We start from the raw sequence: 64480 nt of genomic DNA, 5'->3' as shown, positions 1-64480 counted from the left end.
TATTTTGACAATAATCTGCGGGGGGTTTTTTGGGACCCGCCTCGGACGCAGCCACTCTGTCTCTCTGCCAGCATCATCTGCTCCATCTCACTGTGGGAACACAAAAAGACATCTCCCTCATTAACGCAGTCCCGTACACCTGTAAAATATTTTCAAATCAGCTCTTCATTAAATGTGTATTTTTTGCATGAGAAGCTGGACACTTTGACACTGATGCTTGTTGTCAAACTGAAGAATGTCTGCTTGTGTTTAATTTTTACTTGCCTATATTTTGAGCCAACCACTATTTTTTCAGAAACCAACTGAATAATTATTTTTATATTAAACTAAGCAAATGGGAAGCTTACAAGTGTTTTTTAAAAAAAACAAAAACTTTTTTTCTTTTTTAAGGTAACAATAATTTGTTCTCTTAGTTGCTCAGGAGGTAGAGTGGGTTATCTGTTGGAAGGTTAGTGGTTACTCTGCCTGTGTGCTGAAGTATCCTTGGGCAAGATAGTGAACAACAGGTGTCCTTGATGTGCATCCATGTGTGTGTGTGTGTGTGTGTGTGTGTGTGTGTGTGTTTGTGTGAATGTTTGTGAAAGTGTGTGTAATTGGGTTAATAAGTGCTCTGTTTAGAGCAGAAAAGTGCTATAGAAGTACCAGTCTATTTACCATTCACTTGTCAAAGCCAAACGACCACATTAACCATAATGCAACAGGGTATCTGGCGGTTTAGTCAGAGATGTAGTTATGCATAATACTAGTGCTTTGAGTTGTTAGGCTGAAGCAGAGATTAACTACAGAGGAACCTCTCAGATACATTTATTCTAATTTAGTTTACTAATTACATTTTCCCCATAAGAGGACAAAGACACCCATAAACAGAGCTGTCACAGTGGGTGAGCAACAGGTGAGTGTATATCTCTGTATATCGACTGGTTGTCCTGGTGAAGCTAAGCCTGAAAACTAACCAGGATGTTTTATGTGAATACCTTCTTTGCAGCACAGGAGGGATTTATCTGAGTTTGCTGCCACAAACACTGATTTTCTAGAGTGAGGCCTGTCCTACCTGGTGACCATGAAACATCCCTCTTCACTGTGTACTGACAGTAATATTATGATGGAAGATGGCAGCAATGTAATATAGAAATGCTGTTCTGCTATTTGTTTTTTATATTTCACTGCTGTGAAGATCTTTTACAAAATGATCTTAAAACACATGAGGGCTGACGATTTCTGACTAATCTGGATTAGCGGGCACGTGTATCACACACATACAATACCAATGTGTGTCTGTGTGTACGCATATTTGCGTGGGGTTGTGTGTTCAGCCCTCGAACCACATGTCTCATTCACACCTAATGATCGCAGCCTCTCACTGGTTGCCATCTCTCCTCCCAGACCAAATCCAATTACTGGGGACAATAGAAACCAGCTCTGGGCTCAGGACTCCATCAGCTCCTCTGTGCTGCTGCTCCCTGCTCCAAGACTCCTGCTGGACACCTAATCATGTCAAGGGTCCACAAGGGCCACGAAATACACCTGTCTGCACACACACAGCCTCACAAACACCACACACACAAAAGAAAGTAGAAAAACACAAATACAAATAAAACAGGGTACAAAAAAAGCCTGATCTGATCTGAACAGACAACAAGAACACAATTAAGCAGAGATATTTAAAACAACAAGAAAGCACAAAAAACCTAATGTGACACAAGCAAGATACAGGGTGACATAGGGCACTGCTGATTAAACAAACCTTTCCTATTCTTTGCAATGGACACACAGTTTACAGCATTACAAGTTCCAGTGGCTCCATCTAGTGGTCCTGACTTTTTCCTATAGGAGCACTTTTAATGTTGAGGTGTCGTTTTGTTTTGTTTTTTTATTGTGTATATGTGTTCGTGCCTTGTCATTATATCTATAGAGAAAGAGAGGTTCGAGTTACGGTTGCAAAAACAACAGTTGAACAGTTTCAGTATACAAAATGAATGTCTATAAATAATTTTGAGTCAGTAACCTCTAAAATATCCTGACAAATTCTATTAGCATGGATACTTTCGATAAGTGAAAGGTCTTTGACTGAGGTTCAGATCTTTTATGTGATTTCTTTGATTAAGGAAGTTTTTCAGAGAACTATGAACAGAAAGAAAGTTTAAATTCCTTTTGTTTTTCTTTTGAAGATCACAGCAGAGGTGGGACCAAGTCATTGTTTTGCAAGTCTCAAGTAAGTCTCAAGTCTTTATCCTCAAGTCTCAAGTCAAGTCTCAAGTAATGTCAGGCAAGTCAGAGTCGAGTCTCAAGTCACTGGTGTAAAAGTCCGAGTCAAGTCACAAGTCTGAAACTTTGAATTTCAAGTCCTTTCGAGTCTTTAAAAAAAAAAAAAAGAAAAAATAATGTTGCAGTTATATGCTAAATGTAAATATTAGACCATGTAATTTTAAAATCTGTGTTTTTCTCAACACATGACAAAATAGTGAACTTAGAAAATATACACAAATTGTGAAATTGCACCTCTATAAAATGCAGCTCAATTAAACCTAGCTCCAAGAATAGTTTTCACCGACAGTTCTGAGATAAGCTGCATGTTATTCTTGGATGCGGTTGTAGGACCGGCTTTAAAATCGCATGACAAAAATATCATACACATTAAAAAAAACTGTATCACCAACGTAGCCTGGACAACATTTGCTAGTTAGATGAAGTCAGCTATCTCATCTTAGCATATTTATATGCATATTTATAATTATACGGTTCTTGGAGTGAGTGCACACACTCATGAAGTTTAGTAACTTCAGGTCACTGCAACAAGCCCAGGTACAGTTTACCGACGGATGGGTGCAGGACCTTGAAATGCACCGTGTAGAACGAAAGACCATCGTACCTATCATAAGTTTACCAGTCTCACAAATTGTCTTCATAAATACACATTCCTTAACCGTTTATTAATAGGACCTTTGAGCTCAACGGTAATTAATTAGTAGTGGAAATAATTTCTGGTAGCATCACAGAAATGTAGCAGTGACAACAATATTGTATGCTGTAATCGTACTGGGCAATTAGTGATACATAAAACCTGTTTTATCCTGTGAATAAAAGTATATGTTTTTGTCAATGTACCATAATAACAGAAGCGAAACGCAATATTGTGTCAGGACAATTCACTATTTATGCACAATAAATAAAGGAGCATAGCGCGACAATTTCTGTTCAGCGCCAGACTTGCTTGTAACCTATATCACTAATTATGTTATGAAAATGACGTATTAACTACTAAAAAACACTGACCTTCGTGTAAATGCTTGGAGCAGACTAACCTGTGAGCTGGAGTGTTCTGGGACGTTATATTTGATCTTTGAATGGCTGCAATCCAGGCCATGTACTTCGGAAACATGGCTTGAACAATTTCTCTTCAACGACGTAATCCGATAACAACCGATCTCTTTACCCGTCGGCTTCCCGTGGCTGTCATGCGACCGGCTATTGCAGTTAATAATACAACGGCTTCTTGACATTTTTGTGTTTCTTTTTATCGCTGTGTGACTGATTTCAATTGAAAGCCTGCGTGCGCTAGTACCTCTTGCCATGAGTTCCCAGAATCCTTTGCGGTTTACCCCTGAATGACGTCACATTTTCAATCTCTATATAATATGCATGTTAAATTTTATATTTGGGGTAAAATATCAAGTCTTTTCAAGTAAACCGGTTCAAGTCCAATTCAAGTCCCAGGTCATTGGTGTAAAAGTCCAAGTGAAGTCACAAGTCTTAGAACATTTTTTCAAGTCAAGTCTAAAGTCATAAAATTAATGACTCGAGTCTGACTCGAGTCCAAGTCATGTGACTCGAGTCCACACCTCTGGATCACAGCTAGTTTCAATGGTTTTGTAACGATATTAATAACATCTGAAACATTTCACTTCCTCTAATGATGAAAAACAAGTGACTGAAATCAGTATTACTTTCACAATTTACATGACCAGTGCGGCAGAGCTGACAGAAACAGTCTGCAGCCTTCGGAACGATGGAGGAGATTTACGCTAATGTGGATTGTGCCAAACTTTCCTACCCAACACATTCAACAAATTACACAGGTAAGAAAGAAGTGGCAGAAAACAAAACGGATGTATTTTATCATTTGTGATGGTCTTTAATCTTTTGTACAGTGCACTGCTTCACTGATCTTTTCTTTTTTTTCAGGTCCAAGGAGCTCTAAGAGGGGTTTCAATTTAGTTATTATTCTTTCTCTGGGCCTGCTGAGTTTTTTCCTGCTGATTGGACTCATCATCCTTGGTGTCAGCTGTGAGTCTGGTTCTTCATTTGAAGAGACTCAAAACTCTATCAGCCTATCCTGAAACAACTTTAAAAAAGTTTAAATATTTTGACTTTAATTCACATAATTACAGACACAGTAAGTATGAATGAATGATGGAAGGAAGCAATGTTTTGTGTTTCAGAAGCATCCATCTCAATCTGTTTCAGACTGCAACTCCTTACGTGATTCAGCAGCAGCGTTCTCTGCCATCAGTAACAACCTTTCCTTCGTGACTGAGGAGAGAGACCTGCTCCAGGCAAACCTCACTGAGAAAACCAAGGAACTTGAAAGGCTTCAGATGATGTCTAAACAGAGTAAGTCTTTGTATGTGCTGTTAATATTTAGTTATTGAGTCTCTTTCTCTTCTCCTCTTCCCCTCACCCCCACACGTGGTAGTGGTAGATGGCTTCCTCTCTCTTAGACTTCCAAAAAGAGATTTTTTTTTCCCATGAGGCCATCACACACCCAAGTCTTTGGGTGACAATTTCCCAGGCCTCATGTGCAAACCTTTTGGTTTGGGGGTTGTCGCAACAAAAGAAAATGACCACATTCCTGTCGCAGGTTGGTGCTGCCTGCAAAGGAGTTTCTGAAAATGGTCCTTCGAGCACCCCATCAAGGGACTCCAAGACAGTTGAGGACTCTGAGCTGCTGCTTGGTTCATAAGCTTCACCAGTAGCAAGGATCCATTCCCCAGCCTTAAGGTCAAAGTCTACTTTAAAGCTTGGGAAAACCTCAAGCTACAGGTTCTGACTGTCTCTGCCAGAGACTGATTATAACCCGTGCTGTGTATTTGCAGGAAGTATTTGTAAACCTCCTGCAAATGCTCAGACTCCTTCCCTACCAGAGAAGTGATGTTCCAGGTATCTAAAACAAGCAGTTTATAACGATGACCAACATTTTGTTGTGTTGTTGTGTGTTGAGTGACACAAATTTTGGTTACTTTCATTATTAGTATGAGTAAATTGGTGCTGTATTTTGTGCTCAATCTTTCTTTCAGAGAAAACGTGTCCTTCAAGATGGAGCATGTTCAGCTGCAGCTGTTATCTCCTCTCTGAAAGGTCTGGTTCCTGGGATGAAGGTAGAAAGGACTGCAGAAACAAAGGAGCAGATCTAGTGGTGATAGAGAGCCCTGAAGAACAGGTAAAATGTCTGTGTGCATGTGGGTGTTTTTTCTTTCATATTTATAAATGTGTGTCAGTCTATGCAGAAAGTAGACCCAAATTAAAATTAAATAAATAAATACATTTTTTACGCTGAATGTAAAGGTCCAAGATACAAAAATGTAAAATATGAAGCAAATTTAAAACCAAACCAAAACAAACAGACAGCACACAGGGGAGAAAGCGAGACAGGATCATATATTCTTCAGGGCAAACTAAGGAAGTTGAAATCAAAAGGGAATGAGACACAGCTGAACAACATCAAGACAATCACCAGACAAGAATTAAAAGTAATAAGAAGACACAAGGGACACCAACTAATGAGGTCAAAATACCAACAGAACTAAGCTGAAGGCAAACAAGAAAACTCACACGCATAACATAGAGGTGTACACCGAGTAATCTGAAATATTTAGAATCTTTGTTTGCTGGAATCCCATGATATGTCCATGTGGATATATCAGCAGATTATAACAATTATATGGACTACTATCTGTGTGATTATTTAGATTTCAAAATAACTACGTAGAAAACTGCTGCTTTGAAGATTACTTCCTGCTAAAATAAGTTTAATGTAATGTGGAGCAACAGAGTTAGAATTTGTGAACATTTCATGATGGCAACAGCCTGCCCTTGGGAGGGGAAAGCAAATAAAAATGCAGCCTAGCAATGATGTATAAGTTGTAATAACACCATTGTAAATGATATATTAAAAGCTTAAGTTGTATCAAGTGAAATCTTTGATCATTTTCTATGTGCTCAGATAAAACTGAAAAACCCCACCCACATACTGAACTATATTGTCATTTAAATAGAATTTCTTATTGTTGAATAGAACTACCTCATTACACTCACTCAGAACCCAGCCTGGATTGGTTTAAATGACAAAGAAGAAGAAGGAAAGTGGAAATGGATAGACGGAACTCCTCTGACTCTAAAGTAAGTCTTCACTCATGCAGCATATTTTCTGCACATGTAGAAATGACCTCATTAACGGACTTAAGATATCACTGAATAATAATAATAAAAATAATTTTAAAGATTGAGTTGTGGCATTTTTGTATGGCATATTATCACCTAAACATTTTACTCAACACCAGTAGAAACTAAACAAGTAACAAAAATAGACACTACTTTTGGCACTTCCCTGATCTAAAAGGTGTTTTTCTTCCGGGCTTTTGTGCTTGTATACATTTTTCTAATCTAATTCATTTCTTTTCTCAGCAATACTAAATGTGTTGTTTACGGACCTTCCAGATATTGGGAAAGTAATCAACCTGATAATGGTGCTGGAGACACACGGTGGGGTGAAGAGGACTGTGCTCATATCAGAACTCCTGCTAACACTTTGTGGAATGATCGTTCATGTGGAGCTTCTCTGCATTGGGTCTGTGAAAAAATGTCATAAGAAACACGAAGATATGTGTACATATTTTGCAAATTGAGCAACCATTGTTGTTTGTTTTTTTGTGTTTTTGTTTTGTTTTTACATTTTTAGAGTTATTCTACTGAGGATAGGTATCCAGCTTATAGAAATCCAATCAAATCTAAGCTAAATCCACTATGGCTAAAGTTGGTTTATTGTCTGTAGATCCTTTTTTTATGAATAACATTTATCAACTTGTAGTGCTGGTTCAATGGTTAGGCTTAACAAGAGCTTCATTTGCAGAGGGCTGTTGTGTTAAATTTCATTCAACGTTTTTTTATATTAATTTTGTGTTTCAGCACGGTCAGTGGAAATTTAGAACTTTTTACACAAATACTTTTGGAGAGTTTTAATTATAGTTTAAAAACATGGCTGAAAGGTTCTCAGGTATGCAGTTATTAAGCACAATAATGAATGTGTCACCTCCAGTTGCAATTCTACTGCATTAATTAAATGTTTATTATATTCTGGTTGGAAGCTGGTTGGTTTGATTTTCAGTGGGTTTTTTTGTTTTGTTTTTTTGTATACAATAAATGTGTTTGACATTATCCCTGCCAAATGAATAACAGAAATAAATAATAAATAAATAGTTAAATGAATAAATTAAATTCCCTTCTGATGCAGAAAAGGACATGGTCCTGCCAGCCTTATTTTAACTGTTTTATTCATATAATAATCTCATTTATTTTATTTTATTAAAATAACCACATGCATTTTTGAAAAGCATTTTGACTGAAATACAGTTATGACTGCAGGAAACTGGTTCCATAACCCATGCTGTGCATTTCTAGTATCTTTTGATCTCCCCCAACAGCTGGGGGTCCTTCCCGATTAGAGGGACCCCAAGCTATTTAAAGAAAAACCCTAACCCTAACTAACAGTCACAACAATCTTTAGCAGACAATATAAGTAGAAAAAAAAAATCACATCACCGAAAAAGTATGTGATTACTTTTTAAAGATGTTTTAAATTTAAACAGGAACACCACTTGTGTTACCACGATGAGAAGTAAAACTGGAGAAAGATGTTGTTACAGCTCCGAGGTAGCTTTGGGCCATCAGACGCACACACTGGAAAACCAGCACCTGGACTTCATGCAGGAGAGACGGCCTCAGTGATGGACTCTTTCATCCTCTACTTTACCTCTAATCTCTTTCTTCTTTAACACACAATTAAAATCACTCCAAAAGAGTGTAAACTTACTGAGGAAGTCTCTAACTTGTACACATTTGTACTTTTACTTGTTTTATGAGTTATTTTTAAGAAGAGTAAAGTTATTCACATAAAGTTTTTATTCTTCTGTATTTATTCTTTTGTATCATGTACCACAGTCATACTGAACTATACAGACCTGGTGAATTGGAGAAAACAAAGATCACACACACACACGCACATATATATATCATTCAGCTTCAGCAGTATTTCTATTCATCTTATGAATTCCAGTCTAATGTCAATTCACTGAGTTCAGTTTTGGTCTTAAACTCCAGAGAATACCACCTGGTTCAACAATCTTTTTATCTGATTATTGGCAAAATGTTTTCTTCTGAAAGAAGAAAACATTTTGTGTCCTTGTCAGAAATCAGATCAATTTCAGCCTCAGGCAAAATTGAGCCCAAAGAAACAACAACAAAGTTTAGTTCCTCTGGATTTATGGCCAAAAATATTTATCACGATATATATTTGAAAATTTGCGGTAACGATATAACTGACGATATAATTGATGCGAGACAAAATACAACTCCACAACATTACTAGCGCAAAAAGACAACCTTCTATTTATTTTCACTTAAGCAAGAAGCTGGTTTTTATGTACATTAAAGCTTTATAAAAATGTAACAGTGCAAATGCAAATTCCTTGCTGAGAGTTTAACCAAAAGGCATTTCCAGTAGAAATGGGCTGACATATCCTGAGCATAACTATGTATAATATCCACTGAAGTTAAAAAGAGGTGCTTTGCAACATTAAACTGCAGTGTGCAGTACGTATTTTTCGGACCATAAGGTGCACAGGATTATAAGGCACATTAAGCAAAACAAAGCAGTCAGATAAATCAAACTTTATTAAACTCATTCTTCTTGCTTCCTCCACTTCTGTACCATTGATTCATTAATGTTGAATTCTCTGGCAGCTGCTCTATTCCCATGTTGTTGCAGTATATTAATGACTAACCTCGTATTGTGGATGGATTATCTCAGTTGTTCTCCTGACTGAAGTGTGGTCCGTTTACAGCATCCTGCCACGCAATTGCATTTGTCTCTAACCATGAGGCACCTTCACGTTAACTTTTATAAGTGGAAAAGTGTTAGTGTTCGTCCTCCAGCTTCACTGTTTATGTTATGCTAACATAGCTGTGTCGCTAGCGATCACGTAGCACATCATTATATACCAGCTAGCCCAACTTCAGTAACCCTACAAACGTCACTGCTGTTTACAGTGGGGCAAAAAAGTATTTAGTCAGCCACCGATTGTGCAAGTTCCCCCACCTAAAATGATGACAGAGGTCAGTAATTTGCACCAGAGGTACACTTCAACTGTGAGAGACAGAATGTGAAAAAAAAAATCCATGAATCCACATGGTAGGATTTGTAAAGAATTTATTCGTAAATCAGGGTGGAAAATAAGTATTTGGTCAATAACAAAAATACAACTCAATACTTTGTAACATAACCTTTGTTGGCAATAACAGAGGTCAAACGTTTACTATAGGTCTTTACCAGGTTTGCACACACAGTAGCTGGTATTTTGGCCCATTCCTCCATGCAGATCTTCTCGAGAGCAGTGATGTTTTGGGGCTGTCGCCGAGCAACACGGACTTTCAACTCCCGCCACAGATTTTCTATGGGGTTGAGGTCTGGAGACTGGCTAGGCCACTCCAGGACTTTCAAATGCTTCTTACGGAGCCACTCCTTTGTTGCCCGGGCGGTGTGTTTTGGATCATTGTCATGTTGGAAGACCCAGCCTCGTTTCATCTTCAAAGTTCTCACTGATGGAAGGAGGTTTTGGCTCAAAATCTCACGATACATGGCCCCATTCATTCTGTCCTTAACACGGATCAGTCGTCCTGTCCCCTTGGCAGAAAAACAGCCCCATAGCATGATGTTTCCACCCCCATGCTTCACAGTAGGTATGGTGTTCTTGGGATGCAACTCAGTATTCTTCTTCCTCCAAACACGACGAGTTGAGTTTATACCAAAAAGTTCTACTTTGGTTTCATCTGACCACATGACATTCTCCCAATCCTCTGCTGTATCATCCATGTGCTCTCTGGCAAACTTCAGACGGGCCTGGACATGCACTGGCTTCAGCCGCAGAACACGTCTGGCACTGCGGGATTTGATTCCCTGCCGTTGTAGTGTGTTACTGATGGTGACCTTTGTTACTTTGGTCCCAGCTCTCTGCAGGTCATTCACCAGGTCCCCCCGTGTGGTTCTGGGATCTTTGCTCACCGTTCTCATGATCATTTTGACCCCACGGGATGAGATCTTGTGTGGAGCCCCAGATCGAGGGAGATTATCAGTGGTCTTGTATGTCTTCCATTTTCTGATGATTGCTCCCACAGTTGATTTTTTCACACCAAGCTGCTTGCCTATTGTAGATTCACTCTTTCCAGTCTGGTGCAGGTCTACAATACTTTTCCTGGTGTCCTTCGAAAGCTCTTTGGTCTTGGCCATGGCGGAGTTTGGAGTCTGACTGTTTGAGGCTGTGGACAGGTGTCTTTTATACAGATGATGAGTTCAAACAGGTGCCATTCATACAGGTAACGAGTGGGGGACAGAAAAGCTTCTTACAGAAGACGTTACAGGTCTGTGAGAGCCAGAGATTTTCCTTGTTTGAGGTGACCAAATACTTATTTTCCACCCTGATTTACGAATAAATTCTTTACAAATCCTACCATGTGGATTCATGGATTTTTTTTTTCACATTCTGTCTCTCACAGTTGAAGTGTACCTCTGGTGCAAATTACTGACCTCTGTCATCGTTTTAAGTGGGGGAACTTGCACAATCGGTGGCTGACTAAATACTTTTTTGCCCCACTGTAGTTTCCTGTCTTCATTTATGTTGGAAGTGATAGCAGAGCTGTACGTTTGATTTTTTTCAGAAATCTCTCAGTCAGAACATGCAATATCATTCTTAGGTAACTAGTGAAACTAGCGAGCTAACTTCCGCTAGCTTCCTGCTAACTTCTAACTCCGTTAAATATAATAAATTTTGTTTTCATGGATGCCTGGAAGTTAAACTTCATAGTTACACCTGGTAAAGCAGCAATGCTGATCGTTTTATTAAAGATGAAAGAATTTAGACAGTTTTTAACTCTCAGTGATGCTGCAGTGTTGTTTGACCTGAAGTATACAGAGTTTAGGACCCAGATTACTCCCAGATTTAAGAGCATCTTAGTCCGACAAATACGACAATAACGACGGCCGCTTGCATGTTCTGCAAAAAAATGTGCTTTGTTGTGTATCTGACGGACAAACACCAAACCAGTTCCACATCACTGAAGTTGCACCATTTTTACAAACCAATTCTGGTTTATCTGTTTCACTCAACAATCGGCCATGTGCGTATGAAAAAAAAGGCACTGCGCATGCGCGTTTTACTCATATTCTATCGCGATATTTCATTTTCCTATCGTTGCCTAACATTATACCGGTATTACCGTACGGTATAATATGGCCCAGCCCTAGTTGAGAAGTTTAGCCAAGTGCTTCACATACAGGGGATATGTGCACCTTGGATGTGGGATGCAGCAGGCTGTTGGGATCTGTAGCCGAGCGATGGACCATGTCTGCATAATCTTGATCCACAAGCTTCAGGTTGTCCTTCTTCCCATGGTACTTTTCCAACAGATCATCTATTGCCTCTTTCATGGGTCGTGTCCAGCGTGTGTGGTCCAGCACAAAAACCTGTCCACCTGTCTTTATAGGTCCAGTGCGAGCACTCCTTGGTGAGGCCCGCATCGGCAGAGGTAGAGCTTCAGAGATTTCTGGGAAACAATAGTAATAGTTACTCATATATCATGCAATGAACTAATAATAATAACGTATATATTAATAATAATAATACTAGTAATTACAGTTTGACAATACCATTATGTTAACTTACCCATGACTGTTGTAGGTTGCTGGGTGTCTTCTGATGCTAACTCCTGCTTTAAAAGTGCACCAGAGAAAGGGTGGGTGACAGGTGGTGCTGGTGCAGGGGATGCCACACCTAGCGGTGCCAGGCTGGAGGAGGGTCCCGCTGCTGGAACCTGAAGTTGGGCAGCCACAGGTTTTGGAACAGAGGATGGGGGCTAAAGGGCAGCCGATTCATCTTTTCTCAGGGTTTTGTGTTTGTCCCAGTTCAGAGGGACTGGACGGCAGCCTGGCTCTCTGTGTTCAAGCCCAAATCGCTCTCCAGTGTCTCTGTCAGAGAGGTGAAGTGCAGGGCACTTCTCCTGACCAGTCACTCTTCTGGAGGCTGCATTCAACTCCACCACTAGAGCTGACTCAAAAACAGAAGGGAGACTGACACCTGGCTGCTCAAGGTCCACCAGTCTTTGGTAGTTCCATTGTGCCACCCCTGTCATGCCCTGGGCCTGGAATAGTTCAGTGGATACATGAGTCCTGGTAATCCACTGGGCCTGGTGGAAATGATAACCCTCCTGCTGTGAAGTGCCTCGGACAGGAATCCAGGGTCACTGAGGCAGCCACGCAGAATGTGCACTCTTTGAATGTGCCACACCTTCAGCATGGATGGCTTGAAGAGTGGGACGTTGTTGGGGTCTGTGGCCAGGTGAAAATGGTTCAGGACCTTTTCCACTCTGTTCAGCAGCTCAGTGGGTTGTGGTATTTGGATCCTGCAGTGCTCCCGTATGTGTTGCTTTGTGGGATTAGCAGGATGGATGCCACAGAACTTATAAGCTTCCTGGAGCCTCTTCCGGTCCGCCTGATCAACCACTGAGAATGCAGCAGAGAGAAGCTGGCAGAAAGTGCTGAACAGAGGATGATGCTCAGAGGTGCACTCCCGCGAAAATCACCTCAGGCAGTGGAACAGGTCCAGTTTTACAATAACGTTCTCATTTTAGTGGGTTTGAGAGGCACAGCTGTTTGCCACTGGTCCAGATGTGGCCGCAGCAACAACAGCAGAAGTAGTTTTCCAGGCATCCCACGATAGATTTTCCACCCTATCATGTGATTTCCTGAGGTCAGATGGCCCAGGATGTGAGTGGGTGTTAAGGCGTCTGGGAAGGGATCTCAAAACTGGATTATAGATGGCATACAGTTGGTGCCGTAAACCACCGCCTCTGTTCAAAGATGGTCACTCACAGTGGACGTAAATGGCTTCCTGGGCCATCTGACCTCAGGAAATCACATGATAGGGTGGGGCCAGGTTTCACAATGAGCTCCCCCGAAACCCTGGCTGATTGTGACCCACACCCGCTTTCACACCTGGGCTCATGTGATTAGGTAGAGGATCATCAGGGGGTCCTTTGTCCCTCTTTGGGGGGAAACTCCCACTGGGTTTAAATCTGGGACTCTCCACCATTTGACCTTAGAACTGAAGAAGCTTCTCGGATGAGAGGTGAAACATCTTCAAGCAACTCAAAGAAGTCCAGACGCTTTTCTTTCCGAGCTCCTTAGATATGGCTGGATGTTGACATCGGAATTCATTGAGCAGGCAGTCAGTCAGGTAATGGCTGGACACAGAGACGCCACACCAGGCATGTGGGTCTTCATAAGACCTGAACTCCTGTGGCTTATTTTCCTTCCTCAGGAACTGCCCAATGGTCCTCTGTCCACGTGCTCCTGCCTCAGAATCTCAGACCAAATCTGTGGCATGGAGGTACGCCAGGTGAGCTTGCTCGTACTTGAGGTGCATGAGTTCATTTATTTGGTTTGCCATGTCTGCTGGAGATTTGCCAGTCCTCCTGAGCTCATTCATAACAGTCTTGCAGATGGCCTTTTTGTATGTAAGTAAAGCAGGGAGAATATTGGTAAACCTTTTGGGCAGTTTCTCCAGCCATCGTGGATTGTCAGCAAACCAGTTCCTCTGACAAGCCCTGCAGCAGAGTCGTGAGGACAGGATGTAATACTCACCACTGGTGCAAACAATTACTCGTGGCCTGCCCACACCAGCAGAGACCACTTGTGAACGAAAGCAACCATGGAGACATGGCAAGATATAATTGTTTCTTAACCTGACCATGATAGCACTCTCAGGTTTCCAAATAAAGAAGGGGTGGAGCTGGAAGAAATTTGGCAATGGTAGGTCAGCCACTGTATCTATGATCTCAGGCTGTGGAGGGAGACGCCAGAGTGAAATCGCGTTCCCTGTGTGACGCACTGGTCGAGACCCAGGCCACAGTCCAACGTCCTGAAGCTCAGTCTTCATCCACAGCTTCTGGTGCGGAGAACAATTCCAGCTCCTGAGGTCATACTCATAACCAGCCACTGGGCAGGGATAGCTCAGTAGGTAGAGTGATGTCCCCATGATCGGAAGGTCGGGGGTTCGACTCCACTGAACGGCTACCCTGAGGTACCCCTGAGCAAGGTACCGTCCCTACACACTGCTCCCCGGGCGCTGCACTGGTGGCTGCCCACTGCTTCACTGGGTGAATGGGTTAAATGCAGAGGAACTATTTCCCTATGGGGACTAACACGCACACTTTACTTTACACTTTACTTTTACTTTACTGGAACTGGAACAGCTGGCTGAGCTGAAGGAGCTGGGATTGAAACATAAATATTTGACAAAACAGTGTTACTCTTATATTGTTGCTGTTGGAATACACAGAAAAAAAAAGACATGCAGTATACGCTCACCATCTTCGCTGCTGTCTTCAAAAGTCAGCACTTTGCGCACAGATGTGGAAGCAGCATCTGTACTCGGTCCTGAAACAAATTAATGCAGTCATTCTGTAATTCATTTGTGCAAATTATGAGCAAGATGACAAAATGTAACGTGAGCGTGAATAATATGCTATCATTAATGATCTATGCTTTAAGCAGATGTTTAACTGAACATCAACTATAAATGAAAATAGAGAGGGACCAGGATTTGACTCAGGCCTTTCTGTTTGACTGACCTGTGGTCTCCTTTAGTAGAAATGCCAGCTCCTGTGGGAGGGGCACAGGTGACTTCCTCTTCACACCTGAGGCTGCACCTACAGGTATAGTAATAGAAAAAACTTTTTTTTTACTCTAGACACAATAAAAAGAACATTTAATTATGTGAAAAACATTATAGTTGTTTTGTACCATCGGCTGATGAGGCCTAAAGTTCAGCAGTTGTACTGGACGGTGGTATGGACAGCGCCGCAGATGGAACTACAACAAGAAAACTTGTCAGCAACTTCATAATTTACACTGTATATGAGTGTTGCTGTTAGTAGGAACTCACACATCCATACTCCTGTTTCTCATTGAAAAACAAATGTAATATATTTATATGCAACAGAAATGCCAAACCAAATCATTTTAACCTCTTCACATCAAAGCAGGAGGAGCGGTATAAGTCAGTGAACAACATGCATTCAGGTGTTAGTAACTACTGCTACTTAATTTGTTTTTAACACATTCATAGAGAACAAGAACACATACTCTTTGTGGTTGGTATCAATTCATAGTCCTTTGGACAGTTAGCATAATGCCAGCATACAACCATACTATTAGAGGAACATGGCCAGAACACACAAAACAAGAACAAGACAATATATAAAAGTTCAAGTTCAGGCTCAGTTTGCAGAGCAATTCATGGAAAACTATTGTACTCCAGTTCTGAAACCTTTCATTTGAAAACCTGTGTTTGCTCCTGAAGATCCTCTGGGTGTGGACCCTGCTGCTGCTGGCACAGTGACTAGTTATGCAGAGACAGAGGACAGAGGCATATGAGACAGAAACAGACTTCTGACATTTAGTAATAACGCAGTACTTACAGCTCTGCATTTGTAGTTTTACAGGTGAGATGCTCAGCATTGCGTCCTCCAGGTCTTTATCCTCATCCATCCTTATGATGCAGGCAACAATTAGATAAATATATACTGAACTTATGTCACATCAACAACATTATTAAAATATTCTTAAAACAACTTACCCAGGGGTTTAGTTGGAGCATTTGTGGAAGCAGATGCATAAGCTGCTTCTTCCGCAGGTACTGCTGCAGCTTATGCATCTGTGCCTTGACTGCAGCTCTTCCTCATGATAAAGTCTGCATAGCTGTCACCTCTGCCGTCCCAAATCTCCTTCCAGGTGCTCTTGGCTCGTGAGCCAACGCCAACCAGCTGATCATCCTCAGAGGCTTCTGCAGCAACACTCACTCTGCTGGCCTCGTAGTTCAGAAGAGTCTTTATCTCTGCAAAGCTGAGGGCATACTGTACAAATGAATGCAAGCTCTCCTTGCTATGCCCTTCTTCCACAGAGGTCCCTGCAGCCTCTTGCTTCTGGAGATCTTTGATCAGGCACATGGTGTATCCGACATCATTCCCCAGAAGCCACCAGAAAGATTTCCCTTTATACTTTCCAAACTGCAGGATGTACTGTCCCTGCACTTCCTTCATGTCAGACGCATCCCCTCCTCTCTGATAGACGACAGTCAGAGCATTCTGACGTACAACGTCCTCCCTCACAGGTGCAGACTTGTGCTGACGTTTGGGGTCATTTTTAATCCGTCGAGCTTCTTTTGACGGGTCCTGGAGAAGGTATCCAAGTGGCCCCTTGCGGAACACCACAGAGATTTTCCCTGGATATGGCGCAACTTTCTTGTGCATCTTAACATGCAGTGAAAAAATAAACAATTATATTAAACAAAATTGATTCCAAACAGAAACAAAGACATTTCAGGTTATAATCTTGCTGCACATTGTGGCTGGGTTTAGACAAGCAGGATGCAGGAGAACAATAAAGAGACAAAATCTGAATAAACATTTGCGATATAAGTGTTTTTTCTCCAGGCATTACAAACTGTTCTGTCTGTAAATAAAAACCTTTCATGGTTTAATGCAAAATTTGTGCCAACTGCTTAGTAGTCATGGCACATAAGAACTGCAGGCAGATTATTGACATACCTATTTAAGCTATCGTGTTTATTCGTACACTAGAGGGCATTGCTCATGTTAGTGAGATATCAAGACTGTCGTATAGATAACATTACTGACCATTACAACATGAATGCAATACCAATTAAAAAAAATGCAGGTTAAGTCATTTAGCATTAATTATACCACATTATTGTAATGTCAGTGTCACAGCAGTCAGAAACCTACCAAGTTTATTCAACAGTAAAACACGTGAATGGAACACGCGATTTATTTAAGGAGCAGGTTCATTCATTTTTTACCGTGCCACTTTACAACACCGGATAAACTCCCACTGTCTTTAACCGAGCGATGGATGCTTCGTAAATGCAATCGCAACACGTCTATTACCTGTAATATACACCTGTAAATGTATTCTGTTGGTTTACTCTTATTGCAAACGACGTTTCTTACCTTTGATCAATGAACGAGGATCGTTGAGATGTGTTGCAAGCGGTGCGTTACTTGTTTTGTCTCCCGGAATTTAAAAGTGGAGATTTTTAAAAATTGCAGCATCTCAAACTCGCAACAGCGCCGGAAGACCGTAGTGGCCAAAAATAGATTACATCCGTAGTTGTTTAGCACTACTATAGAGAATGAATGGGAAACGGTTTAGGGCCGTTTAGGTAAACAATCCCAAGCTCCCGCGCGGGTCATCTGCTAGTTCAGCCAGTGATAGTCAGCCTTATCTCAGAAACATGTGTCTCTTTTACCTTAAACTGCAAGGACAGCTGCTAACTGCTTATACAGACTACTTGGATTTGAAGGGGAAAAGGTCTTCTGGACTGCATGACCACAGTTGGTGTCAGCAAAAGCAAGACGTTCCTTCAGACTGATGCAAGGCTTAAGAGGATACGGGGACCGCAGAGTGGCTGCTCAGATGATGTGAAAGAGGTGGTCCTGCTTCTGTTCAGCTACTTTGAAGAGGAGGAGGAGTTCATGCTTTTCCATGTAGAAGATACATGTCTGGCAGATGAGGTGCAACTGGAGCAAGTGTCTCTGACACCCACTATTATTGTCTTTGGTAAGTCTGTTTTATAGCTCTCTCTCTCTCTTTTTATTGCACTGTTTATAGAATGTCATGTACTGCAGTGCTTATTAATATAACTTGTTAAATAATTTGTTCACAGGACAGTCCTGCTATTCCTTAAGAAGATACATGCTGAGTCTTCATCGGAACCTCATCAGCACAAACATATCCTCATTTATTTCTGCATTGTGCATCATGTTCGGGAGCTACTACAATTTTAACATCCATTATCTGAGTTGGCTTCCACTCTGGAAGTTCTTCAAAGGTGAGCAAATATGTCTTTCTTATTTCTCAGACCTGAGACTCTTGCGTTACAACAATTGTGGTTGAGAGTCTGGGATCTGAATCTGGGTACAAGCCTGGCTAAGACTCGGGGCCAGACCAAGACTCAGCTGACGTCTGACTACCTATAACCTTTGGGCTGGATTTTTAAAATGCTAAAGTGTGATTTATCACTGCAAAAGACACATGTTGTGAAGGGTGCCAATACTTTTGACCATGCAGTGTTCACTTCCCAAAGCATTTTGGTTATATTTTGTCTTGAATTTGGGGAAACCAACTGTTGTTGCAGTTTGGCCATGACTGTGTATGTGTACTTATATGGTTGTAACTATTTTTTAACTGACCAATTAAAATGCTTAATATGCTCCTATATGATTTTATTCTACAGTTGTTTCTTCTCCATAAACCCAGAAAAAGGAACCAAAAAAGAGAACAAAAACTTGAAGCATCTTTCCAACAAGAACCCTCGAGTCCTCACCCTGATTCAGGATCTCTCCGACCACGAGTGGCGTTAAGCCTGAATATTGACTCACTTCATGGACTGGTAGCTTTTACATTGTTACAATCTGTACTTTGTACTGTCCACAATGTGTACTTTGAAACTTTTTCTGGTCAAGAGTCCGCCACCTGCTTTTTTCATGAAGATGTCCTTGCTTTGAAGGAATGTTCCACAGTTTTTTGTTTGTTTGTTTGTTTGTTTTTCTATAGTTCTGTTACTGCAGTGTTCATAGGTTTGTTTCCCCACAGGTGGTTTCCTGATGTTTTGGTACGGTAACTACACATGTGTTTTCTATGACCAGGGCCATGGTTGTGGTGACAGCAGAGTGCGTGTTGCGCGGGATGGTGATTACAGTAATTTTCGCACAATATGTCATTTTTGTTTTAACAGGTTGCTATGTAACTTTTTCTGGTAGAGGGTCTGCCACATGCTTGTTTAATGAAGATGGTTGTTGCTTTGCGGGAATGTTCCACAGTTTTATAGCATTTTGATTGAATTGTGTGACTGTTGTGCAAGTTGAAAAAAATGCATCCAATTGTTGTCAATTGTTTTATTGATGATGGCTGCAAAATAAATTTCCCAAAAGTGATATTTTCCTCACTTGTCTTTTCTGAAGATGTATTTTTGCATGTTTAGGTGTAGGCATAGCAGTAAGAAGTTTGCAGGTTTATGATTTAAACTTTTACATTAAAACATAAAAATACAGCATAGTAATAGATTTTATGTATAATATACAGAGCAGCTCCACTTAAAATGCACAGTTTCACAGTTGTTTTATCAGTTCAAATTTGTTTTTTGTTTGATATTTCCCTGTTAATTTTACAATTTATGGATCCACAATAAGCAATTATTACATGTAAAAAAAATACAGGAAATATTCTATGAATATACAACAATTGTTGTGTGAAATTAACTTCTTTTTTGTAGATTTAACAGTTGTGAGTTTCATTCACTGTAAACCAGTTTACATATTTTGTATGTAAAGCTATCCTGGCTCAGCTTCGGCGCCTAACAAGCTCATCACTAGACCCACTTCAGTTTGCCTACCAGCCTGGCATTGGAGCAGATGATGCCATCATTCACCTCCTACATCGTTCCCTCGCTCACCTGGAGACCGCTGGAAGCACTGTGAGAATCATGTTCTTTGATTTCTCCAGTGCCTTCAACACCATTCTTCCCTCGGTTCTGAAGGACAAGCTGGAGAACTCTGGAGTGGACCATCACCTCACTACCTGGATCCTGGACTACCTCACCGACCGACCACAGTATGTGAGGACTCAGGGCTGTGTGTCGGACAGGGTCGTCTGCAGTACGGGGGCCCCACAGGGAACGGTTCTGGCTCCGTTCCTCTTCACCATCTACACTGCAGACTTCTCCCACAACTCCACCCAGTGCTTCCTGCAGAAGTTCTCTGATGACTCTGCAATAGTCGGCCTCATCACTGATGGGGACGACAAAGAGTACAGAGGACTGACTCAAGACTTTGTGGACTGGTGCCAGCTGAACTACCTCCAGATCAATGCCAGTAAAACCAAGGAGCTGGTGGTAGACTTCCGCAGGCACAAGCATCCTCCACTGCAACCACTGAACATCCAAGGTATGGACATTGAGGCTGTGGACAGCTACAGGTACCTTGGTGTTCATCTGAACAATAGACTGGACTGGACTCATAACTCAGACGCCCTCTACAGGAAAGGGCAGAGCAGGCTGTACCTGCTGCGGAGACTCAGGTCATTTGGAGTGGAGGGCCCACTCCTGAAGACCTTCTATGACTCTGTGGTGGCTTCTGCTATCTTTTATGGTGTGGTCTGCTGGGGCGGCAGCATCTCTGCTGGGGACAGGAAGAGACTGAACAGGGTGATCCGAAGGGCCAGCTCTGTTCTAGGATGCCCTCTGGACCCAGTGGAGGTGGTGAGTGACAGGAGAATGGCGGCTAAGCTGTCATCCCTGTTGGACAACATCTCCCACCCCATGCAGCAGACTGTGACAGCACTGAGCAGCTCCTTCAGTGGTAGACTGCGGCACCCACGGTGTGGGACGGAGAGATTTCGCAGGTCTTTCCTCCCCACTGCTGTCAGACTCCACAACAAAGACTTTAACTGAGCAAACACACACATCCATACATATGCAATAATACTAAGTGCAATAATCTTTTCTGGCATCGTTGTATTTTTACTCAGTTGTATATAGCATTTGTATTCTATTTTTATCTTATTGTATATTTTTATTCTATTTTATTCTACTGTATATAGTATATTATTTTATTCTATTCTGTACAGTTGTGTACTGTATTTATTCTTATCGTATTCTAATTTTTGCGTCATAACTTTTGCACTGTCCACTTCCTGCTGTGACAAAACAAATTTCCCACGTGTGGGACTAATAAAGGTTATCTTATCTTATCTTATCTACTATATTTTTTACAGGAAGTCCCTGGTAACCCCAGCTGCCAGCGTTTTCCTGTAAAAAAGAGTGGACTTTATGTTTAGACTATAATGACACTCCTGGAACATCAGCATCTGTTCTCTGGGAAGCAGGGAAAGCTGTGATGAGAGGCAAAATAATTTCTTTCTCATCAAATAAAAAGATAGAAGAAAACAAAAATATTCAGGAACTAGAAAAAAAACATAAAATCCTTATGGACCAAGTCAAAATATGCAAAACAAAATTAGAATGAAATGAATTTATTAATAAAAAAAACCTCAATTCCTTGTACAAAGACTTCACTTGCAGAATTTTGAACACAGTAACAAATCCAGTCGATTTCTAGCTAAACAGTTAAAAATAAGTGAAGAAAAAACAACTATATGTGCTGTCTGGGAACACAATATATGACCCTGAAAGAATTAACATTTTTAAGGATTACTATGAAACTTTATATTCACCACAAATAAACCCGTCTAAAAATGAAATTGATCAGTTTCTTGACAACGTAACTCTTCCAAAATTACTAGACAGTCAGGCAATGTTACTGGATTCGCCACTGACGCCAGGTAAACTACAGGAAACCCTGATAAGTAGCCCAATAATAAGGCTCCAGGTCCAGGTGGCTTTCCTGCAGAATTCTACAAAGAAATCTGGACATTTTTGGCACCAGTATTCCACAGAATGTTTAAGGACATCAAGGAAAATGGCAGATTATGAATGCTGCCAACATTAGTCTCCTGCTAAAACCAGGAAGACCCTGTATTTCCCTCAAGCTATCGTCTAATATCCCTTATAAATGTAGACCGCAAAATAATTAATCTGCAAAGCTCTCTCAAAAAGATTAGAGAAGATAACCCCCCCCATCTAATTCATCCTGACCAAACTGGTTTCATAAAAGGTAGGCACTCATCAACAAATACAAGTAGATTACCTAATTTAATAGACTACTCATACAGTAAAAACATTGAAACCACAATATTGTCTCTAGATGCAGAAGAAGCGTTTGTGTTACGGGAGTGATGAGTAAGAGAACCCAGACGCGGATCGCTCGTTAAGATTGAACAGTGTCTTTATTTACAGTGAAGCAAATCCAAAGTAATCCATAGTGCTAAGTCCCTTCCGTGCTCCCCTCGTGTGTCCATACGACTTTCGTAAACAGTGACGTCTCTCCTCTCGTATCTCCGTCTCACTCGTAGCCTGGAAAAAAGGCAAACAGATGCGGTTAGCCTCCCTCCGCTATCAAACGTTTGTCTAACACTCGCTGAATTCGAGTCACTACCCGGCTTGGTGGAATACTCCAGCGCTGTCTGTCACTCAGCCACACCATTAAATAGTTCTGTCACAATGGTGGATGATTGGCAGCAGCTGGCGAGGAATCAGTTGCAGGTGGGACCACTCAGAGTGGCGGAACTTCCGGGTCGGACATCTCCCGTTGCTACGCAACCGCGTAACAACTACAACGGAGACAAAAACAGAGCGGGAGAACACACACACACACACACACACACACACACACACAGGTCGCCGGTCGGGGCACCGTCGAACCTGACAGTTTGACAGAGTTAATTGGAATTTTTTATTTGCAACTTTACACAAATTTGTTTTTGGATCCTCTTTCATAAACTGGCTAAAAATATTATATAATTCCCCAACAGCTTGTGTCAGAAAAAATAACCAGACATCCTCCAGCTTCTGTCTCCTGAGGGGCACCATGGCAGGGACGCCCCCTCTCTTCCCTTCACTGTTTGCAATTTCTTAACGAACCACTAGCAGCAGCAATTAGACAGGCTACAACAATGTAATTACACTGATAAACTCGTTTTCAAGAGGTTTCAGATTATTCAATTAACTGTTCAAAATTTACAGTTCTTCCAATTAATTGCTCCTTCCATAATTCTTCTTCTACCCCACTACAATCTGGAAATATTAAATATTTAGTTATTAATGTGTCTCCTAGGAGGGACGATCTGATATCCTCGTGTTGGCGTTGTTCCCACATCATCATAATTAATGTTGTTCCAGGTTCAACATTGCAAGTGACCAATCACCTTCTTGTGACGTCATACTTCTGCGACTTCGAAATACCCGCCTCAAAACAAATTTTCTTCACTTGCGAGAAACTGTCCGCCGAATTTGAAGTCCTTTTAGGATACTTTTCTTTAATAAACGGTAAGCATTATACATATGTTCCTCACTTGGCTTGCTGTTTGTTTGCTAGTGATAGGCTACTTGACGACAGCATTAGCTAACCAGTGTTCTCTAGACCAGCGTTCCCCAACTTTTTTGGTGTTTCGTGGCCCGGGGGTTGGGTCAGGCCAAATTGCAGTAGCTTCCCTGATCATTTTACAAACATAAGTGAAGAGAATTTGAACTAAAAGTCCTAGGCTAATGGTTGTGTGCTGCATCCAGCACACAACCATTAGCCTAGGACTTAATTTGAACTTTTAGTTCAAATTCACAAGAGCACAAAGTGCATACTTTTTGAAGGTATGACTTGGACTGTGGTAACTATGTTCTTATCACAAAGGGTTTATAAGTTGCCACTATAAACAAACAGCATTTTCCAAAATTGAAGCCTTGTCAGAAGAATCTGAAAAATACCTTTCTGAAACCTTTTCTGTGTAAAGATTTACTCAAAAGCAATGCACACAGATTAAAACATTTCTGTCTTGGCCATCTGATAAAGAACACCAAAAATTGAGTGGTGCGTTTTGAGTCTGTGGTCTTGATTTGTTTCATGCACACTATAGACTAGAGCAGGGCGATATGGCCAAAAATATTTATCACGATATATATTTGAAAATTTGCGATAACGATATAACCGACGATATAATTGATGCGAGACAAAATACAACTCCACAACATTACTAGCGCAAAAAGACAACCTTCCATTTATTTTCACTTAAACAAGAAGCTGGTTTTTATGTACATTAAAGCTTTATAAAAATGTAACAGTGCAAATGCAAATTCCTTGCTGAAAGTTTAACCAAAAGGCATTTCCAGTAGAAATGGGCTGACATATCCTGAGCATAACATTAAACTGCAGTGTGCATTACGCATTTTTCGGACCATAAGGTGCACGGGATTATAAGGCACATTAAGCGAAACAAAGCAGTCAGATAAATCAAACTTTATTAAACTCATTCTTCTTGCTTCCTCCACTTCTGTACCATTGATTCATTAATGTTGAATTCTCTGGCAGCTGCTCTATTCCCATGTTGCTGCAGTATATTAATGACTAACCTCGTATTGTGGATGGATTATCTCAGTTGTTCTCCTGACTGAAGTTTGGTCCGTTTACAGTATCCTGCCATGCGATTGCATTTGTCTCTAACCATGAAGAACCTTCACGTTAACTTTTATAAGTGGAAAAGTGTTAGTGTTCGTCCTCCAGCTTCACTGTTTATGTTATGCTAACATAGCTGTGTCGCTAGCGATCACGTAGCACATCATTATATACCAGCTAGCCCAACTTCAGTAACCCTGCAAACGTCGCTGCTGTTTAGTTTCCTGTCTTCATTTATGTTGGAAGTGATAGCAGAGCTGTACGTTTGATTTTTTTCAGAAATCTCTCAGTCAGAACATGCAATATCATGCTTAGGTAACTAGCGAAACTAGCGAGCTAACTTCCGCTAGCTTCCTGCTAACTTCTAACTCCGTTAAATGTAATAACTTTTGTTTTCATGGATGCCTGGAAGTTAAACTTTATAGTTACACCTGGTAAAGCAGCAATGCTGATCGTTTTATTAAAGATGAAAGAATTTTAGACAGTTTTTAACGCTCAGTGATGCTGCAGTGTTGTTTGACCTGAAGTATACGGAGTTTAGGACCCAGATTACTCCCAGATTTAAGAGCATCTTAGTCCGACAAATACGACAATAACAACGGCCGCTTGCATGTTCTGCAAAAAAATGTGCTTTGTTGTGTATCTGATGGACAAACACCAAACCAGTTCCACATCACGGAAGTTGCACCATTTTTACAAACCAATTCTGGTTCATCTGTTTCACTCAACAATCGGCCATGTGCGTATGAAAACAAAGGCACTGCGCATGCGCGTTTTACTCCCATTCTATCGCGATATTTCATTTTCCTATCGTTGCCTAACATTATACCGGTATTACCGTGAACGGTATAATATGGCCCAGCCCTACTATAGACCTTAATTAATGTAAACAAAAAAATGACACTTTCTATATGTTTGTGTATCTGCGGAATTAATTACAAGTCTCACCTGACAAGCTTTCGCAATTTTGCAGTGTCATTCTTGACAGAAAAACATACTTGCCACATTCTTTTTATTTCCAGAAAAACATCTTTCAGATGTATGAGAAATTGATTGGAGCCTGTCTGGAAAACGGCAGCCACTGGACCTTGTTTGTAAATTGCACAGATTTTGCACTCTCTCTAGTGCATGATACTTTTCAGTGTCCCTCATTAGGAAAGCTCAAGGCACAAGCCTACCATATCCATCTTTTTACAAAACAGTTTTGTGACATACCCAAGAGGACCATAGTCTATATGAATTCATTTGGAGAGTCGGAGGTCAGAAAAAGTGCGGTGTTGAAAAACTGGAGGCAATTAATCAACATATTTAACATATTTAATTTAATTGAAATCATTACCGAACGTGGTTATTGATTTCTCTATATGCTTTTTATTTGTAATAACTGCGATCTCTCAGCTCATTTGCTTCAGCAAGAGGCTGCACTGGAGAGTGGACTTTGTCACATGTGAGCCACCCACATCAACAGGATGGGAACTCATGTGGAGTGCATGTCATAATGGTACTGAAAACTATAGCTTTAACCTATATAAGTAATGTTTACATTTTTGCTGTGTGATACAATCCAACAGGAAAGCAGTTAGACCCTTGGACATTAGCCAAGTTAACGTTCACAAATATATACACACAGAGGAACTCTGAGCCCCAATGTCAGCATTAGCACAAACATGCCACTTCATACCAAATCTCAGTGTGAGGTCAGGTATTAGTCTCATTCCATTACTCTGGCTATATTTTCTTACTCATCATTACTATTAAACTTATACTTAGTCATACTCTAAATTACAATTAAGGATGATTACCTACTAACAAAATAACACCCTGATAACTCTGTTATTACACTTTGTATTTAATCATAAAAAGGCTGGATGTTGAAACCTTTTACTTCTATTTTGTATGAGCCAGGGGTCCTCAAAAGCTGATACTCTATGTCCAAAAAGTGACAGGTACCGTTTTATGGAGCAAAAAACTTAAGAGCGCATATTTTATAAATAATACCAACAATTACAAATGCAGACCTTTAATAGTAATAAGTAATCCTTTATTTATAATACATAGCAATATAAAAATAGTAACATATGAAAATATTACAATGGGCACAGATGAATTTGTATCAAAAACAGCAACCAAGCCAAAGTAATGAATAACACACATAAAAAACAACTGCTTGAGAGAGACCAAACAATTTCTTTTCATCTGTTCCTTGGCAGAAAGTTAAGACAGCTATTCAGCTTTAGGTTTCAATAAACAGAAGTAATGGATGCAGTCCCTTTGAAATGTTTACACAAAAGTCTACTTGTGCATATACTTAACTTTAACTCTTCTCTTTTTTGTTTTGTATTCCAAAATGTTTTCATTTTCTCCAGAGGATGTCTCTCTGTCAGTGGTTATCGACTGTTCACATTCATTTTCACAGACTGTTGGAATATCGATGCTGGCCAAACGTTTCTTGCAAGAATGCAATGGCCTAATTTTGCGTGCATTATCTGTCGTCTTTATTTCGTACTGACATATACCTTTGCCTACTTCTTGTTTTGTTTTTAAGACATTTGTATGCAGTTCATCTATCATTGCAGTAATGCCCTCTGGAATGAATGCCCACTGTTTAACTGTGTCTAAAACAGAATTTAGTTTTCCTACCGCATCTTCTGTGCATTTTTTGTCTGTGCTTTCAACTACAGGAGTGTCATTCAAAGTTGATAAAGGACGTTTTTCATTTGTTTAAAATGGCTACAAGTAGGGATGCACCGATACCGATACTGGTATCGGGGCCGATACTGTAAAATGTGTGTGTACTCATACTCGTAAAAGTTATGAACCGATACTAACTTATTTCATTAATCAGAGGGTGGCTTGTCATTTTTGTAGAAGTTTTTTAGATTGGCCACTAGGGGACATCCCGCGCTAAACAGGTACAGGGTTAGACGAGTCAGACTGGCAGCTCCAGATAAAAAAAAAAAAGAGAAACTGGAGGCTGCTGTAGCTAGGCTAAACAAAATGTCACCAGTGGACCGGAACAGTCAACTTTAACTCAGGTTTTGGAAAAGCGATGAAAAATGTCAAGAGAAAATCCACGCGCAGTTAAAATAACAGAGGCTCTGACTCATTTTAGTCCTGTGTCCGGCAGCCTCGCCTCTGTCAGTGCGCCCCAGGGCAGCTGTGGCTACAATGTAGCTTGCTATCGCCAGTGTGTGAATGTGTGTGTGAATGGGTGAATGACTGAATGTAGTGTAAAGCGCTTTGGGGTCCTATGGACTAGAAAAGCGCTATACAAATGCAGGCCATTTACCAATTGCAATAATTTAACAGAAGTGCTTATTTTTCACTTGAAAATTTTTTGTGGTCATTTTTATTAAGATATTTATTATCGGCAGAGAATAAAATAAAACCTGTCTTCCAATTCATTGCATTTGTGTGTGTGTGGTAGAAGTATCGGTTTTTGAACTCTGTATCGGCAAGTACTCAGATCCAAGTATCGGTATTGTATCGGTTTGAAAAAATTGGTATCGTTGCATCCTTAGCTACAAGCCACCTTCAGGCAAGCACATGTGTTATAGTGAGAGAACGTACAACAAGTGCACTGAAGTGTTTCAGCCGATGCAAAAAAACACAGATTTCCAAACAAACTTGGCATTTTCAAGTCCTCACAGTGTACAAAGTAATGCCTTTCTTTCACTGCAATTCTTGCCAAGGTAGAAATGTCTGTTTCCATGTTTGGATAGATGTCATTGTCAACCTCTGCTAATTTTGCAAGTAACACTACATGCTTGCAAAGAAGTCCTCGTAAGCCATATGTACAGTTGTAGTAGGACTCAACAGGGCAGACATCATACACTTCTCTTGACTCAAATGGGACTTGATATGCATTAACTCCATGGCTGTTCTTGACTGTAATTTTAAGAGCCCAACCACTTTCCATCAGTCTTGAAGCAGAGTCTGAAATTTGAGACAAGGTGTCAGCAAACCGGTTTTTCATGCGGCCCACATCTTGCAGGGTTTTTATGACTGAGAAGCAGTCGTCGGCCTTCCCTAGGAGCACTTCAATTAGATTATCCAGACACATATTCTTGTAGCCAGATTTAAAAAAAAAAAAAAAAAAGGTATTTCAGGCGGTGGAAAAATCTGAAAAAAAGTTATTTGAAATGATTAGTAACTGTAATTGAAGGAATTTAAAGTTTAAATCAAGACTGTATTATTTAAAAAAAAATTGGAATTGCACACGTCTTTTATAAAGGAATGCTCTGTGCCGGTTTAGCTGGTTTAGGCAAATCCACCTACTCTGTTTTTTGAGTACTGCAAAAAACAAAGTACTTTGAGTACTTTAAATGAAACAAAGGCCTTACAGCCCACTGCCCTGTAGCTGTTTCGACTTTTTTTTCCAGCTCTGATGCAGTTGAATTTGTAATAGTCTCTTTTCCTGTCTTTACCTGAGGCCACATTTAAACATTTATAATGTCCATGAAGGGTTAATGAGTTCAGTTTTTCTAACACGACACTGAATGGGTCCTCCTGGCATTGTGACACATGCACACAAAGTTGTGTATCTTTTCCAGTTCTTTTTTTTTCGTCATTCAGAACACTTCTTCTAATTATATCGTGCATTTCTGGTGGTAAAATAACAAAGGTTTAATTAGTCAATATTCATTAATTCATTTTAACTTGTTTTGGGTTGTTTTCCAATACAATGTAAATATTAAATATAATATTAAAACAATATATATATATATATAATATTAAACAAGCAGGGGCTAAAAGAGGCTAAACTTTCATATGGTATGTGTCTGGCAACTTTAACACGATGTCCCAGGGACAACATTTACAAGATGGCCCAGGACAAATTTGTAAATTTCTGGATTACTGTTAATCTCCATAGAATCAAGAACTCATGTCCAGTTTCACAGCTATGGACCAGTTAATTATGTTTCCAGGTGATAGTTTGATTCATAGATTCAGCACACAACCATTAGTCTAGGCCTTTTAGTTCAAATTCTCTTCACTTATGTTTGTAAAGTGATCAGGGAAGCTACTGCAATTTTGCCTGACATTGTTATCACAGCTATATTCACCTGTACATTTATTATATATCATAATATATTGACGGGAGAGCTATATTCACCTGTACTTTCATAATTAATCATAATACATTGACACGCAATTCTCTGTCTGGAGAACACTGGTTCGCAAGTAGCCTATCACTAGCAAACAAACAGCTATCCATTTCAAGGAAAACATATGTATTATGCTTACCGTTTATTAAAGAAAAGTATCTTGAGAGGAATTGAAATTGCTGAATCGGCGGACAAAAGGTGGTTTCTCGAAGAACATTTGTTTTTTTAAGGTGGGTATTTTTCGAAGTCGCAAAAGTATGACGTCACAACAAGGTGATTGGTTACTTGTAATGTGGACCCTGGAACAACATTAATTATGATGATGTGGGAACAACGCCAACACGAGAATATCAGATCGTCCGTCTCTCCTAAGCTTGCAGATTTAACTAAATTAAACCACACCCCACTTCTAAAGAAAGTACAAGGCGATCTGACTAGATAGAAATCTCTACCCAAATCACTCATGGGAAGGGTCACAGGGGGCCTCTGGTGCATCAGCCTAACTGGGGGTCTCTTCAGCTGGCAGGGAGGTTGTTTCATCCATGCAGGAGTTCACGCTGTAGGTGGGGGAGAGATATAGGAGAGGTGGAGAATGGACTTAACCTGGATATCTATTGTCTTGTGTAGCCTGGGAGATAACTGAATTGATGATTGATTGATTGTGGGTACAGTTTCCTCTGCGGTGGGGTCAGTTGGGCTGCCCTGGGTCCTGTGGGGCTTGGCGGTGCTGCTGCCATGGGCCCCAGTCTGGATGGGCCTGGGCCCCGTTTCCTTGGTGGGGTCCAGAGGGCAGGGGTTCCTACTGGGGTCAGCGGGGGAGACCCCAGAAAGGGCTACTTGCCCTTCCCTTCCCATCCCCAACTCCCTCGCCCTTCCTGCTCCACCACACCCACCCACACATGCAGGGCCTTGGAGTGCAGGTGTGTCACCAGGGTGCAGGGGAGGCATTCCTCCTCTGTTCCCTTCTGGCTACCTGTACCTCAATTTTACTCCACAACTTAGACATCCACATTACTCACACTCTCATACATATAGGGCCTTGGGGATGGGCACATTACACGGCGTCCAGAGGACGGTCTGTGTGTTCCACCTCACCTCTGCCCACCTCTCAATTTTAAATGCATGTAGACACTGAGTGTTCTCGGGAGGGGCCGTACTGACACCTGCTGCTCTCTGGCAGGAAGCACCATGCCCTCCCGTGTTTTAAATGTACTTTAGTACAACACGCAGGACCTAATAGGAGGTAGGTATGGGGTCTTCACACACCCCAGTTCTCTGTTAGTCATTGGGGCGGAGGGGCTGGGTGACGGTGTTGGCCGTCCGATTGGGATCTGGGATAAGGGGCCTCCCTGCTGCTGCAGGGCCGGCAGCTTGTCTCCACCCCAGGGGGAAAGGGTAACATCTCCTGGGTCTAGGTGGGATTCCTTCCTTTGGGGGTGAGGGTACCTGGACCTGGAGGCCTATCTCCCCTCACCATACTCCCTGCGTGTGACTGATGCCCTCAGAAGTTGGTGCGTTGGTGGTTCTTGGTGTCCGGGGCCGGGCACTCAGGTATGTACCGGCTCACTCCTGTTGGCTCTATGGCGGGGGCTGTCGCCTGTGGCTCCGTTGGGCCTCTTCCGGGGTGTGGGGGGCCCTCAGTCCTCCGGCCTCTGGGCCTGCGGTTCAGTTCACTCTGGCACAGCTGGCTGCTGGCAGAGTCCGTGTGCACGCCACTGCACCCCCCTCTGGCTTCTGCTCCGTGGCTGGTGGGTGACCCCTCATCTGGGGCTCTCCTCAGCTTTTCCCAGGAGGGTAGCACGGATGCCCCGATGGTCCTCCTTGGGCTCTCGCACTCTGGGCCCTCTGAATGTCTGAGGCCTGGATCTCCTCCATGCCTGCTTCATGCCCTGTAGGATGGGTCTATGGCTCCCTACACCCTCTAGCAGATCGTTACATGGAGAAACCTTTTTAATACAAGCGCGCTGATCCACACAGGTGTGCATGCAGGTGTTCACAGACACAAACTACACCTTTCTTGGTTGCTACCTCAAAGCACATTGTGCACTGTTGGTCCTGCGTGCTGCACAATATCAGTCAATATTTAGTATTTACTGTTCTTTTTGTTACTTAGATTAATGCGATGGTGCTGTGTTTATTATGTTGTTCTCTTTTTTTGCTTGTTTTCTCTTTTTTCCTTCTTTTTTTTCTCTCAACAGGTGTTCCAGGAGATTTTTCTCTTTTTAAGTGCCCTTTCTCACTGTCACTCTTCACCTCTGTTTTTCTTTCCCTTCATCTTTCCTTCTCCCTTTGCTATCCCCGGCCATGTCTGTCCCATCTGTAACAACTGAAAATGAAATAAAATAAAATAAATAATAACAACAAAGGTTGATCAAATGGACCAATACAGCAAGGCCGTGATGATCCATTTGGCAAAGTAAATCCATTGGGTATCTTTGTTGGCTTTCAGACATCAATTCTGACGGCTAAAAAACCAAACAGGACAGGCAAAAAAAAAAAAAGAGAAGTAAAATGAGCAGTGTTGTGTGTGTGTGGTGTGCGTGTGTGCAGCATTTTAGGTTTTTGTCTGTCTGTCTAACCTATACTACTGTACATTATTTCTTTTTAAAAACATTAAAAGTTCTTAACAAAACTATGGAAAAAAAGTTTCACTTCTGTTGTTTGACTTTTGACTTCTACCGTTTATACACAGTTTAAGAAAAGATCCAGTTTCAGTGGTGGCATAGCCACATAAACCACATATGAAATGTGTGACTTCCTCAGAGCTAAACAATGATTAGACTAAAATTGATGATACTTTCGCATTTCATGAGACCTGGCTGCAGAGCTCACTTCTCAGAAATAATCTACATTCTTCCATGCAATGGACGAAATATATGTGAATCTTGAATGTTTCAAACCAGCACCTTCAACAAATCACACAGGTAGGAAATAAGTGACCTGACACCCATAATGTGTCAGGTCAGAAAAATATTAATATACACTGTTTTAAACCTTTTTTTTTAAATTTTGTTAAATATATGCATATTTTGCTTTGTAACAGATTTTAACCTGAATTTCATAGTATTCCAGGGCAAGAGATTGGCTTTCACTATCTGCTTATTGTTTTGCTTTTGTAATCCAACTTGCTGTATTTGCTCAATCCAACATGAGAGTAGAATGAATTCTTAATTTCTGTGAAAGACAATTTCTTGTTGAAAAATATTATATATGCTTAATTTGTTACATTATTGTGAAATATAACTAAAGGCCATTCAGAAATTGTCACTCTTTTGCAATGTGAAGTATTTTATTACTGTGTGCTCAAATATGGGATTAAATATTAATTTTTAATATTTTAACTAGCCAGCAGTTAGACATTTTTTTTAAATGTCTCTGTTCCAAATTAGAGGTCCTTATTTATTTTGATGGCCTGGGTTCAAGTATGACCTGCTGCCCTTTTTTAAAAATAAGATGGTCACAGGCAGAGACGCCACTGCTGTCATGACACAAAAACTCTTCGCAATTCAAGTCTCTACCTGAAGTCAAGTTTTAGCACTCTCAGGCCTAAAACTGTACGAGATCAACAGGACCCTAAGAGCCTTCATCAGGAACTCATTGTGTTTGTGTGTGTTTGTTTGTGTGTGTATAAGGTCTTTGTCTGTAACCTATACTTGACTATTTTCCTTCTCTTGAAATGTTATTTTAAAAGTTATTAATAAAACTATTAAAAGAAGTTTGACTTCTGTAGCCTTTCACACAACTAAAGTTTATACAAAGCTTGAGAACAGGTCCAGTTTCAGTGGTGGCTGAGCTGCATAAACCACATATGAACTACATATGAAATGGGTGACTCCCTCAGAACTAAAAAGAATAGACTGAAACCAGTAATACTTTAACACTTCAGACAACCTGTGCTGCAGAGCTGAGCTCTTAGTGTTATGTGAAGGCTGTGTGCACGCAGGGGTAGGGATGGGTATCGAAAACCGGTTCTTGTTGAGAACCGGTTCCCACTGTTTCAATTCCTTGGAATCGTTTGCCACTTTTAAAAACGATTCCCTTATCGATTCCAGTCGCCCCGAATGACGTCATCACGTTGAGTAGCGTCTTTTACCCAGTAGGAAACACGGCGCCTGAGCGGCACAAACGCTCAAAAGTTTGGTTACACTTTATGAGAAAGGATGACAACAGGGCAACGTGCAATACTTGCAAAGTAGAGATTTCATCAAAGGGAGGAAACACTACGAATATGCAAAAGCATTTGCTCAAAAAACACGCGATTGCGTTCAACGAATGTCGTGTTTTTGATCCGCTCCGGACTAGTGAAGCTCAACCCAGCAGCAGCGGTAGCGTTTCCACGTCCTCTCCCGTTAATACTGCAGGTAACTAATCAATTAGCATTGCATATTATGTTAGCGCGATTTACCTTATTACAAAACCTGCTATTACTGTGCGTTGCATTTAGATAACCATGATGAGAGAGACAGAGTCTGGCTGGCTCAGATGCTGGCAGTTCTCGCTGCAGTCTACCGGTAGCGTCTCCTTTCAGGCCAGGATAGACGAATGTCACCGAGCAGTGTCTAAGTTTGTGGTCAAAGCAGATGCCCCGATTTCACTTTGGTAAGTGAATGTGTTTAATTGTAGGCAGGACATTACTGGATATTCTTGTGTAATTGCTACAGAATAATTTATGTTAAACTTTGTTATTGCTACAGGAGAATATTTATTTTATTATTTTACATATACATTTTTTTTCCTGGGGACCCTGTGACACCCCATTGAAGAGCCGTAGGCTGTGGCTCTCTTAAGATCTCACTGGTAAAAATTGAAAATCTGGAGTCGAAACTAAATAAAAATAACAACTAATGGAAATGGCGAAAAGTTTAAAACCCTGGTGCAGAGATTGGCAAATCTGACCAGGAAACGTTATAAAATGGATTGTCAGGATAGTCAGCGTTAAAGCCACTTTTGACAGTCCATACTAGGATGGCATTGGACATCTTCGGGGCAGAAAAGGGTTGGTGTGACCAAGGTGTGGTTTGGCTTGTTGTATGTACATTTCAAAATGTTACAGCTCTGGATGGACCAGTTACCAGATATGATGTCACTAACCTTCTCTTTTAAGTGTCTAGCTCCAATGAATTGACACATGGGAGTGTGTCAAAAAGGGGGAGTTGAGTCCGAACATCAAACAATGGTGTTATGAACATTTTATGACTTTATTTGTGTGTTTAATAATTTAGCTATGGTAAAACTTAAGCTTATAATGTGGTAGACTTAGAAATGGTTCATTAATTTTTGATTTCTTTTACACACACATAGATTATGATTAGAATAGGTCCTGAACATAATATTTTAAACCAAATTTGAATCATTAGAAGAACAATGGATAACAATATTAGATTATCAAGGCTAGGGAGAGAGGTGTTTTGGTTTTCTGTCTCTTGCAGAGAAAAGAACAGACACCAGACGGGGACCCGGAGATGTGAGGACCCTTCACAGTAGGGACAGATGTAGGGACTGCCGAGACAGCAACTGGGGTCAAGTGTCATGACGTTTGGGCTCCTGGAGAAGATGGATCCCACAAACACAGCAATAACCATGAAGGGGTTGGCGAAAACCAGGAACACCAGACCAACGAGGTTCGAGAGGCTCTTGGCAAAAAGGGGGACACGCCGGTGACCCCAAAATACACAGATCCTTGTTTGAAATCGGGGCAGAATAATCCCCAGAACTGTGCAATGACTAAAGGGTGGTCTAACCCCGGAGGTCGAAGAAAGAAGCTGAGAATCACCCAACTGGAAGACACTGGTAGCTGCAGCAATAAAAATAAAGGTTAAAAGCTCCTTAGACAGAGGTTCTAGTCTAAGTACATTTGAAAGGTATAAGGGGGCATTAAAATGGGAGTGGAAAACTGGAGCACCAAAATAAAGCTGTGGGAAAATTGGGAATGATGGGAGTGTCATCTGTAACTGCTGTTATGGTTGTAAATCTAACTTTGCTTGCATCTGAACTGCGTGAACACAGAGGTCATCCCACATATGGTCCACCCGTTAAAGGGGGACAGAGGGCCTCAGGATCAAGAAAACCTGGACCTTGCGACCCTGGAGTGCATGTTGTAAGTGATCTCTTTCAGAGATCAAAAGGGGGAATTATTAAATTATTCTGTTATTTTATGTTATCTTATATATGTAATCAAAGTAGTTGAATTAGAATACTGCTGTAGATCACATTATACCCTTTAATATAGAGTGTGTGAGCTGTATGTAGTTTAGTTCTCATTATACTTTTGAGTTAACAGAACATAGTCACATATTAGTTCATTAGATAAAGGTGCATCACTCTGTATCCTTGATCTGCTGGGAATGTGTTACACTGTTTTCTTGACATGCTTAATTGTTGAATCATGAAGAGAAGGTTGTAAGCAGGAGACTCTGTGTCTAAAGACAGGGGAGATAGATAGACCACATTCCACACCCCCACCTTACAGAAAGCAGAGAAACAACTGCCGAGGTCATAACTTAGGCGCTGTAACAGAGAAAAAATGTGATGTTTTGGCTTTTACGACTAGCTGGGGGCCACTAGAGACTATAAAAAGCTGAGCAACCCGTCACCATTTAGAGACATGTGCCTGACCCTCTGGTAGCATCTCTCCCGTCCGGACGTTGTAATGCTCTTATTGTTGAATTGTATGGAAATAAATGATTGTTGATTGAGCATTGATACACCGAGTATTGTCCTTCCTTCAGCCCAAAGATTCAAAGAACTGCGTGTTTTCAACAAAGGCCATGTTACTCCTAAATTTCTATCTTGTTCAAAGAGAAGATATAAAACACAGTTCTAAGCTAATCGACTTTAGTGTTCTCCTTTAAAAAAAAAAAAAGAATCGATAAGAGAATCGATAAGGAATCGAATCGTTAAACAGAATCGAAAATGGAATCGGAATCGTTAAAATCTTATCAATACCCATCCCTACGCAGGGGTGGTGATATGAAGGACCCAAAATGCAGACTCACGGAAATCAAAGGTGAATTTAAATACAGCTTTAATGCTGAACTCCAAAAAAGTAACAAAACTGAGACTCCAAGATAAACTTTACACAGACAGAACACACAGCAAACTAAACGGTAGATCGCGACACTGACAAACTGAAACACAGGGCTTAAATACACAGAGGGAGCAATCAGGGAATGGGCAACAGGAGGGAGACACAGCTGGGGCAAATCAGGCCTAACGAGACAAAGGAGAAGCAAAACCAAACACATTAACATGAGACATGGACTTTCAAAGTAAAACAGGAAACCCAAAACACAGACTGAACAAAAGACACAGACTCACATGCAAGCACTACTACAGAGGGAACAGAGACGTGGGACCAGGACAGACACAGACACTGACTGGATGTGGGGATACAGCAGACAGGGGAGACAGCAACTAAGGAACACAGACAGAAAACCAGAACACTAAAACTCTAACCAACCCCACCCAGAGAACCTAAACTAAGAATGATCCTAAAACCCATAAAGCAAAGCTAGAATATAATGAAATAACAAAATCAAAGAACCAAAAACACAAAACACTGGGTCAACGACCCAGGGACCCTAACAGTTAGAAATAATCCATCCATCCTTGCATGCAATGTACTAAATATACATCAAGGTCAAATGTTTTAAGCAACAAATCAACACAGGAAAGGAAGAAGTAACACACATAGGAAAATAGGTATTTTAACGTCTGTTATTACTGTGTACATTTTATTGGATTCCCTGTTTTCCTTTCTTTGTTTTTTCAGGTCCAAGGAGCTCTAAGAGAAGTTTTTATCTGGGCGTTATTCTCTCTCTGAGCTTGCTGAGTGTTTTCCTTCTGGCTGGACTGATCACTCTCGGTTTCTTCTGTGAGTTGCATGTTTTTCATCAATACTTGCTCCACTGACCAGCAGCCACCATCAGCCACAGTAAAAAGGCAAATATTCAATTCAGTTCAATACAATTCAATTCAGTTGTCACTTCTACTAAAAGTTGACAAACAAGAGTAACTACACCAAGATGATGAGAGCATAGCAACAGTGGCTCCTTATTCTCATACACTAGCATAAAACTGATGTACATATTTAACATGTTGTTAGAGTTGATTCTTTTGAGATTGTCATTTGTGCAAAGTCACATGACCATTGCTTCTATGTGTCCTAATATGGTTGTCATTGTGCAGAAGGAGCTAGATGATTAGAAGATTTATTTTCAGCTTTGGTAATTTTTTATGGCAAGCATAGCCAGCTACAAGTTCCTGTTTTAGCAGGACTTCTGCTTTTTACAGTTTTTTGTACATGTTGGCACACACACACACGCACGCACGCAGACACACACACACACGCGCGACCGTGGTTCAGGGGGATTGGGAAGCTCATCTGTAATCGGAAGGTTGCCGGTTCGATCCCCAGCTCTCTCTGTCCTGGTTGTTGTGTCCTTGGGCAAGACACTTTACCCTACCGCCTACTGGTGTTGGCCAGAGGGGCGATATGGCAGCCTCGCTTCTGTCAGTCTGCCCCAGGGCAGCTGTGGCTACACCTGTAGCTGCCTCCACCAGTGTGTGAATGTGAGAGTGAATGAATAGTGGAATTGTAAAGCGCTTTGATGAGATGAGATAGCCTTTATTTGTCAGTTGCAGTTGGCCACAATCGAGATGACAGACCTTGCTGACCGTACATACAATACACAAACATCACATTGGGGAGACAGGTCAGGTTAGGTAGCAAGGGAAAAAAACATTGAAATGTGTAACACAGAAGGATAATCCAGGAATGCACAGATATCAATACACCATAACACAATAAAACACAGACAAGCAACATGGGAGAGTATTCCAGTGTGTACAGCTGATCTGGGTCCGCTGCAATCTTCGATTGTACCTCCAGCTGATCCGGTGTCCACATCGGATGTGAGGTAAGCATGGGAGGAGGCGTTGGATTCGGCGGAGGGAGGATGATAGTGAGGGCGTATTAGTATCAGTGTACATGTTTCGTGCATGTGCATGTTTGTGTGTGTATCCCGTGTTCAGCTGAGAGAAAGTGTCACCACGCCTGGTTAAGCGAAGGTCAACAGTCTCCAATGGACCCAGGTGGCCTTGAAGGAGGTACAAAGAGTTCTGACAACAATCCTGTTATCATGGGAAGAATTTGTTGTTGCAGTCAACTTCGACCTTGGCAGGCCTTCAGCTGGCGCCAGTGGGATAGCCGCACGAGTGAAGATGGTGAATTTTTATGTTTAGTGTGAACAACTGCATCCAACTTTTACAGTTTGTCTAATGTCCATCACTGGTCACCAGTGTTGGTCAAGTTACTTGAAAAAAGTAATCTTCCCCAAAAAAGTAATCCCGTTACTTTACTGATTACTTATTTTCAAAAGTAATTAATTACTTAATTACTTAGTTACTTTTTAAAAAACACGATTTACAACCTGAATAGGTGATAAAGTGATAGAGCTTTCAGCCCAATTCTACTTTTTCTGCATAAATCATCATACAAAATGTAATCAAATGGAAAAGTCTCTTTTTTTTACTTGTTTTATCAGTTTTAATCTTTTAACTTTATGCATCAAGCAAAAATGTAATTATATGCAACATTCTCTGACTTGAATAAATTAGTATAACATTTAAACCTATTTTCTGCACATTCCAGCACATAAAATAAAATATTTTTTTTGTTTACACTCACTCTTTCAAATAGATGCAAGTAAAACACAGCAGAAAATAAATAAAGTCAAAGACTCAGCGGTCCTGTTGCTCTATTTTCACCTGTAAAGCAGGACTACGGTAGGCGGAGGTTTACCCTGGTGCAGGTGTGCTGCGGTCAGTTGAAGAATCCGCGAGTTTCTCTGTGAGTTTCCCATTATGTCGTTGCGCACTCGGTGCTTGCTTGGAAGTTTAGGGGTTTTTTTCGCTGTAAAAAGAAGTTTTCTTCCCACGCACAACGGACGCTAATGTTTTTGTCACTTTTTATGGAATCAAACTCAAAGTAAGGTCAGTACTTCCCACAATCGATATGTGATCCATTGTTGATCTGCACACAGCTGTTGTCACTAACGGCGCACTGGCTTACATCACTGTCATGAGACATTCTCGCAAAAAAATCACGGTTTTAGTAACGCAATTCAAAGTATTATTTACAAAAATGCAACAGAAATATCTACACGTGGAAAGCTGATACTCCCACAGCGTTCCTACGGGAAAGTAACAGTAATCTAATTACCGATTTTGCAATAGCAATCCCTTACTTTACTCGTTACTTGAAAAAAGTAATCAGATTACAGTAACGCGTTACTTGTAACGCGTTACTGCCCATCTCTGCTGGTCACCAATTATCTCAATTCCCGTTGTTCTTCTACAATATGTTATCCATATTGCAGAGCCATGAGCTTCTCCAAGATCCTATCCATATTGCGTTCAAAACACAGTCTGAGTACTCACAGCCCTGCCAATCGTCTATCATGTCGGCCAGCCTTATGGGATTTTGTTCTTGTTCTTCGATAAGCCAGGTCCAAGCCAGCTCCAATCAGCCTGAACTCTGTTATTGTGGTTCCAAATTGGTACACGTCGTTCAATGTCCTCCGTCGAGAGTGTTACCAGACACACAACGCAACCGACCATCGAGTATCCAGCAGCAAACGTCTCTGCAGGACAATCGGGTTCTCCCAAGCCTACAGTAGCGTTTTTTGATACAGGCGACACGGGCGGTTGCCCGGGGCGGCATCACGGGCATCGGCAAAAAAAATAAAAAATTGCTCGTACTCATGCTGCCCCAACATCAGCCAGCGCATATTGGGAATGGCATAGGCACCGATCGGTTTTCTATCGCCCATTTACTGGGAGTAAGGGCGCCCTCCGTTTGCGAGGTGCGCCTGCTGCTTGCGGGACAGGGAGGAGAGGGCGGGGCGGCGGGGGATTCTCTGACCAGCTGGAGCAGCATCTAATAACCAACTCGCAAAATAAAACAAAATAAAAAACAAAACAACAAACACAAAAACACTAGACATCATGATACAGACTTATAATTTGCACCGATGTTTTTTAGAAATTCTATACGCGAAAAGTGAGCGCGAGAGCCCTCGGTGAGCCTGCTCGCTGCTGAAGTCAAAGTAAACTTTATTGTCATCTACGCTACAGTCCAGTATATAGAGAGACGAGACGACGAGGCTCCAGTTACAGCAGTGCAAGTAAACAAGCAATATATATAAGAAGAGTAAGAAAATAAATATACAGATTAGAACTCGGGGTAAAGCGATCAATAACAATTTAAAATTTATAATTTACACTTTGATGATTTAAAGTCTCCCACATACAGGGGAGGGGCCGGCTGCTTCCAAATAGAGCACATTTCATTCATAATGTTGTAAATCCAAGCCCATTATGTATTCATGATTTGAATCCTGGGTTGTGTGAAATCCCAGAAATGCACCTTAGACAAAGTGAGTCTGTGAACTAAGGTGTAGGTCTGTTAGGTTATGTTGTGGTGATCCTCGAGTTGGGGGATTTGTGTTCATACTGGAATGCAAAATTAAAACCAGGCGCCAAACAGGCTAGGACCGCCACTGGCGCTATATAAATGCAATCCATTATTGTTGTCAATAAAAAGAGGCAAAGAGGGAAGTCAGGTTTGTGCTCTACTGGACACTGCCCTTGCTGGCAAGTAAAACCGATTGAGCTCTGAGTTATCATATTATATTACATAAAGCGCCTTGAGGCAACTTTTGTTGTGATTTGGTGGTTTATAAATAAAATTGAATTGAATTGAACTGAATTGAGTGTCTTGCTTGGTTCACAGTAACAGTTCTCTAAGACAGCGAGGTCTGTGAGTTTAGACCTTACACATGTTTCATTACCAACTGGCAAATTTTAAATATATTTTTAAAATAAAATGAATCTAAATCTCAAAATGAAACTTAAATTTTTGTGTGTCAAAAAAATGAATGTTATTTCTCTTCATTTCAGACCAAAACTGCGTATATGATTCCGCTAAACAGCTGTCGGAAATGAATAACCAACTTTCCTCCATGGGTGAGGAGAGAGACTTTCTGAATGCAAATCTCTCTACTGTGAGTAACAATCTTTCTTCGATCACTGTGGAGAGACACCTTCTGAATACGAAACTCTCAGCTATGAGTAGTCAACTTTCTTCGATGATCAAGGAGAGAGACCTGCTGACTGAAAAGACCAAAGAGCTGAAAAGGCTGCTCTGTTTGTCCAATCAGAGTGAGTCCTTGTGTGAGCTGTTGCGTGTTTTACTCAGAAATTCAATAATTCAGTTTTAAAAAAACGTTATCATAGGAATAATGATTTATGTTTTCAGTATTCTTTAATCTTTGCTATTCAATATAAAGCTGCATTGTAGAAGTGCTCATCACAAATTCACATTTACAAGAAAAATCAGATTGATACAATAAGGATAAAATATATTCCTTCCACAAACACATGAAGATGTTAGATCCAGTTATCCTATAGTTTCTGATTCTAGCTAGCTCTAGCAGGCCTACATTAGGATAACAATCCCGCTGTCCTCTGCACTGAAAAAAAGGGATTGGCCAACTCTTGGATTTACGTAAGCATCTTGCGTGTATTTAACATAAGTGCCTCATGCTTTAAAGTTAAGTGTAACTATATAGTGTAGAACAGGGGTGCCCAATCCCGGTCCTCGAGAGCTACCGTCCTGCAGCTTTTAGATGCATCCCTACTCCAACACAGCTGAATCAAATGAATGGCTTGTTATCAGGCCTTTGCCAAACACGATGGCATGCTGAAGAGGTAATCAAACCATTTGATTCAGCTGTGTTGGAGTAGGGATGCATCTAAAAGCTGCAGGACGGTAGCTCTCGAGGACCGGGATTGGGCACCCCTGGTGTAGAAACTACATGATATGCAGAGAGGCTAGATTAAATTGTTCATATCATGTTCGAGTGAAGTAAGTCAATAACTTTCAGTCCCGTATGCTTTGGATCGTGGTTTCAGGAAGGCATCCATCTCAGTCAAATCGAGTTGCCTCCACTACTTTTTTTGGTATACTGAAAAAAGTAAATTGGGTGTTTGTTACCTTAAAAAAGTCTAACTTGTAATTTAAACACAATCATTTCATGCTTCTATGAACGTAATTAAATCATGAAGGATCTGTACGAAATTCAACAACTTAATTTGTCCTTGTTGAGATGACATGATACAATCTAGTAAGAGTGGTTAGTTGCTAAACTCATGAAATTCACAAGATTGCACGAGATATCAAACTGTAGGAAAATCACAAAACGTACAAAAAAATTCTGCATCAAGCCTTGAAATCATAGCTTTCCTACTTTTGTTAAGGCTGGATTGGTGGCATGGTGGTTGGTGCTGTTGCTTCACAGTAAGAAGATCTGGGGTTCAAATCCACAATCTGGCTAGTTTGCACTGGGTTCTCTCTGGGTATTCTGGTTTCTTCCCACAGTTAAAAGTCGTGCAGTTGTGTGCAACCAATGTCCACTATTGAATCAAGTAAATCCAACATGGCCTTTTTTCAGTGTGATGATGCAACTAACTAACAACCCTGATAATTAAGTACAGTTAAAAGCTACACTCATTAACGGCAGCTCTCCTCTGTCAGGTCCTTTGTCTTGATAAAATGGCTATTTTATTACTTAGGTGGCCAGGAAAATGGGCCCCAGGAATTTGTTAATGTAAAATTTTTGTTTTTGTAATTTCTTCCAGATAAAACATGCCCTGCAGGATGGAGCAGATTCAGTTGTAGCTGCTATCTCCTCTCTGAAAGGTCTGCTTCCTGGGATGCAGCCAGAAAGGACTGCAGAGACAGAGGAGCAGATCTGGTGGTTATTGACAGCCCAGAGGATCAGGTACAGTGTTTATGTATGTGTGTGTTATTGTGTTTGTAAATGAATATGGAAATTTAAACTCATAATTTTGTATGTAAATGACTCTTCCCATGCTGAACAAAAATATGAAAAAAATGAAGCTAAGAATTGGATTAAAACCTCAAAGGACTGTTAGAATCGTAAAGTTTCCAGATGACATGACATCAGACTCATCAAGGATGGTGATGAGCCTGCATGCAGATATGTGGTTAAATACATGCAAGCGTGTTCAACCACATGCCTGTATGCATAGGTTGTTCTTACTGTGCTGCAGTCAGAAAAAATATGCACAAAACTGTAAAGAAGACAGTGGACTTCAAGAGGAGCCCTTCCCCATTATTTCCCTCACCTTACTCAACAGCACTAGCTGTGTCCAAATTCAGAGGCTGCATCCTCCTGAGGCTGCATTTGTAGGCAGCGACGAAGGCTGTCTAAATTCGTAGACTCCTCCAAATGCGTCCTTCATATCCCCAGATTTGAAGGATTGGTCGGGTGCATCCTTCGTGGCCCAACCTATCCCACAATTCATAGTGCAGCCCAGCCAATTCCACTTTCCAACAATGACGGCAGCTACTTAGTTTTAATATTACTCTCATTGTTAGGTCTGCACTCGCAGGCCCCCGCTGGTTCAGAGACATATCCACGGTGAACAAAGCAAGACAGAGCTCGATCCATTTTAACTTGCAAGGGGAGCCCGGTCGGAATCTCAGAGCAGCAAGCTCTGCAACCGCACTCAGTTGACTCCAAAAAAACAGTGTCCCCTTGCCACCTTTTATTCAGTGACAAACAGTTACCCAAACACCCATTGTACAACCTTGTGGTGTGTCATGAAAGTTAAATGCACTGTGTGTGTGTGTGTTCCTTCTTTTTTTTTTGGACCCTACACCACCGGGCAGAACGTGTTCCCTCTAAGCCTGAAGGAAAAAAGAAGGAACACACACATGTAAAGGAAGCACTCAAAATGTGCGGCTATCCTAAATGGGCGTTCTTAAAGTCAGCAAAGAGGCACAGAAAAGAAGACCAGACACCAGCGAGGGAGGATAAGAAGGACAGACGCAACAACATTGTCATCCCCTATGTAGCTGGTGTATCAGAAAAACTCAGGAGAGTTTTCTCCAAGCATGACATCCCAGTGCATTTCAGACCCAGCAACACGCTCAGACAAAAACTAGTTCACCCGAAAGACAAAACTCCAAAACACAAACTTAACAATGTGATGTATGCTGTACAGTGCAGCGAGGAATGCCCAGACCTCTACATTGGAGAGACCAAACAGCCACTTCACAAGTGCATGGCACAACACAGAAGAGCCACCTCCACAGGACAAGACTCAGCAGTCCATCTGCATCTTAAGGATAAAGCACACTCTTTCGAGGATGCCAATGTTCACATTTTGGACAGAGAGATGGTTTGAAAGAGGAGTAAAAGAAGCCATCTATGTCCACTGTGAGCGACCATCTTTGAACAGAGGCGGTGGTTTACGACACCAACTGTCTGCCATCTATAATCCAGTTTTGAGTTCCCTCCCCAGGCCCCTTAACGCCCACTCACATCCTGGGCCATCTGACCTCAGGAATTCGCATGATAAGGTGGGGCCAGGTTTCACAATGAACACACCCGAAACTCTGGCTGATTGGGACCCACACACAGTTTCACACCTTGGCTCAGGCGATTAGAGGATCATCAGGGGGTCCTTTGGTCCCTCTGTGGGGGGATACTCCCACTAGGTTTAAATCTGGGACTCCCCACCATTTGACCTTAGAACTGAAGAAGCTTCTCGGATGAGAGTTGAAACGTCTTCAAGTAACTTAAAGAAGTCCAGACGTTTTTCTTTGCAAGCTCCTTTGACTAAAGGGCAGGAAGTAAACATTCCTTACCAAATAAGGAAACCCAGGACCTTACACGCAGTGTGCCTGCAGTTAAACACTATAGCAAATAGCATCCCTCACCATCCTAGATGTGTAGGGGAACATGCAGTTCAAGACAATGTTTACAAATTTAAGTACAACAATGACAACTTTTTATAAAACTCCTCCTAACACTCATTACTTTTTCTAGGTCATAAAATAAACTTTTAAGACTCCCGGCACATCGTTTTTAAACTCCCCGTGGTCTTTTGCTACTCAGGTTGAACAAGATATATAAGTCACTTAGATAACTTGAAAATGTTATTGTTTGGCTTCTTCAGTGTTTTATTTGTTCAATAGTTGACCTTAATTTTACAGAGAATGTGATGATTTCATGGATATTTAAAGTAAGCACTGAGAGAAATTTAGTAATGCCAACATATTAAAAGAACAATATTTGTCTCTTACATATAATACATTTATATATACAGTGTCAAAAGAACCTGTCTTTGAGGGAAGATTTAAGGTGACAGGAAATATAAATAAATGCAGCTTGAATCTTTACTGAAGCTCAGTATTTGAAACAGAGTTCATTCACTGCTGTGATAACTAATAATGATTGAAATAATAACTTTAATATTGGCCATATTATATTTACATTACCAAAGTAAGATGACTTTAGTCTCATGAACAACATTAGGTGATTGTTATTTACTAGAGCACATTTCATTTATAATGATGTAAATCCAAGCCCATTATGTATTCATGATCTGAATCCTGGGTTGTGTGAAATCCCAGAAATACACCTTAGACAAAGTGAATCTCTGAACTAAGGTGTCGGTCTATTAGGTTATGTTGTGGTGATCCTCGAGTTGGGGGATTTGTGTTCATACTGGAGTGCAAAATTAAAACCAGTGGAAGATGGACAAGAAAAATTCAAAGCCATCAGGTCCTCAGTTTAGAAAAAAGAGAAAAGAAGAGGAAGAGAAATGAGCAGATGTGTCACTGGATAATGGCAGGTCATCCTGAAACAATCAGAATCAGAATACTTTATTAATCCCTAAGGAAATAATGTGGATTACAGTTGCTCCAAAAAGAAATGGTAAAAATAGTAACAGTAACAGACTAAACTCCAAACAATACATTATGTTACAGATTTTAATATTAATTAGTCATTGTCAATTGTTGATTTGTCCTGTTCTATGACGAATTATGATGGCTGTTTGGTAGCTGTTTGCATACTATGTATACTCTCTCTCTCTCTTCATATGTGTGTGTGTGTGTGTGTGTGTGTGTGTGTGTGTGTGTGTGTGTGTGTGTGTGTGTGTGTGTGTGTGTGTGTGTGTTTCTCTGGTGAAATTCAGTATGGTTCCGACAACAGTTTTATGTTAATGTACAATCCTTAATATGTTTTATGTGTGTGTGTGTTCCTCAGAACAGAGGAACTGAAACACTGGAACATGACAAATACACAGCAAGTAGAAAGTACGACATGACAGACAGCAAAGAAAAACACAGGGCGTATACACAGGGGAGTAATCAGGGAATGGGAAACAGGAGGGAGACACAGCTGGGAGAGATTAGGGCTAACGAGACATGAGGAGGTAAAACTGAATACACTGACATAGGACTGGGACTATCAAAATAAAATCGGAAACAAGAAACAAATCACAAAGACGCAAACTTGTCATTGAACTAAACCTACAATATTAATAAAAACAGCACAACTAAAGAATCGGAACATAAATCATAATATAGAAAAATACCAAAACACAAGAAACTGAAAATGCTGGGTCAAAAAGACCCAGAACTGTGACATTTATAAAAGTGGGATAAACTGCATAGACTAAAATTGTCATTTTAAACTATAATAAAATAGGTTTTTTTGTGTGTTAAACAGACTGCCGTCTCAAATATTGCCACAGCAGCAGCTTGGATTGGTTTGAATGATAAAGAACAGGAGGGAACATGGAAATGGGTAGATGGAACTCCACTGACTCTGATGTAAGTTTTCAGCTTGGTTCATTTTTTACTTAACTTTCCAAAAGATATTTGTTAAATCTATAGATCATGCAGCTGTATCCACAGTGGTTAGCTTACATGCCAGTGGGTTAAGCCAAACTGCAAGGCCAAAAGCTTAAAGATGTGTGATGTAAGATGACTTGTTTTGGCCACATTGGGGGAAAACAAGATACTCAAGACATGATATCCATGCAGGTTTGACTGTGTTTGACTAACTGTATACGTTGTGTAGGCTTCTTTAACAACCACCATGCCATGACTATCTAAAATATTCCAATCATAATTTACAGTGTGCTTATAAAAGCTGCTGATGGAAAAGTTAGCTTACTTAGGAGCTTTGACACACCCACAACAAATGTCAAAACGTTTTCTTACTAATAATAGTATAATGTCATCACAGACCTGCTGGGAACTGGGCAGAAGATCAACCTGATAATGGTGGCGGAAGTTCATATTGGGGTGAAGAGGACTGTGTTCATGTCAGAACTGATACGAAGAAGACTTGGAATGATCGCTCGTGTTCAACTTCTTATAAGTGGATCTGTGAAAAAAACCCGTAAAACCTCTGTGCAGTTTCTTAAAGATGATCTAATTATAATTGCTTTGCAGTTTTAGCTTTAAATTGTAACATGGTAGTTTGTTCTATCAGGATGAGGTAATTTTTTTATGTCCATGAAGACTGAGGAAAAGTATTATCAAATGCCTGGAAAGCAAAAAATATGAGTGCTTAAAGTGGTTATTATTATTTTAATGTTTAAGTCATAACTTAGGAAAAGAGAAGTGTGGTGGTCAGAGAATCTGATTACACTTACAGTGTGATGTCTGCCATATTGAAGCAACAGTTTCCAGAAGATAAACTCCTACTGCAGGTCATGTAAATGAGAACCATCAATGATTAACGTAACTTCAATACTATAGTTGAAGGGTTGTTTAGAATTTATGTAAGCAAAGCAAAATTCCATAAAATTCCAAAAATCCATAACTTATAGATGACCCAAAGTAAAAGTTAACTTGTGATAACTCTAAAAGATGGTAATACAACAACAGACTTAATAAAACAAACTGAGCTACTGTAAACCTTGAAGACACTTTGATCTATTAATATAGCTTATAAGCTTAGCTAAGAGAGCGTTCAAGATTTTCTTGTTCTCAAGAAAATGTAACCTATGACAGGTGTCACGGCGAGTGAGAAGAGCCGTGCGGAAAAGGTAAAGGAGGATCCAAACGCAGGCAGTCGTGAAGGTGTGAAGGTGATTTATTGAACACGAAATATAGATAGGCAAACGGCAAAACGGAGAACTAAACTATACTGGGACAACTAAACTACTGAGCATGAACAAGAACACAAACCTGGACATAAAGGAAGGAAGATGATGGTACATGATGATGACGGCAGGGGACACACGAATGAAACATGGTGGATACACAGACGGACCAGCAACTACAATGACAGAAGACACAACTTAAATACACACAGAGAAACACAGGGGGATTACACACAGGTGGTGGACACAGCTGGGAGTAATTAACGAGACAAGACAACAAACAAAAAAAAAAGAAGCACAAGAGTCCAGAACACAGGAAACGAGATTAACAAAAAAACCAAACTAGAGCTCAACAAGAGTCCATGAAAAGTTCAGGGGGTCAACCCGGAGGTCGACAGCACAGTGCAAAAAACAGTTCAGGGGGCTGGCTGTGCGGACAGCAACGGCGGCGACGGGCAAACAGTTCTGGGGGCCGACCGTGCACACAGCAACGGCGCAGACAAAACCTATCAGGAGGCCGGCCACTTGGAAGGCAGTGGTGGCCACTGAGCAGGTGCGGAGGCCGGCAGCGAAGCCAGCAGTGGCGACGAACTCTCTCCGGAGGCCGGCCTTGATGGCCATAATGCCCAACTAGAGGCCTGGAAAGCGGCTGGCAGAGGCGAAGTGGAACAGGACGACCTGGGTCCAATGACGGTGTGGCAACCGCAGGAGCAGATGAGGCAGGACCAGACAAGGCAGGGCCAGACGAGGCATAAGCAGACGAGGCAGAAGCAGACGAGGCTGAAGCAGACGAGGCTGAAGCAGATGAGGCTGAAGCAGACGAGGCAGGACCAGACGAGGCTGAAGCAACCGAGGCAGGACCAGGCGTGGATAAAGACACAGAGGCTGGGCCAGGCGTGGATGAAGCTGACAAGGCAGGACCAGGTGTGGATGAGGCTGACGCTGCAGGCATAGATGAAGACACTGCTGCGAAACCTGACGGCAGCGTGGCGGCTGCGGAACCTGACAGTGGCCATGCTGCAGGCGATGATGCTGCAGGCGACGATGTGGATGCTGCAGGCAATGATGCTGCAGGCAACGATGTGGATGCAGCAGGCGGTGATGTGGATGCAGCAGGCGGTGAGGCTGCAGGCGGTGATGTGAATGCTGCAGGTGACGGTGTAGAAGTCGCGGGGGATGATTCAGCAGGTGACGGCTGAACAGACTTCCCCGGACCGTCAGTTGACATGAGGATGTGCTGGCTGGGTCCTCCAGGACCCCCAGCAGATGAGGCGTGGTGCTGGGTGGGCTCCTCGGACCCACCAGCTAACTTGGCTTGAAGCTGGACGGGCGACTCTTAAGTGTGATTTCTCGCCACACATTCTTTCTCTCTCTCCTTCTCTTTATTTATGAACAAGTGATGTATTTTCTCCACCTGTCTAAGCGACGCACACAGCATACACCCCTAGTTATACACAGACATCTATGGGTGCACTAAGGTTCGTTACATGGAATATAAATGGAGCTGGCTCCAGAGAAAAGAGGTTAAAAATATTTTACCAACTCAAAAAACTACAGGCAGATGTTGTCCTTTTACAAGAGACCCACAGACCTCTTACGGTGTGTTCACACCGAACGCGATAGACGCGAGCGAAAACGCCCCAAACGCCCCTAATTTGACGCGTGCATATTCGCACCTCGACGCGTGTCCAAGAAAAATCCATCGCGCCTCAAAATTGCATATTTTGACGCGCGTGAACCGGAAATGTGGAGGGATGTGGGAGGAAGTTGTGCCAGACTGGTATCTTTGCTAGATGGCAGCTGTCGAGCTAGCGTTTGAAGAGAGAGTCTCCCTGTTCTATTTACTGTGGAGAGCAGAGCAGCGGCGTTAAGGACGTCCTCGCCATACCTGGATCCATCAGGTCCTCCTGAAGTGTGAGCAGTTTGGTGAGTTTCACCATGTCAAAGTATTTTTTTTTATATAATTTGATCAGCTTCATGAAATGTGCTTTTTCTGTTTACTAAGTAATCTACATATCTATGTGACTTTTCACCAAATAACTTTTGTGATGAACTTATTCAGCTACTAAACCACTTCCTGTTTTCAGAGAACAGTTAGCTGTAGAGAAGAAAAACCGCAGCTCTTTCCGAGAACATGCAGATGTAGAAAAGGGGAAGAACCTGTTGCTCTGAGTGACGTTGTTATTTTTGTACACACACACACACAGACATACAGACATGTATAAATAAAGTACACAGGCAGACGCAGACACAGATCGCAGAGTGTGCGTCACTGCCCACGCGTGTAAAGACGACTGCAGTGTTTGTGTTTTCTAACTCAGGTGTCTTAGCTGAAGAATTACAGGGTGATTTTAAGAAATCCCTTGTCACACCACTTGCTCCAGGAGCTGCGCCTGGATGACGTTCATTTCAGCGATATTGCCGTCTTTCCCTCGCCCAGTTTGAGGACCTGCTGTCCCGCGTTGATCCAAGCATCGCCCGGCTAGACACCAACTACAGGCGCTCAATCCCACCTGCAGAGCGCCTGTCCATCTGCCTGAGGTTAGTAAAAGTGTTTAATACGGTAGTCCTTTATTGATACCTGTGCTAATATATGCTAAACTATCGTTTATAGACTGCTAACATGGATGTGGTATGCTATCAATGAATGCCGTTGGTGTTTACTGATAGCAAACTGTGGTATGGAGACGACTGTTTATAATATTTCTAGTGATACTCGAAAGGTCTCATCAAGTCCCAATTTAATTCAATTTATGCTGTTATCAGTGTTTGCAATGATAGCATGGCTGTGGTGTCATATCAATATATGCTCTCAGTGTTTGCTGATATCAAACTGGTACGAGGACCACTGTGGGTTAATCTTTGTAGTGATACTCACTCCTTTTTATTTAGACCTGATTTAATTCTGGTATAGTTGAATATTTGTATATAATCCCTGCAGCTGTCAGACTCTATAACAGGGGTCACCAGCCTTTCTTTAAACTGAGAGTTTGATAAAACTGTGAACAGTTTGGTTCATCTTTAGTTATATGGTTCTATCTAGCATATTCTATCTTGATATGCTGTCTTATCACAGGTTAATTTTTCAAAAATATTAACAATGATATAAGCAAGGAAAGGGCTACATGTCAACATACAACTCTTTATTTCTATTAATGTCTTACTTCATCCCTACCTGATTGACATGTTTAGGAATTATGAGTGATTGGCTCACTGTAGGGGTGAAAGTCAAATCACATTATGATATGTTAAAGTTAAAACAAAACACAACTGACTGTTTTATATCTAATATATATTATGTAATTATCCTTATAATTGCAAAATGTTTTTTTTTATAAATTTGATGATTTGTAATTTAAATCTGACATCACAAAAGTATTTTGAATAATGTATTTTGTAACTGCAGTACACATAATACTAATTTTAAACAATTTTGTCCAGGTTCCTTGCCACCAGGGACTCCTTCAGGACCATCGCGTTCAGTTTCAGAGTCGGTGTGTCCACGGTGAGCCAGATCACCCCACAGGTAGCGGCGGCCATCTGGGACTGTCTAGTGGACGACTTCATGGCTGTGCCTTCACCTGGAGACTGGCGGTCCATCACAGAGGGATTCCAGGAGTGCTGGAACTTTCCTCTGTGCTGTGCAGCTCTGGATGGGAAGCACGTCCAGACAAAGGCACCCCATATATCATATAGGAGACACACACATTGATATACACTAAATGTTTATTTCAATTCTTTTTTTGTGGTGCCCAAATTTATGCACCTGCTTGATTTTGTTTAAAAAATTATTGCACACTTTTTGTAAATCCAGTAAACTTCTTTTCACTTCTCAAATATCACTGTGTGTGTCTCCTGTATGATATTTAACTGACATTTTTTATTGTAACAACCAACAATAATAGCCATTATAAAGGAAAATAATGGCTATTAACAAGGTTGCCCAAACTTTTGCATCCCACTGTATTAGTGTATTTTGTCATTAGTATAATAAGAAATAAATTGTACATGTGTCAAGTCGTGTGCCAACATTTGCTGTGTAGTAGAACTGAGACATTAGTCATTATAAAAATTTGAAATAATATTAAAATTCTCAAACAGAAAAACATTAAACATAAATATATAAAATATAAGTATTTACAGAGAGACAGGAATAAAAAGGACCCAGCTGCTCTCCAGAGCAGGAACAAGGCTGAGGAGGAAATGCTCCATTGGAGACTGGTGTGGCCTCTTCACCAGGATGGCCAGCTCCACCGCCGATGGACCGTCCTGGGACCCGTCCCTCATCTGTCTCAGAGCCGTCCTCCTCTGTGGGCCTGTAAAACACAGCACAAAACACAAAGAAATGAGAAGGCTGCTACTAGATTTTAATTTCAACATCAAAAAACCAAAAAAAAACAGGATATAATCAGTTTTGTTGTGGATATTTAGTAAAGGTGATCACAAGGGAATCCCACCGAGTACAAAGCTATCAGTGCGTGCTGTACATTTGATGCTACAATTGACTACCTGTGGGTGCAGCAGCAGGAGCTCAGGGACTGGGGAGCCATGAGAAACAACAGGGGATGCTCTGCTGCAGAATCAGTTGGTTCTATCAATACAGTATTAAATGTTAACAGGTTGAATATAATTAGAGAAAGTATATACAGTGGTCCCTCATTTACTGCATCAGGGGTTCTCAGAATAACTAGCCCCTCGCCACACACTTCACTTTATACACTTTTTTCCACACACACACGAACATTAGTCACAGTTCTCACAACTGATTCTCAAAGTGCAAACCTTTGTAGATTGCAAAACGTAAAAGTATTATTATGCCGCGTTTTGTCTTCATCTGCCTGCCACTTTCGTGCGTGCGTGTCTATTTCCGAATGAGGGTCATAGTTATGGGTGTTTTTGTGCTGTTTTTTCTATTGGACATGATGGTTATTAAAACCAAACATGATAAATTGGGCAAGCGCAGGAGACACGACACGGAGGAGATTTGTCAATTAGGCTGCAGAATGCAATGCTGTACGGTGCAATAAAAAATCAGCAAAACAGCGAAGCAGTGGCGGATGAGCGGGACTACTGTGCGCTGTTTATTAATGAACAAAATATATTCCTATATGACAACATGCATAAAAGCAGAACGGTATTTGTACGTCAGTGGGAAAATAGTGGTGGCTTGCTAGCTTTTGTGCGGCTTCCCCGGGTCAGTCAAAAATGTAAAAAAGACAAATGAATGAACTTACCAGGTTGCCCGATCTCTTCACATATCTTCCTCCAAGCTCGGTCCTTTATATTCCTGTCTCGGTACAGAAAGCAGCTGGTGTCGTACAGCTCCGGGTTGTTTGCTACAGCTTTGATTAGCCTTCCCTCCATTGAAGAATGAAGGGCTTTGGCTGGATCTGCCTCTTTGACCTAGGTCACAACCACGTCACCAGGCTGCTGATTGGTTGTCGCGGCGCGATTTGACGCTGGAGTTCAGATTTTTCCAACTCGAGTGGTACTTGCGAAACGCGCGTATGCACAAAATGCAACACAAAAACTAACGCGCGTGGTTTTTTTCGCGAGTCAAACGTGCCAGACGCGCTAGACTGACGCGCGTTTCACGCGTTTTGACGATGCAAACTATGGCAAGCCATTAGTGCCAAAAATCGCCACTTTTCTAACCCGTTTGGTTAAGAAATGGCGTAAAAAACGCCGTTCAATCATTCAAAACGCCAAAAAAACCGGCGTTCAGTTCCAACAAACGCCGCTTTTTCCGCCACTCGGATGGTGCGTTCAGGGTGCCATCCGAGTGGCGGAAAGGTGACTGGAAAGGAAAAACTCAATGCATCATGGGAATCCCCCGGCAGCCTACGTCTATTGCAGCATAACTAAGGGAGGATTCAGGGTCACCTGGTCCAGCCCTAACTATATGCTTTAGCAAAAAGGAAAGTTTTAAGCCTAATCTTAAAAGTAGAGATAGTGTCTGTCTCCTGAATCCAAACTGGAAGCTGGTTCCACAGAAGAGAGGCCTGAAAACTGAAGGCTCTCCCTCCCATTCTACTTTTAAATACTCTAGGAACAACAAGTAGGCCTGCAGAGCGAGAGCGAAGTGCTCTAATAGGGTGATATGGTACTACAAGGTCATTAAGATAAGATGGGGCCTGATTATTTAAGACCTTGTATGTGAGGAGCAGGATTTTGAATTCAATTCTGGATTTAACAGGAAGCCAATGAAGGGAAGCCAAAACAGGAGAAATATGCTCTCTCTTTCTAGTCCCTGTCAGTACTCTTGCTGCAGCATTTTGGATTAGCTGAAGGCTTTTCAGTGAGTTTTTTGGACATCCTGATAATAATGAATTACAGTCGTCCAGCCTGGAAGTAATAAATTCATGAACTAGTTTTTCAGCGTCACTCTGAGACAGGATATTTCTAATTTTAGAGATGTTGCGCAAATGGAAGAACGCAGTCTTACATATTTGTTTAATATGTGCATTGAAGGACATGTCCTGGTCAAAAATGACTCCAAGGTTCCTCACAGCGTTACTGGAGGCCAAGGTAATGCCATCCAGAGTAAGAATCTGGTTAGATACCATATTTCTAGGCTTTTCAGGGCCGAGTACAATAACCTCAGTTTTAGCTGAATTAAGAAGCAGAAAGTTAGCGGCCATCCAGGTCTTTATGTCTTTAAGACATTCCTGCAGTTTAACTAATTGGTGTGTGTTATCTGGCTTCATGGACAGATAGAGCTGGGTGTCATCTGCATAGCAGTGAAAATGTATGCTATGTCTTCTAATGATGCTGCCTAAGGGAAGCATGTATAATGTAAACAGAATTGGTCCTAGCACTGAACCCTGTGGAACTCCATAATTAACCTCAGTGTGTGAAGAGGACTCTCCATTTACATGAACAAATTGGAGTCTATTAGATAGATATGATACAAACCACTGCAGTGCACTACCTGTAATACCTACAGCATGTTCTAATCGCTCTAATAGGATATTATGGTCGACAGTATCGAATGCTGCACTAAGGTCTAGCAGGACAAGCACAGAGATGAGTCCACTGTCAGAGGCCACAAGAAGATCATTTGTAACCTTCACTAAAGCTGTTTCTGTGCTGTGATGAGCTCTGAAACCTGACTGAAACTCTTCAAATAAGCCATTCCTCTGCAGATGATCTGTTAGCTGTTTGACAACTACTCTTTCAAGGATTTTTGATATGAAAGGAAGGTTGGAGATTGGCCTATAATTAGCTAAGACTGCTGGGTCTAGAGATGGCTTTTTGAGTAAAGGTTTAACTACAGCTAGCTTGAAGGCCTGTGGTACATAGCCGATCATTAGAGATAGGTTGATCATATTTAAGATCGAAGAATTAATTAATGCCAGGACTTCTTTGAGCAGTTTTGTAGGAATGGGGTCTAAAAGACACGTTGATGGTTTGGAGGAAGTAATTATTGAAGTTAACTCAGAAAGATCAATTAGAGAAAAAGAGTCTAACTTAACATCAATGGTACTAAGAGTAGCTGTAGATAATATTACATCTGTGGGATGATTACTGGTAATTTTTTCTCTAATGATAAAAATTTTATTTGTGAAGAAGTTCATGTAGTCATTACTAGTTAATGTTAAAGGGATTGTTGGCTCAAAAGAGCTCTGACTTTTTGTCAGCCTGGCTACAGTGCTGAAGAGAAACCTGGGGTTGTTCTTATTTTCTTCAATCAGTGATGAATAGTAAGATGTTCTGGCTTTGCGGAGGGCTTTCTTATAAAGCAGCAAACTATTTCTCCTCTAAATTTGTGACACGCCTGTCTCAGTGATATGTGGAGTCCAGAAAGTATATTAAGCCAGATATGAGTTCAATACCATGACTCCCTCTGGTGCCACTTAGTGGATTAAATAGTTCTACCACTTGCTCCATCACCATTCTGTCCAGAGTAAATTCAATGTCTGGCGCAGTAATCCTCTCAGGCCAGTCAACCAGCAATCCCAGCTCATCTGTACCATGAGCACCACCACCACCACCACCAGAATCTGCACCTGAGCCCTGAGCAGCAGTCGTCTCACTCTCAGTGGCTGTCACACTACCATCAGCTGTCCCACCAATAGTCCCATCAGCAGCAGCTGCTCTGGTCTGAAAGATGTCCTGCATGGCAGTTGAGGCTCGGCCCTGTTGCTGGAGGCTGCCTCGGACAAAAATCTGTAATGGGCTCAAGTGTCTCTCTGTCCGCAAGCCATGATTGTTCCACTGTTGAGTGAAGTCTTTCAAATCTCTGTTGATCCTTGGGAGATAGATGTAATGGAGAGCCCAAAGGTGCATTTCATTGTCAATGTCAATGATGCCTTCCTCCTCCAGGTGGTGAAATAAATCACAGTACACATTGGTCATTCCTCGCCACAGATCACCCCAGAGCCTCTCAATTCTCTGATTATGGGTACTCCTTCCTCTTAGGGCACTTCCACGATCAAAGCCTCTGAAAATGTTCATCATCAGGCAGACAGCATTGTTTTCCCCTCCTCTGTCTGTCCGGACCCTCGAGGGTACACCATAGGATACCACGGCTCTGATGAAACTTGATAAAACAGTGCTGCTACGGTTGTTGTTTGAGGCATGAAGGAAGACCACAAGACGACTGTATCCATCAATAGCCCCATGAATGACTATCCTCCACCTAAAACCGTGGTCCATAAGAAGAAAAATATTATTTCTGCTTTGTTATTGAAACAATGGAAAACACAGTCTTAATTGATTTACATGGCACTATTGCATGTCAAGTTTGAATTTTTCTCTGTACGTTGCTTGCGCTCTCTGTGTTCTCTGATCTTCCCCTTTAAACATAACCAGTTGTGTTAGAGGACTGCCCATCCCAGGGCCTGGCTCTATTGGACGTGTCTTACTGTTCAACAATTATATTTGATGTAATGCTGAATTTCACTTTGGTCAAAATAGGTGTTCAACAAATCAGTGTGGTTGGTTACCTTATCAGCTTGTGATTTCCATCAATGTGCCACAATAAGTTTGGACCTGCAACCTGATATGTTCTTCGTTCTGGTCTCCGCAAAACTGCTCTTATGGCAGCTGCTCCAGGATTTATCCGTAGCATGCTTGCTCGAACCCTCCTTCGCTGTAGTCCACGTACTCGCAGGGAGGCTCTGACAGCCTCAGGACCAATTTGTTCATTGCCAGCGACAATGTCCTGCACATGTTCATCCAGCGCACTGTCAGTCAGTTCCGCATACATTGATGCACGGGTGAAATGATACTGTCTGAAATCAGACAAAAAAAACATGAGTATTTTATCACTGCCATAACAACATACATCATTACTTGACTAGTTAGTGCACATTCAAATATACTAATTTTTACAATTTCACAATACCATTTAATTTGAATAAACAGTGGGTGTGTGTCACAAAAGAACTGAAAGTCACACTGGTTTCAAAAGTCACTGACCGCAGACGTCTTCGAATTGTACGAAGTGAAACATTCGAAATATCAGCCATCTGAGGTGCAGTGAATCCACATGACTTCAGGAATGAAAGCTGTTCCCGAGTGATAAGGTAAAGGGATCTGCCTCTACCTCTGTTGAAAACCACTGGTGCCTGGTATCCAAAAGAGCCTGAAAATATATAAGCGTTTGGTGTATTTGGAAAATAGGTTAAGACAGAGTCATAATTTATTTCACACTTTTGATGAGTCAAGGAATCGACACAATATGTGCTTACCTTGTTGGCCATGCTGAGTAGACAGTTCGACCTCCTGAATCAATTCAGCCAAGTCACGCAGAAGTTGATCTGCTGCAGTTACACTGATCAGTCTTCCTCTTGCCCACCGAAGGCTTCTCTGCATTGTCTCCAACCTCAAAGATATCAAAAAATTACTTCTTAATTCATGTTATATTTTCAGGCCATATTCCCCTTAAACATTTTATGCAAGTTAAAATGTTAAATGTTTTCCATCATGCTTTGATCATACCTCCTTAACGCTAACTGTAGCACATCTGGCCCAACATCGTCCATCAGCAGCCGCCGTGTACAGTCATTAAGAATGTTCTTGCACCTTGAGATGAAAATCCTCCAGGCCATACTTTGTACTGTGATCCCACAAAGACAAAAAATTAAATTATTACCTTCAACAGGTTTATATATTTAAATAAATCAAAAAATTTCATGTTAGTCTTCTGAAAATTGTGACTGAGCACTTTTGGAAACACTCTGTCATCACTAAGTATTGGGACTGTGAACAGTTACAGAATGCATCTGAAATAAATGTCAGATTCTAACAGGTTATAGTTCTGTTAATAGAGCTTTTGAATCTACGTTTCATACATATTCCTATCTTTAATAACAGTATGTCAATGATGTCAACCAATATTTTCATATTTCAAACACACACCCAAGTTAAAAATTTGAATCTCCGCATCTTCTACTCTGCATATCTGAAAAATCATTTTTGATAATGTTCCAATTCCATTGTCAAATGTTCCCATCTATGTTATTTATCTTTGTTTATTTTAAATGCTGTCATTAGTTTTTTTTTCCAACTTATTAACAAAATGAACATGGTCTACATTGTTTTGTTCACTTAAATAAAACGACATTTTTGTATTGTACCCTGGGTTCATGAAGACCATGCTGTCTTTTAACTTTATTATTTATTTTCTGCATATACTGTTCTTTATTCATTTCTTTACTCGTTGTGGATTTAAGAGTGTAATAACGGACTGAAACAGAAGATGGCAGCACTGCATGTACAAGGATGCCAGCTGCCGTTAAACCCCGAAGAAGTAGTAGCTCTGTCCCAGAATTCATAGCGCAGCCCTGCTCAGTTTCCAACAATGGCGGCAGCTAGTTAGTTTTAATATTACTCTGATTATTCTTTCTGGGTCACAAAATAAACATTTAACATATTTTCAGGATGAAATATAGCTGTATAAACCTCAAATATCACTGCAACAGATACACATGTGGTAAATGCAGACTACAGATACCATGGCAATGCCAGGATTGTGAGTGATTGCTGAAAATGTTGAAATGTACTCACTCACTTTTTATTATTATTTGTAAATATGTGTAAAAATGGTTGGTTTTTTGTACTGTTTTTATCAATAAATCTCAGCAACAAAGGACATACACCCATGTGTGTTGATTTCTCCCTAAGATGGCAAACTGAAACACTCCAAGTTGGTGACTTTTGGAGATTTATTTCCCTGGATGATTGAGAATGCATCAAGATGAAACACAAAAGGAAGTGCACAGCTTTTAGCAGCTCCCCCACCCCCTCAATCACACACCCCCACTCCCCTCCCTCCAGAATTCCCAGGTAACAACCTAATATACATATGAATGACAAGCCAATTAAGCTTCCACTTGGCTGAAGCTAAAGTTTAGCTAAAAGCCTACCAGCCATTTGGCTGCTCTCCGGGTTTTATAGGTAGAAAGGTAGAAGCCTGGGGATGCGAGTGCTAGAGCCGTGAGAACACCGGACTCCCGGCAAATTGTTTTCAAACCCACCGCCGTCTTTCGCTACTCAGGTTAAATATATATAAGTCACTTAGATAACTTAAAAATGTTATTGTTTGGCTTTTTAAACTATTGTATTTGTTCCTGAGTAAATGGGTTTGGCTGAGATTAAAGTTATAGTTTTTACCTCACATAATTGCGCATTGATTTTTCCGGTGAGCTTGCGAAGTAAAGTCACGTGGGCATGCCGCGTGAGCAATCGAACTGAGTCTAAAGTTTTCGTGTGCGAACTGAAGCGGGTGCTTTCCAATCATCAAAAGTAACAAAGTCATTTAACACATTTATACAGTTACCTTTACGTTTACCTACCATTTATCACAGATTTACATTTTTTTAGTACTATGCAAAAAAAGCAACCACAGAGCTACAGTCTGGGTCAATGGTGGCCGAGGCGACGACAAGGCTAACAAAGGAACCCTCGAAGCCTTAGCTTAGTGGAAAAGTATGAAACGAAAATGTTTTCTTTGTTGATGGACTGCGTTCGCAGTGCAATTTATTTGTTGCCGGACTATAAGATGAAAGTAGACACAATTTCGGGCTTACACATTTTGTCCGAAACTGTATATTAACGAGTTTTTTTTTTACTGTACTGTAAACAACCTATAAATAAAGAATAGAATATAATTCATTCATTCTTACCTTATACTAATCGTGGTGCAGGCCAGTGGAGTGCATGAACTTATATGCTTTCTCCTCTCTTCTTCTTCAGTCAAGTTTAACGGTAGCTTGCATCCACTTTCTCCTCTCAATTCCGCTGAGAGTAATTCCCGCTCTACTGTACAAGACTTGTGAATGGTTACCTGGAGGGATGTACCACTGTAAGAGGGGTGATACGGAACAGTCCAAGTGATCGCTGCTTTAATTTCCCGGTCAGATATACATAAATTGCACGTCGACATAGCTGGTGAACTGTAACTAGACCATAAATCAGTGATAACAAAAGAACATTCAATCTACTTTCTCCGGTACTTTATAGAATCAACATCAATTCAATGTCGTCTTGCTATCTGGGATGGCAGTGCAGTACCGTTTAGCCTAATCCGGCTAATGTAACAAGTGTTATAAAACCGTCCATCCATCCATTCGCTTCCGCTTATCCTTTTCAGGGTCGCGGGGGGCGCTGGAGCCTATCCCAGCTGTCATAGGGCGAAAGGCGGGGTACACCCTGGACAGGTCGCCAGTCTGTCGCAGGGCCAACACACAGGGACAGACAACCATTCACACTCACATTCACTCACACATTCACACCTAGTGACAATTTGGATTAATCAATTAACCTATCCCCACAAGCTGCATGTCTTTGGACGGTGGGAGGAAGCCGGAGTACCCGGAGAGAACCCACGCAAACACGGGGAGAACATGCAAACTCCACACAGAAAGACCCCGGCCTGATGGTGGAATTGAACTCAGGACCTTCTTGTTGTGCGGCAACAGTGCTAACCACTGTGCCACCGTGCTGCCCCGTTATAAAACCGTATTTTAAATAATATAAAGTGGCTAAACGGAGTACCATATTAAAGACCTTATTAACATGCCTCACCTAAAATGGCATGTTGGCAACATTCCTAACGGACCAAGGTTAGCATGACTTTTTTTTTTTCGCTTACTACAAAGCTAACATGTAACATGCGCTTAAAAGGACAAAGCAATGTTTCTGAATCATCGCTTAGCTTTTAGTTAGCAAAGTCGAACAGTAATTGAGATTAACTAGGGTACTTACGGTGTTTTTTGTTGGTGCAGAGATTTCGTATCCATTCACCTGTATGTAGGTTGTTGCACATAGCTTGATTGAGACAACATAAAAATGAGGTTGACTGTGATTGGTTACCACAAATTCTGATCACAGGTTGTGGTAAGGGGTGGATTAAAAAAAAACCCACAACTTTCAGTCTTGCTGATCCAATCACAAACAATGTACCTTCTCCCGCCGTACTTTGAATTTTCGGGATGCTATATATATATATATATATATATATATGCCCAGCCTTTTGGCGGACTTTTTGTGGACAGTCATGTCTGAACGGAGCGCTGCATTTCGACGGAGACTCACTGATATCAGAGACAGAATGAATGCCCAATTTAACCGGCTACTGAATCAAGATGACAGTGAAGAGGGGACATCTCTTCTACAAAGGTGAAATGCTTTGGTGGTGGTTACTCTATTGGCAAGCTCTTAGCTTTGCGCCTTCTTTGTTCTTGCAAAACGAAATAACTTTAACATTTTTAAATAATAAATGGCTCGTTTACTAATTATCTGTTACAATTCAATCGACAGCATTTAACAACAAATTCTGTAATCATAAATATCTATCCTAGATCGACGACTTCAAATGACAGTCATTTTAATCCCTGTTATGTGCATTTATGCATAAAGATTTTAGTTTATAAATGTAGCATATCCCATAGTTTCAGGGAGCATTTAATTTGCGAGACAATCGAAAAATGCATGCAATAAACACCGATGTGTTGAACACTCATTCCTTACTCTAAGTGTGTTGGGTGGTTTTTTTTTTCTTTTCGTTTTTTTTCTTGGGGGGGGGGGGGGGGGGTCTCTGTGTCATTAGTTTGACTTAAATTATCTCATGGTCTAATGATAGCTTTGGAGTTTTCCGCCAACAGCACGGAGGTGGACCAGTGCGCAGACCAAGAGGCGGGAGAACCAGACATCGCCAGTTAACGTTTAAGGTGTCAGAACTAAGGAATCCGACACTGACACACTACCGATCCCATAGGGGTAATCAATATTTATATTAATATTAATTATTTGGAGTGATGGGTTTGAAAAAAGAGAATTACATCATGGTGTCAGTTGTTTACAAATTGTAGAATTTGGCATTAGATTTTTAGCACCTTTGTAATCTTTATTTCCTTGCACCAATAAGTTGATGTTGAGACACTACAATGTGACAATTTACCCTTTTCCGTTTTTAGGGAAAGCTAATTTGGTTTAAATTTGATTACAGATGCCACTCCTGCTACTCGAGTGGTCGTTCCTGTAAACCTAAATGCAACTGAATTCAGGCAGGCACTACGGGACAATATTGCAGACATACCTTTGCAGTTCGATCTATGCAAAGTGAATGGACAGCGGCTCATTCTTCCTCTTGAAGAGGAGACGCCCCAAGAAATTAGAGCAAGAAACCTACTGGGTCGCTCCAATCTTTATGTCCGTCCAAAGGTATTCAAATGTTCCACTCGGGTGGCTGATATGGCATAATTGTCACTATTACTGTAACTCAGTGGCGCTCCAGTCAACCTAGTATTGTATAAGACATCTTTAACATGTTACTGCTCAGAATAATAAATGCTGTGATTTTCCCAAAAGGATTTGAGACATTCATCTGATCACTATGCCAGATGGCTATGCTTAAATAATTCCCCCTCAGTTGATTCACTGTTAATAACAGAAATGCAGTAGAGCAAGCTTGAACTGTGGTCTAACAGTATTTTAGGGTGTTACAGGAAAAATGATTCTATGTTTCTTTACCTTCTTTTAAATGTACAAAGATGCCTTTTGTCTGCCCTCTGCCTATGGTTAGATTAGTTTAGAATTATCTTTTTAGACTTTCCCAGCAAACACATCTTGTTTCTGGGACATATTGTTTTAGATTGTTTTATCTTCCCTAGCTCTCTGCTGACGAGCTAGCACCATATATGGAGTTGTTTTATTTTATCTGTTTATTATTTGTTATCCTGTTCTCACTGTCTCTGTGCTCTGTGCCTATAAAAATTACCAAGCCACTGTGCATGGTGTGAGTTGTTCTCAGCAGCTCACCCGTGTACACGTTTGATAAAGAAAGTAACTTTGTCTCATTGTGTCTTTATTTCTCCTGGGTCTTTTACAGAGTTTTCCCCCAACATTTCTTGGTCCTTCGGAGCCGGAGCACCTCCATCGTGTCCCATCTCCGTGACCAGTCCACGTTGTTCGCCTGTCGACAGCCCACACACCAGGTGTGTGGAAAAAGACCAAGAGCGTTAAATTCGGGTCTTGGCCAACGTCTTAGAAAGCGACCCACGGTGGTGGGGCCCGATCGAGGTGGACCAGACCCGGCGACACCGACCAGGTAGATACAGACACACTGACACAATCTTGCGTAAAAGCGTATTTTAAATTCAGGGAATTTAAAATAGCGAAAGTAGCTCGTCGCGACTGGAAGCTCCCCACCTCTGTGGGTTTAAAGTAGCTCGTCGGCTGGTAGCTTGGAGCTCGTCGACTGGAAGCTCCCCACTTCTGTGGGTTAGGTTTGGAGCTCTGGGTAGCTCCCCCAGCTGGGTCTAGACAGGGTCTAGGGAATAAGTAGCTCGTCTACAGAAAGACTGGCAGCTCCCCTTATGATAAGGGTTCCGATCGCGCGAATAGGTGTGAATGTGAATGTGTGTGTGTGTATTGTTTTAATTAACGGAGCAAGCTGAATTTTC

General features: G+C 41.2%; 4 protein-coding genes, 2 long non-coding RNA genes and 2 pseudogenes across 7 annotated transcripts in view; 5 read left to right on the top strand and 3 right to left on the bottom strand.

Moving 5' to 3' along the window:
• Window positions 1-4006: 4006 nt before the first annotated feature.
• Window positions 4007-7169, top strand: LOC146690199 (C-type lectin domain family 10 member A-like). Its single transcript, XM_085434902.1, has 6 exons — window positions 4007-4076; window positions 4183-4284; window positions 4465-4611; window positions 5295-5437; window positions 6293-6396; window positions 6715-7169. The coding sequence occupies exons 1-6, from the start codon at window positions 4007-4009 to the stop codon at window positions 6863-6865; spliced, it is 717 nt and encodes a 238-aa protein (XP_085291028.1). The 3' UTR covers window positions 6866-7169.
• A 3766-nt stretch (window positions 7170-10935) lies between these two features.
• Window positions 10936-15874, bottom strand: LOC146690198 (uncharacterized; annotated as a pseudogene). Its single transcript, XR_014915599.1, has 5 exons — window positions 15805-15874; window positions 14956-15033; window positions 14693-14761; window positions 11991-13186; window positions 10936-11871 (listed from the first exon to the last, which is right to left on the bottom strand). The product of XR_014915599.1 is annotated as an uncharacterized LOC146690198 (transcript).
• Window positions 15875-15969: 95 nt separating this feature from the next.
• On the bottom strand, window positions 15970-17420 carry LOC146690197 (uncharacterized). Its single transcript, XM_085435067.1, has 2 exons — window positions 17356-17420; window positions 15970-16635 (listed from the first exon to the last, which is right to left on the bottom strand). Exon 2 carries the CDS (start codon window positions 16633-16635, stop codon window positions 16033-16035), a length of 603 nt encoding a protein of 200 aa, XP_085291193.1. The 5' UTR covers window positions 17356-17420; the 3' UTR covers window positions 15970-16032.
• A 5-nt stretch (window positions 17421-17425) lies between these two features.
• On the top strand, window positions 17426-19329 carry LOC146690196 (uncharacterized). The gene is made up of 3 exons (XR_014915681.1): window positions 17426-17965; window positions 18072-18236; window positions 18642-19329. It is a non-coding gene; the product is annotated as an uncharacterized LOC146690196 (long non-coding RNA).
• Window positions 19330-23635: 4306 nt separating this feature from the next.
• Window positions 23636-26010, top strand: LOC146690195 (uncharacterized). Its single transcript, XR_014915680.1, has 3 exons — window positions 23636-23666; window positions 25488-25559; window positions 25668-26010. It is a non-coding gene; the product is annotated as an uncharacterized LOC146690195 (long non-coding RNA).
• Window positions 26011-32436: 6426 nt separating this feature from the next.
• On the top strand, window positions 32437-47870 carry LOC146690194 (C-type lectin domain family 4 member E-like; annotated as a pseudogene).
• An 8481-nt stretch (window positions 47871-56351) lies between these two features.
• Window positions 56352-58624, bottom strand: LOC146690193 (uncharacterized). The gene is made up of 5 exons (XM_085434901.1): window positions 58515-58624; window positions 58265-58398; window positions 57993-58158; window positions 57518-57805; window positions 56352-57210 (listed from the first exon to the last, which is right to left on the bottom strand). The coding sequence occupies exons 1-5, from the start codon at window positions 58622-58624 to the stop codon at window positions 56352-56354; spliced, it is 1557 nt and encodes a 518-aa protein (XP_085291027.1).
• Window positions 58625-62073: 3449 nt separating this feature from the next.
• LOC146690191 (uncharacterized) overlaps window positions 62074-64480 on the top strand; it is a 13979-nt gene continuing 11572 nt past the window's right edge. The window contains exons 1-3 of the mRNA XM_085434937.1: window positions 62074-62195; window positions 62659-62795; window positions 63025-63239. Of these exons, the coding sequence (XP_085291063.1) occupies window positions 62074-62195; window positions 62659-62795; window positions 63025-63239 (474 nt within the window). The remainder of the gene's footprint in view (window positions 62196-62658; window positions 62796-63024; window positions 63240-64480) is intronic.

This window comes from Copadichromis virginalis, linkage group LG16 (assembly GCF_057382275.1).
Source record: "Copadichromis virginalis isolate Kocher_CV1m ecotype Utaka linkage group LG16, C_Virginalis_male_GT1.1, whole genome shotgun sequence".
Classification (NCBI taxonomy): Eukaryota; Metazoa; Chordata; class Actinopteri; order Cichliformes; family Cichlidae; genus Copadichromis; species Copadichromis virginalis.
The sequence above is the reverse complement of the archived record's forward strand: the minus strand, read 5'-3'. Positions and strand labels throughout refer to the sequence as shown.

Bases quoted from the DNA above. Each gene is read 5' to 3' on its own strand.
- LOC146690193 (XM_085434901.1), bottom strand. From the start codon at position 58,624: ATGGCCTGGAGGATTTTCATCTCAAGGTGCAAGAACATTCTTAATGAC. The intron at 58,399-58,514 runs GTATGATCAAAG...GATATCTTTGAG, and splicing joins CTACAGTTAGCGTTAAGGAG to GTTGGAGACAATGCAGAGAA. The intron at 57,211-57,517 runs GTAACCAACCAC...CCACGGTTTTAG, and splicing joins GGAAATCACAAGCTGATAAG to GTGGAGGATAGTCATTCATG.
- LOC146690199 (XM_085434902.1), top strand. From the start codon at position 4,007: ATGGAGGAGATTTACGCTAATGTGGATTGTGCCAAACTTTCCTACCCA. The intron at 4,612-5,294 runs GTAAGTCTTTGT...TCTTTCTTTCAG, and splicing joins TCAGATGATGTCTAAACAGA to AGAAAACGTGTCCTTCAAGA. The intron at 6,397-6,714 runs GTAAGTCTTCAC...CGGACCTTCCAG, and splicing joins GGAACTCCTCTGACTCTAAA to ATATTGGGAAAGTAATCAAC.
- LOC146690197 (XM_085435067.1), bottom strand. From the start codon at position 16,635: ATGCACAAGAAAGTTGCGCCATATCCAGGGAAAATCTCTGTGGTGTTC.